This window comes from Anastrepha obliqua, chromosome 3 (genome assembly GCF_027943255.1).
Source record: "Anastrepha obliqua isolate idAnaObli1 chromosome 3, idAnaObli1_1.0, whole genome shotgun sequence".
Classification (NCBI taxonomy): Eukaryota; Metazoa; Arthropoda; class Insecta; order Diptera; family Tephritidae; genus Anastrepha; species Anastrepha obliqua.
In genome coordinates this window covers 111,421,885-111,480,769 of record NC_072894.1, presented here as the reverse complement: position 1 = coordinate 111,480,769, position 58,885 = coordinate 111,421,885, and the positions used below count along the sequence as shown (strand labels likewise).

The 58,885-nt window shown below is 39.5% G+C and overlaps 1 protein-coding gene across 1 annotated transcript; it reads right to left on the bottom strand.

Moving 5' to 3' along the window:
* Window positions 1-1,878: 1,878 nt before the first annotated feature.
* On the bottom strand, window positions 1,879-10,465 carry LOC129242820 (uncharacterized). Its single transcript, XM_054879678.1, has 4 exons — window positions 10,299-10,465; window positions 3,940-5,772; window positions 3,538-3,658; window positions 1,879-3,465 (listed from the first exon to the last, which is right to left on the bottom strand). The coding sequence occupies exons 1-4, from the start codon at window positions 10,463-10,465 to the stop codon at window positions 1,879-1,881; spliced, it is 3,708 nt and encodes a 1,235-aa protein (XP_054735653.1).
* Between the last annotated feature and the right edge of the window lie 48,420 nt (window positions 10,466-58,885).

Here is a 58,885-nt window from a genome sequence, read left to right as displayed (position 1 = left end):
CGAAAAGAATGCCACAGTCAACAAGGAGGTCACGTGAGTGAGGCTATTCGACTGAAAATACCTGATCGATATGGTCAAACACACTCCTTCACGACAACGCCAGGCTCCATGTTGCACAAAGCTCGAATGGGAGGTACTTCAGCATCCGCCGTATTCTCCGGACCTTGCACCGACCGATTACCTTCTTTTCCGAGTCAAATCATATAAAGGGCTTTACCTTCGATAGCAAAGAGATACTTAAAAACTGGCCCAACAACTTTAACACCAGACCAGGCGATTTTTTGCGGACCGGCATCAACAAATTGGTCGAGGGGTGGGAAGAGATTGTAATCAGCAACAGCGAATATATAATTGATTCACTTATTGATAAAATTATTGTTTTTTGTTTAAATAAAAGTCATGGGTAAAAACACTACGAACTTATTCCCCAACCTAGCACAAGCTGGTACAGTGCTCAGACAACAGCATCTAACCGCGTGCGTTGGAGAAGCTCCTATGCTCCTCAATGAGTAAACAGGAGAACAAAAAAAGTCAAGCTCTTAAGTATACCAATTTTTAGATGAATTAACGATAATGTCAAAAATACTTGGATCACTTGGCATTAAATCCCTCAGTGTACCAATAATTGTATGAAAAAAAAACATACATATGCACATATATATAACAGGTGGCGCTAAAGTAAACCTCCTATCAGAAAATACTATAAATTTTGCGATTGGTCCCTAATGTCAGTTCTGTTTTGACATTTGTGTAGTAAACACATGCGAAATACACGTTAATAAACAATGTTACGCTACACTGCTCCAGAACGCGGAATATTGCTGACTATTTATTTGACCAATAATCGGTCGGTGACTTTGGCACAACGTGAATTTCGTCGCAGATTTCCTCGCCGTACAACGCCTACTGGTGAAACACTGCGACGTTTAGCCGCTCGCCTTGAAGAGACTGGCACAACACGAGATGCTGCCAGGCGTGGCAGACCCCGGAGTAGCCGTTCTGCAGAGAATATTGCTGCTGTAGCCGAGAATGTCATGGAAGCGCCGTCGACATCCACCAGACGACGTGCCACGCAAATGGGTATCAGTCGACGGTCTTTACAGCGAATTTTGGTACAAGATTTGAAGATATTTCCATACAAAGTCCAGACGGTGCATCAGCTGTTAGCTGCTGACCGCCAATCGCGTCTAACATACGCTCAAGCCATCCTTAATCACCACCAAGAGGAAGATGATTTTTCATCAAAAATAATCATGAGTGATGAGGCCCATTTCCATCTTAGCGGGTACGTAAATAAGCAAAATTTACGCTTCTGGGGACTGAAAACCCGCGTGTAAGCCACGAAGAGCCATTACACCTGCTCAAAGTCACTGTATGGTGTGCTGTTTTCGCTGGAGAAGTCATCGGACCTTTTTTCTTCGAAAACGTCGCTGGCCAAACGGTTACTGTGAATGGTGAGCGCTACAGAGCAATGATCAACGAGTTCGGCGGCCATTTACATGATATCATATTCTCGACTTGATGTAAAAAAAATTAAAGGACCAAAAAAAAAATAATCCACAAGAAGAATCAAAGTTTTTCATTTTTTTTTAAATTACAGCCAAAAATCATCGCAAGGTGACTTTTGCGCCACCTTGTATATCAATTTTTGTATTTTACTTTATTAAATAAATAATGTCGTTAAACTAATTTCATTAATGAATTAATTATTTGTGCATTCAAATTTTTTAGTTAATCAAATTATTTACACACTTCCCTTTCGAAGTCTAAAAACTTGTTCTTCAATTTGCTTAAGAAATAAAAAAAATGCCTCTTATGGGTTAAACTCCAATGCTGACTATGCAAATATGGAGAAATTGAATTCTCCTTCATTGACCCTTATAAATACACCTTGCGCCCATCTGGCGTAATATAGTGCGTTGTCACCCCCTGTGCATTGGTCACATAAATATTGTGATCATTCTCACTGCCACGAGGCGAGCGCGTTGTCGTCTGATAACGACTGCCATAACGGTTATTACTAACATAACTCTTATTTGGGTAATCGTAGCGATTACCCGATGAGGTAGCAGCGTAACTGGGACGCTTCTTATAATTTTCAGATGAGCTGCTGGAGGAGTAACGATTTTTGTTGTAATTAGCTGAAGAAGACGGGCTCGATTGGGTATAACGATTGTCATTATCACTCGGGTATGTGTCAGCGCCACGATTGTAATGCAATCGGTTATCGCCGTATACCTGCAGGCGTGTACTATGATGCGTAGTGTGTTGTTGTTGGTGCGTTGAGGACTCACTATAGTAGATGGGACCCAACTGCTTGTCACCATCAAAATTATCGCTATCATCTGCGGTGGCATCAATGTCATTGTACACCGGCCGATGGCTGTCGGATACCACAAAATGATCTGCATCCGCATTTTGCATATAATCGGCATAGTTCGAGGCATATAGAATGGGTCTATTTAGAATTTTACCCTTGCGTATGTGCTTATCGTAGTGATCTGGGAAGATCACGCGTTCACCGTTTTGTTCGTTATATTCCGCATTGACTTCTTCGCGTGGTTGGCGTGTGGGGTCATAGCCACTACTTTCACTGGGTTCTTTGAAGAGCACAGTCTTAGTGCGGCGCGTTGGCTTTTTATAGTGTTCGGCTTCAAAGTGTACTGTATTGCTTGGCTTCTCGGTTTCACGCAAATTTGTCACGTCACTATTGTAGCTCTCATTTTCATCACGAAAGCGCACCACTTTGTCGCCTTGGGTATCCAGTGACTCGCTGTAAGCCGCACTCTCTTCCACTTGGGCATCTGCGCCAGTCGGAAATTTCAGTTTCTTTTCCAATCTGTCTGCATTAAATTTATTGATAACTTCTTCCAGATAGATGTCTTTCAAACGCTCTGTCTCTATCTGCCCTTCGTTTTCCGGAAAGAAATGCTGATTATGTTCGCCACTTTTGAATACTACACGTCCTTGTGTGTCGCCATATTCGGCGCTTGCAAGCGATTCGCTAGTCGCCTGCTCATCTTCAAAGTCTACCACTCCGTGCGTATCCTCTTCATCCTCAGAGTCGTGAAAGTCTTCCGAATCGGTATCGAGTGGAAATTTTATGTGCGCCTTTTCATTTTTCGGTGCATCCTCGAAACTAATCGCGCGTTTAGCACGACTGCTCCTACGCTGATACTCAACGCCACTGATATATTCAGAGAGTATATTGCTAAAGAAATTGCCAATGCCCTGCGTAATGTCGAAGCTGGCGAGTGTGGGTGGTGGCGTGGGACGTGGTGTTGTGGTGGTTACAGGCGGATCGGCGCCGGTTAGCGCAGAAAGCAAACTGAAGAGTGAAGTGCCACCAGACGAGCTGGACGAGCTGTGAGTTTGCTGCGAAACGCTGGGCTTTTGTTCCTCCGACTCGCTGAAGAACTTGAAGAAGCCACCGCGATGGTTGTTCAGGTAGTAGAGTATCTCGTACTAAAGTGTGCGTGCAAGGAAAGGTCATACCAGTGAGTTGATAGGAAAATTACAGTATTTATGTAGGCTTACCTCATTCTTCGGACACTTAGCATACGTTTGCGTACAGCTGCGCTCTCCACCGCTAATGCCCAGCAACGCTGCACGTCCGTAAATGAGCGCTGGCGACTGTGCTGGAAAGCCGGCAAGGAAGCTGTAAACGGCAAGTAAGAAGGAAATTGCATTAAATACGCAAGTTTATGGATCTAGCAAGTACATCAATTCAAATTTTAAACGAAGTACAGCATACACCGCATACACCAACACATTTGCCTTCGAATGCGCCTGGCGTTCAAAAGCAATCACTGCTCGGTATTACTGCTAATACCGAGCAACATTAAAATTGAATTACTCTTACCCCAATCTAAGTTTTCTTACAAGCATTCTATGCGTACCCTCCTATGCTTCTCTTGCCACGTACTCACACATACTCACTTCGTTATCGCCGGTGACGTGATGAAGTTAGGCAACTGTCCACGTTGTGTTTGACTAGCAATCATATTGCACAGCACCTTCGGCACGCATTCCAAGTCATCATTCCGTGCGATATTCTCTAAAGCTTTTATGAGTTGCATGTTCGGTGGGCGACCTCCACTGCCCAACGGGCGCGTACCAGTTAAAGCGTGCAGCAGACCACCACCACCGCCATTGCCGCCCAAGAGTAGGTTAGTGAATTGTGGCGCATACTGTTGTGTGCCACTGAAGATGGAGGCTAAGGTAGCCAAGCCGCTCATGCCACCACTAATACCACCAGCAGTTGGCTGCTGCAGCTGGTATTGGGGCGGGGGTGGCCGATAATTTGGTGGCGGTGGGTAATGCTGCGAAGGTGGGTAATTCTGTGAGGCTGGGTAACTCTGCGGAGCTGGGTAGTTCTGCGTTTCTGGGTAAAATGGTGACGTTGGGTAATACTGTCCGGGTGGGGGTCTCTGACCGCTACCTACGGCTGATTGCTGTACTGAGGGTGGTGGTATTTCTCCCAATTGATACTCATAGTAATTATTGTTGTAGTTTGGTGGGCGTCTTATCGGTTCATTGCCTTGCGGGTAGTAAGGCGGTGCTGGTCGTACTGGAGCCGATGGCGCTGCGGGCGGACGTGGTGTAACATACAGAATATCGTTGCTGTAATGTGGTGGTGGACGCTTGTAATAGCCCCCACCAAGATCGCCCGCCTTACCGCCGCTTCCAGCGCCATTCAAATAATTACCAAACTTGTTTGCATAATTAGAAGACGTCAGCTCTGGTCTGTTGAACGTTATTGCAGCCATCGTTGTTGTTGCTGTTACTGTTGGCGCTGCTGGTGCTGGTGGCGTTGCATATGCTGATTGCTGGTAATTTGGTGTGTTGTCTTCTTGTCGTTGCGGTGATTGGAAATTCGATGTTTGCTGTTTATAGTAACTGGGCGGTGGGTAATCATGTGAATCGTAAGAAAGCTTTGTAATCGTACTTGGCGATACACCCAATTTACCCTGGAACGGACGTTCCGTTTGTGTATCACCATCACGTCGATTATAGTCGCTGGTGGGTGGTGTGGGCACGGTGCTGTCAACCATTTCATATCTGTTGCTATACACCGGTCGCTGATTGTAAGACGCACCCAGTTGTTCATCAAACACATATCCAGGCCGTTTATGCTCGCCTCCTGGTCTCTGCTGATTATACGTAGTAGGTGGTTGTTGTTGTTCGGCACCCACTACCAACATGGATTGCACTGTGTACTCTTGCGGTCTGCCAGCCTCAGAATATTGCACTTCGTATATCGGTTCGGGTGCTGGACGATAGTCGTGTTGGCGCTGACTGGTATTGATCTTATTAGTGTAAGGGTCTCGATAGATAAGTATGGGTGTTGTGTGTAATTGAGCGGGCACTAACGATTGCTGTGTAGACGACGGTGACGGTGCGTTGGTGTAGAGGTACTTTTGTATATCAGTGTTTGTAGTTACGACGGCTGAGGCAGCTGTTGCTTGCTCCTTTTTATGTGGAAAGCTGAATTGCTTTTCTTCTTTTCCATAGGAGACTGAGCCATAAGGACTACCTTTGCTATTGTGCTGTGTATGATAGTTGGGTTCAAGGTAACTGGGCGGATATTTTTTGTATGTTGACTGTGCATCTGATGGTGTAAACGAGATAATTTGTGATGGACGAAAATTGCCATTGTCACCTGTAGACTGACGGCGCTGTACGTTGTTGCTGGTCGGGGCTGAAGTTTCTTCTTTTACTTCGGAAAGCAGCTGTGAGGGACGAAAGTCTTCGTTGTAGGGCGCTGAGTAGCTGCAAGTGGAAAAAATAAAATGAAATAAAAGGAAAATTATGAGGGGTCTATTGTATTTTGAATGAGTTTTGTTTTTCTAGGGCCATGCTAGTGAGCTTTACTAACGAAACCGTTGGCTAAACAATGTAATCGAGCATTGCGAAGCACAAGTGGAAGGGAGCTTGGAAGTCGGTGTGACCATATCGGAAAGCTCCGACTTCGCTAAATGAAAAGTCTCCGATACAGCAAAGGCCATAGGCTACCAAACCCTGATAAGTAAAACTACTGAAAATCCAAAGCTAAAAACAAAATCTTTCGACCCACTCTTCGATGCAAAAGGATCATAGGCTATGTATTCAGATTCAAAGTACATTTTAACATCTACCACACCCATCGTAAAGGGATAGCACTGAAAATCTAAAACCGCTGTGTGATAATAAGTTCAAAAAGGCGGAAGCGCCCATGAGTAAGGAGGTGAACTTCATCATGTCGCAGGTTGATAGCGAAGCTAGTGTTACTTCTTATATCGCGAGTCTCTCTTCAGTATGGGACAGCTATTCAAAAGGAAAGAGAAAGAGAGGCTCTAGTCTTTTTACGCCATTTTGGCCGCGTTAAGCAAAGTCTTCAACTACGGACTGCATTAACGTCGGGGCTCTATAGAAGATCGCAGAGGATGTGAATCCTTTGGATACATTTTCAGCACTTTTGCATATGCTAGTTTTTCATTCCCCCTGGAGCAAAAGTATTTTTTAACTTACAGGGTCCGGAACTCGAGTGTAACCAACTTCAGACCTGTTAGTTGGCTAAATAACAGTTCAGAGTTTTGTTTACAAGTGCGCGGAAGCATTTCGCCGAGAGCAAGCGCGAAAAAAGAAAATCAGCAGTGGATTTCAAACGTAAGTGCCAATTAAATGGCGAAAGAACTGAAAATACCTCAAAGTCAAGCCCTATAAGATTCAAAAGGCGCATGATCTCACACCAAAGCAGCAACAAGTCAGACTTGAGACAGCGCAGGAGTTGCTTCCCTAGGCCGAAAGCGGTCAATATCCGAACATTGTGTTTTTTGAAGGGAACATTTTTCAAATTAAGCAATTCGTGAACTCCCAAAACGATCAGGTTTATTTGACCGACCGTTCATACGAGAATTTGAGCCATCGATTGGGCACCAGGAGGTAGCACCCGCCACAAGTAAGGGTTTGGGCCGCTGTAACCGCAGATTGGCGCTCTCCAATCGTTTTCATCGAGCTTGGCGTCAGGCGTCAAGATAAATGCGAAATATTATCGGGAAAGTATTCTGAAGGTTGCTTTGAAGCCGTGGGCAGACAAACATTTAGGTGGCAGACCATGGACTTTTCAATAAGACTCGGCACCATTTCATAAAGCTCGAGTGCACTAAGAATGGCTAAAAATCGACGTTCCGAACTTTATAACGTCCACACCAAAGGCTCTCAAATTCACCAGACGCGAATCCGATGGATAATTCTCTTTGAGCCATTTTGAAGGGCAAAGTCCGACCTAAAAGAGGAAAAGCGCTGAAAAAAGTCACATTCGGGCAGCTTGCGATTCGTTCCTCGACCATCTCAAGGCCATAGGCAAGGCAAAAGGTGGTCATATCGAGCAAAAGTAAATTGATTCTTAATTCTGTATTATTTTTACACATTTTTTACTTTGAATTTAACAAAAGAATTTTCGAAACTAAAGTTTTGGCGTTTTTAATTGGTTACATTTTGAGTGCCGGACCGTGTATCACAGCCCTTCACTTCATCAGCTGAGTTTGGTTTAGTGAAGTTTGGACTTTACACGTTGACATCAAACCCTAATAGAAAACCTTTGGCTTGCAATCGAGTTGTTTCAGTAATCTCGGTAATCTCTTCATAATTCGTGTACGTAAAGGTTGGTCGCTATAGTGTTTTTTTTTATCAGATGTTATTCTGACAGTGACAGCTCTTTACCGCTGGAAATTTTGATATAATCTTAGTATAATATCTTCGCTGAGCGAAATGAATTGCTTTACGCTTGAACAACGTAAAGCAAACATATTTCTGAAGTCTGTATTGTATAGCCCAAACTGTCCGTTTATTGAAAATAAGTCAACATCAAATTTTCTGATGAAGCTGATTTTCGGCGGCTATGTTAACATGTTAACAAACTGATACATAAGGCAATCTGGAAACCTACACTTGGTCGTCGAGAGACCAATGCACCCTCAGGACAGTTTCATACCGATCAGTGGCCCATTTTGTCTTTGAAAATGCTCCTGGAAACGCCATTTCCAGTTTTAATGGTGAGGCATGATAATAATTTTTCTTGTAATTTGGAAAACTGGACTTTGACGATCTTTGGGTTTAGTAGGATGGCGCGCCATGCCATGCAGTCCATGCCGCAATCGTTAATTTGAGCGCCAAGCTCGGTAATCGTGTTATCAGCCGACTCGGCGATGTCAATCGGCCGCCACGGAGCTGCGATTTCACGTCGTGAGACTTTGTTTGTGAGGTACTGTGAAGGACCGATGTAAAGCGAACCATCGATTAACAATTCAGGTCCATAAGGCAAATATCGCACAAATCATTTCTAAGATAGAACCAGAAATCATCACGAAGGTTTAGTTAACTCTTTTTTAATTTTTAAATAAACCACCCGAACACCCTGTATCTTCTTTCTCAAATTATTATAAACAGGGTGGTAGTACCAAAAGCAAAACACGTAATGAGTTCTCGGTTAGTATCAGCTGAGGAGGTTTGAGAAAGAGCTCGAAGAGCTAAGGCCACTAAATCGAATAACTTCCCATATATCTGGGTATTGTGGTTCTTTAAATGAGCAGTACGAGAAGATTTGGATTGTCTTGAGAGTCTGTGGTCTACTCCTGGAGAGATGGGTCTCATATCAACTCAACGAGCGCTGGGTTAGTGCCAAACGAGCAAAGTCGCGAGATCGCTTTGGCCACAGTTGGATCGGAGGTGCTCGAAGGAGCTTCTAAGTCTAACAAAGCCGCAGCTTACGAATTTGGGAGTTATGCTTACCGGACAGTGTCCGTTAAGTGTCCCTGCAGTGATACTTCGAATTGCTTCAAGCCCTTTTTGCAGAAGCTGCCTAAGGGATGAGGCGGAATCATCTCAGAATCTTCTACTCAGCTGCCCTGTTCTCGTCGGGTAAATATTTCGACATAGGGGCTATCACTTTTTTGCTACACCTGCGAATATTGCGGCAACCACTTTTCATCAGCCACTGTTGGTCGTGAACCTCTAATCCAAAGCACCTTCTTCCTTTTTACACCTATGTGTTTTGTTTTTCTTCTGTTTCGTTCTCCCCCTGTATGACAAGACGATGGTCGAATTTCAATTATTTGTCCAAGTGGACCCCTCGCAAGGGCAGCCATTTTTTGTATGCCTGGGGACCTGAAATTGACTTTAGAGCTATGCTCCAATTGACTCTTTTTCTTAGAAGCTTCTGTCCGTTTCGTGTCGTGCTAGAATGAATTGCGAAAGAAAGCGTTTCATCCAAATTAACCCGTCCAATTGCACAAATATTTATTTTCTCCTTGGTATTAAAGACTTAAGGCAAGGTTGTCCCCTTTCGCCCCTTCTCTTTGCCATCGTCCTTGATGATGTCATGAGCCAGCTGATCTTGCACAAAAAAGGCATCGTAAGGAGTTTTACCAAACATCATGAGGACCTGGACTTCGCCGATGACATCTGCCTCCTCTCTCACAAAGTGTCTTACATGCAAGCGAAGGCGAGCAAACTTGTCGCTCTGGCACGCACTATCGGACTGGAGGTTAACATCGCCAAAACCAAGGTCATGAGATTTAACCACAATAACGCACGGAAGATATTGGTTGAGGGATGCAGATGGTGGAGCAGATGAAGATGTCAACTACAGGATAAAGAAAGCAAGGGGCACTCGGACGAATGCATATAGTATGGGGGAGCTCGCAAATCTCCAGACGCACTTCTCTACGAATATTCGGCTCATGCGTAAAATCCGTATTGTTGTACGGAAGCGAAACATGGCTGGTTTCTAACACTATCACACAGATGCTACAATCCTTCATCAACAAATGCCTCCTCATCGTCTGCAGAATATTCTGACCAAACACCATCAGTAGATAAGCAAATCGAACGCAGAAAGTGGCGATGGATAGGCCACACATTGAGAAAACCATCAGTTAGCATCACGAGAATGTTACTGGACTGGAACCCCCAAGAGAGCAGAGGTCGCGGTCGAACAAAAACACTTGGAGAAGGTCGATGCAGCGCGAACTAGCAGATGTCGACATCTCATCGAAATGAAAAACTTAAAAGTCTTACATATAAAGCATACTTTTTTAAATAAATGCAATAAATATCAACGCTTAGTTTCTCTGCTTCTTCCTAATTTTCTGTACTTAGTTTTTTTTGAATTTGTGTATGATTTCTGCTCAATGACCTCGCGTGCCTTTGAACCTCATCCAGTGTATATAAAAAGTATCAGCAATAATTTCCTCAAAGAACTTTTCTCATTACTCATTATGCGCTCACTTACCACAACTTCTCTTACCCCAACTTACCTTTCATAATCAGCGATAGCTCCCACATTGCTGCTACCCATCACCAGCACCGCACTGCCACCACCACCTGCAGTACTAGCCGTATTACGTATGCCCGCCACGTAGACAGCAAACGTTATAATTAGAGTTGCAATTTGTTGCATACATTTCGGCGGTGAGAACAACATTTTAGCAAACCTTCTTGCTACTTATGATATGCTGCACAGACGGCAAAAATTGCTAAGACGGCGAAATAGAGAAAAAATATATATATAATAAAAGAAAAAAAAGAAAAAATTAGTCGCGTACTCATGCAACACTTGTCACCACTTGACTTTGAATTATTCCAGGCAATCAGACAGCAGCAACTTCTCTTGGCAACTCCCTGAACTCTCACGCCACACGCACACCTTGAAGTGCTGCTTTCTTTTCGCCTCAAGCGTGTCGTTGCACGCGCCAAAACAATTCGCACTTGTCCTCCGTCTGCTGGCGCTTTTGTTGCTAACACTTTTATGTAGGAGCTCGTTTTGGATTTTACTTGGTTTTGAAGCAAATGTCAACGTTGCCGAAGTCAGCAATTCATAAACATAAGCCAACAGCAATTGCGCTGAGACAAGAGATGATAGTCTTTAACTAATGTACTTATAAGCTGTCAGCGGCGGTCAGGGTATGGGTTAGAGTTTCAGGTTGCAAGTCTGCAGCGCGTTGCCACTTGGCACCTCGCTATGCTTTTTTTATGAAGAATGTGTGTATGTCTTCGCGTTCACTAACCCTCATGCCACGATTTGTTGCTATTTGAGTATATCATATCTTGGAATTCGGAATGTAGAAAAATTGCAGCTTTTCTTGTCATCCGCGGCTAGTCCTTGGAGATCACGCTTTCAAATACACAGTCTCGTATTTGCATTGGCATTTAAGTTGCAACGATTTGCACTACTTTCCACTCCTCTATCGCTCCTTTTCCTTTTACGCTGCTATGCGTGTACCACAACTTCTTGGCAATTCTCACGTGCTCATCTGGGACGATAAATACTTTAGTTGATTTTCCCTCAAGTTTAGTATTTGCGCCAAGTTTTATTGGTCTGCTCGTAGCGTATTTGCTTTGCTTTGCTTACACTCCCCGCATTTGCTACTTCTCTACCACCTGATTTTGGCGCAAATTTAATTTTTCCTGATTATGCAACGTCACAGCATTCCTTGCATTCATTGCATTCGCCGGCTGCCTTGGCGTCCTTAGTGGATTATGTTGATTTGGTGTGTACAATTTTTCTGCGCCTTGGAGTTCGGTGTTGCCTGCAAAGTTGACAGGATAATAAATGAAAAAGTCAGTTTAGTAGTTGAAATGTTGCATAATGAAAATGATGGCGAGTGAGTGAGGTATGCCCTCTACATCTAGTGGCATAGAAATTATTGCATGCAAATTATTCAAATTATGTTGATTGAGTTGCGTTATGAGTGTTGTGACTGCCTGTACGTGAGGTGTATTAATGAAAATATGAGAAGCATAAAATGTTGGTGTGAGATTTCCACTAATACTCATCAACTAAATATGCGTTATTATATTTATTAGACTTGCAATACGAGGTAACTATACTGTGGGTAGCTTGAAAAGGTATATATATTTTGTTAGTTATAAATTTAATATTTTTTCACTTCTCAATTCCCACGCGGTCAGACTAAACACTGCGTTTTTTTCAATTGACGGATTTAAAGAAAAAAATTTTAAAATTTTGAAGTGTCAGCGAATTCTCAATACATCTCTTTCAGAAGACTCAAAGAAGTTCTACTATTTCATAATCCTGACTGCTTTCTATGAACCTATCATGCGGGCAGACCACCACCAGATATTTGAGAAATACGGCTAAGAAGTTTTTGAAAGATTGCGTTTTTCAATTGAGTTATAGCTAAAGCTTTAAAAAGAAAATTAATTAAAATGTTAAGGTCTCAGCGAGTTCTTAACGCAGATTTCGGAAGACTCAAATTCTATGGACTTATCATACGGGCTGAAAAAAAAACTGTTTGAAAGAAAGGCACCTATGAAGTTTTTGAAAGGCTGCATATTTCAATTGCTTGATAGGTACAGACTTAGAAAGTAAATTAAAAAATTTCCCGAGTTCCCAACGCACCTTTTTCGGAAGACTCAAAAATATTCTCCCTTTTCATTATCCTGAATACCTTCTATGGACCTATCATGCGGGCTGGTTGCATCCAGCTATTTGAAAAACAAGGCAGTTATGAGAGCTGCAGAGAGAAGTGTAAACAGAAGCTACCAAATAACAGTGAACTCTCTAGTTAGTTATCATTAGATTCGATTAGATTTGCGGCGGGTTGGACCGGTCCGAGCACTCAGTCAGGAAGCCCCTTCTACTACACCCTATATACACACAACAGGGGAAAAGGGAACTACCCCAACTGCTGGCTTGGAAGCGCTTTTAAATTTACCACTGCTGCATTTAGCAATACAAGAGGAAGCTACTATGCAAGCACTCTCTTTGCATATGAAAGAAAAACTTAAACCAGGAGATCTTACTGAACACCTTAATATCTTGAACAGGGTTCAACATGCAGTATATAGGGATAAAAATCGATTTTTTTTTTGCATGTTATTGTAGTAAAACATTTCAAAAATACCGTGTTAAAATTTTAAGTCAATCCGAGCAAAACTTTTTAAGTTATAGAGCATAAAGCCGAGCCGCCTCAAACATCTGCCGAGACGCAGCAGTTGCGCGCGTAGTCCAAACTACGAACTTTAAACGCGGTTTTCTCGAACCTTTTTTTTTAAAGTGCGTTGTCAACCGATCCTTTTGAAATTTTGCACACATATTTTACATATAAAAAACCTCCCCCCAACGTTTTTTTTTCGCCATTTTTTTTTATATTAAGGTGGTTTTACACCTACAAAATGGCGGCATTTTTTCGTCAAAAATCACTTTTTACTTCAAACGACTACCAAATGGCTGAAAATGAAAATAAATCGTCAAAATAAACGTTGGGGGGAAGTTTAACTCATACTTTAACTAAATCATTCGATTTTTTTGATTTCAGATGATTCTACGCTGAGATATGCTGACTACTGCAAAATGTATTTTTGAAAAGACGTCTACGTAAATGTGCTCTCATTCGCTCATTTTGCAATAGTTTTACATGAAAATTTTATCAAATATTCTTGAAATGTTACTTTATATAATAATATGCAACAACTTTTAATAAACTGACTTGAACCGTTTCGCTACAATAAATTCATGAAAAAAGTGTTTTTTTTAGCGTTTATCCCTTACCCCCCCCTTAACAAAAATACCATAAAACAGGAAACTAAAAAATGAATCCAAACTAAAATCAGGGAACACTGGAACGGCACAAGCGGCCTTAATCGCTCCAAAAACTTGAACTTTAATGCAAACAGAGCAAAATGTGCTCTTCCCTTAGATAAAAAAGGGCCAAGATTACTTTGTGGAGCATTAACAGGTCACTGTGCCTGTAATAAACACTTCAACACAATGGGATTATCTAGTAGAAGATTATGCAGGTTCATCTGTGATGAAGAGGAGTCTATGAAACACTTAATCACCAACTGTGAAGCATTAGGCCACAGGAGACGTACCTACTAGAGGTGGAAGATCTACAATTGCTCCCTCCAAAGCTGCTGGTTCGATTCCTTGATATACTAAATAATTACGATTAAGTAATTAGGGGCACACAATAGATCAATCTAGTCGCAGTGCATAAAAGCCTTAGCCTAACCCGTAAAACCATTACCATTACCATTACTATACAAGGATAGATTACAGTGAAAGGAATTGATAGACAGGTTTGAGCTCACTTTTCCGCAAATCTTTTGGATTCTTTCATGAATCTTAAGGCGTCCGGAAGAGGAAGAGTATGAACTTTATCCATGCTCAGTTCATTGCACCCCAATTCATCAGATATTGACGTATTATCCAATTCTCCCTTAAATTAGCAATGCAAATAAATTTACTTTGTTGTTGTTCTCTTCCTCGAAAAAGTGCATTTTGTGTGGCTATTTGAAGTTATTGAACAAGTTAAAAACTGCTGAGAAAAACCTGAACTGACCCTTTCTAGAGCAGCTCAAAGTTTCTAAATAATTATATATATATGTATATATAATTGGCACTTACACCCTTTTTGGGTGTTTGACCGAGCTTCTCCTCCTATTTGTCATATACGGCAGATGGTTTTTATGAAGAGTTTTTTCTTGGCAGAGATAAACTCGGAGGTTTGCCATTGCCTGTCGAGGACCGACCGCTATTAGGCAGTTTTTTTTTGTCGGGACAACTAGCAAGTGCAGCACTCAGACATTAATTAACTCCATTGTACTAGACATGGATTCCCTTTTAATTTTCTTTAAATCTAACCGATCACCGAAGGAATCTGAGTAGATCTTTTGGTGCCAAGGAGCCAAGATGGTCGCTTCTTAACACATCAGTGCCAAAGACCTCTAACCTAATTCGAGCGAAGTGGTCTCATCCTCCTCTCCACAAGCTGGGCAGAGTACACTGTCTGAGATGTCTACCTTTGCCATGTGCTTCTGCTTAATGACACGAGGATTTGCAACAGTCGATCGGGCGTGACAGGTAACATCAGTTTAGTCCATCTGCAGCCTCTCTCAGCCCTCCAAGCACGCCTGTGGGTTGTAGTAACCCATGGCTGCAGAAGGGAGTGCCAAAACCGGTGCCGGGACAAAGAAGTTAACATCAGGCTATTATGTCTACTGACATAGTTCTGCCTGGATTTACAGGACTCGACTACCCCTGATGTGGTTGGTGCCTGTCTGAGGTCATAAGCGCAGCTTGGCTGTCGCTGCAGGCACAAATAGGTCTCCCTCTCTATCGGTTTCCCACAACAAAGTTCATCGCTTCTTGAACTGCATACACCTCCGCTTGAAACACAGATGCATGCATTCCAAGAGCAAAGTGCAGTTTTGTCCTGCTGGATTTCACGTAGATCCCAGAGCTGGAGCCTTGTTCGGTCCTGGAGCCATCCGTGAAAATTAGTCTTAGTCAGTTAGTTCCGTGTTCGTTTTCATTAGGTGCTGATTTTTAAGGCGTTTGCTCACGCATCCATCTAACAGAATAGCCGAAATAATGAAACGGGTGACTTTAATGGTTCAATAATTAAGGTAAATTTATTGAATATTTAAAGGATAAAAGTATTAAATTCAATAACAGTGCACTTCAAATTCTAAAGTAGCAACTCAACCATACGCCACCAATGCCAATCAACAACTGCCTGCACTTTCTCTCTGTCATCCCCTGTCGAAATTCCCAACAGTTGACACATCTAATTTCATATTTTCGGAAACACTGTCATGCGCCGCGGCTGAGTATAAACTAACGCTGTGCTGTTGAAGGTTTTTTCCGCACTAAACTCTATATCCATTTTAAAATTGTTTCGTTTTCAAGTAGTTCGATTTTTTACCGATAAGAAAACATAATAATTCACAGAACAAAATTTAGTAAACTATATAAGGTATATGGGCAGGAAGCTCGAATTTTGCGAAAACAATTTCGTTTCGTGTCTCAGTAAAAAAGAGGTGGGGTCAATCATACATACGTACGCACTTACTTCCTTATGATTTTGTAATTACATTTTAGTGCGTTTAGTAATAAACTTTTTATTTACCTATAGTCTTTAAGAAACCTTGCATAGACTAAACTTATATGAAAAATAACAAATGTACATAAATATTGATTATATTTGAATGCCCATAAGTCACAACCCTCATCGCGATGATCAACCAAATATTGGCTAATTAATTCAATAAAGATATTTCACGTAAGCTGATGAGTTACAAAACACTGACCTTCGCATTACGCTTTCTCTTAAAATTCCCCAAGATGTACATTACCACAAGCGTTTATGTAACTGAGCACCTACACGCCTATTATTTACTTCAAAAGCGCATCTAAGAGTGCTATGGTTGAGTAACAACATGACGAAGATGTAAAACGGTGGCATAAGCGAATTTGTTTTCGTTATGGCAAATGCCAGTTTCATATAAAAAATTGTTTGCTCGAAATAGCAGGGCAAAATATGAAGATGATATCTCTGGAAAGGTATGCTGTTTACTGCTGATTTAAATTTAAAATCTTTTGAGTGCGATGCTACACAACTCGCATTTAACCCTCCTTTGGTTGCCCAGAGCTGGCCGGACTGGCTATTTCAACTTTGCACATGAATTTAACATAATTCTATTATAGCTAACGATTTGAGCTTCCAGGTCGCTTCTTAAAATTTCATTTTCTATCGATTTATGGATATAACCTTTTAGAAAGCATCCTCGAACAAGAAGAGAAAAGGGCAGACCCGGTTGCCCAACAGAAGGTTTTAAAAGAGGTGTCCAACGGAGTGTTTAAAGTGATGATCGGAATTAGAAAGACTGGACCTAAAGTATGAAAGAACAGTATGAAAAAGTGTATTTTGAAATGGAAAGGGTATCGAAGCATTTCGGAACAATTACTACATATTTTAATAATTTCACTGAGAACCCTTGCTTTTGAAAGCGTGCAAAATGGAAAGAAAAACGGATTTTTTATTCTTGTTTTAAGTATTTCTTTTCTCATTCCATTGTTATAAAATAATTTTTTTTTTTTTTGAATGGTCTTCACATGGACAATGGTCCCCATTTTGATGAAATAAAATTTAAATGGCATACCTGTACTATTGATGTCGTTATCGTGTGAAATGCGATCATTCCGAAAAAAAATGTCAGTCTTTTTTTCGTAGTTTTAAAGTAAAAATGGGTCAAAAAACGGTTTTTCATATTTGAACGTCCGCAATTTTGTCAAATATTTTTTTTAAGATCGTAGTTCACACGATAACGACAGTCATACTGAACGAGAACCTTTTTGTCTACTTGACACCTGTGACGGATTTTAGACACCTAACGGTCAGCGACAAGCCAAATAATTCCTAGACCCAGATAGAGGAATTTATGATAAGCAACATTCGCTTAGCAGAGTAGACTTAAAACTTTGAACTGGTTACTTTATAGGGCACTGTTGCCAGAGATAAATAAATAAATAATTGGTGCGTTAACGATTCTGTTAGGTGTTTGGCCGCGCTCCTCTTCGTATTTGTGGCGTGTGGCTTGAGGTTGTTTCACAAATGGGAGGATCTACAGTTTAAAGTCGCAAATGGTTCTTCATGAGGAGTTTTTTCATGGCAGAAATACAATCAGTGGTTTGCCATGGCCTGCCGAGCGGCGACCGCTATTATATTAGAAAAACCCCGTCTATTATTGGTAGAGATATCACTTTAAAAAAAACTGATTTCCCTGATAACATCATGTGTCAATTCTGTGAAAAAGACACTGAAAATTCAGAACACATTCTTTGTGAATGTTCTGCAGTAGGCTAGGAAAAAGGCTACACCACCTTTGTGGTATTGTTTCGAGCACTCATATAAATTGTGGAATAGTAAACCTCAGATTGCGTTAAAAATTATAAAGAGCCTTAAAATATAGGGTACATCAGTAGGCTTTGCACTATAGATCTCGTTTGATAGCATAAAAAAAATAATAATAATAGGCCTCTGCCATCGTATTCGTCGAAATTTGGCACTAGTGATTTTTTCCAGTTTCCAAAACGGAAAATACCCCAAAGCTGGAAGGAAGAAGAGTTCATGTTCATGCCAAAAAGTGCATATCAGAAGTGCTTCGTGGATTAGAAAAAAAGATAGTTCCATTGTATTTTATTTCTGGGGATAGAAAAAATAAATTTTCAGAGAAAAAAAATTTGTGCTAGTTTAAAAAAAATTCAAGGAATTGTCATCAAAATGTCAATTTTTTAATTTGAACTTTTTTAATTTGAATTTTTAGCAAAATTTCGAGTATGCAGTTTTAAGGCGCATTACATTCTTACATAAAGTGGAAGTTCGAAGTGACTCAAAAATCGCTTTGATTTTTGACAATTTTTTTTTGTTTTTTTCTGGTGGTCCTGATGATTTTCTCCATAGAACGAAATAGCGGATCATAGGTTAATGGTAGTGATACGGCCTTCAGAAGTGAAGGGTAGCTGTGAATAAAAATTTATTTTAGAAATTTCCAGGCAATAATAAGCACCGGGTAAGTTTAACGCCCAAGAATTCCTACTGACAAGACACACCTTCAAATAAGAATTCCGCCCTGATTCCACAACGCAGCGTCTGTGTTAATATGAGGAGCGGCCTAAAAAACGCTTGTATTGGAAATAAGATAAGGACTCTAGGTTAACAACCAATTACTCCAAAATAACATTGTTTTTAAAACAAAACCTTTCTTTATGCGCTCAGTGATCGACGCTATAGTAATTTATCATCATCCCATCAATGTCACATTGCGTTGGAAGCATCATCATCATCAATCTAGCAAGCATCACAGTCCTGTGTGAACCATTGATTCCATTACACTTGTCCTCCACGTCACTGGGCCTTCAGCTTTTCTTTTGACATCAGAGGTGCCCATAGTTCTTCGGCCTTCTTCTGTGCCATATCTCCATTTCTTTCTCGGTCGAATTCTTCTTCTATCGCCTGGTGGATTTGTTTCGAAGATCTTTTTTACAGTTCGAAGTGACTCAAAAATCGCTTTGAGTTTTGACTATTTTTTTTTTGCTGGTGGTCCTGTTGATTTTCTCCTTAGAACGAAAGTTGACTTTGTTTTTTTACATGGGGAAAACACCCAACACCGTCACATGAGTGTTGCGCTCATTCGTAAAGTAGTTTGAGCGGAAGAGTTATTAGCTTCAACAGCATGTGGCAAAGTAACAAAACTTGCAACAAACGTAGAATTACAAATGAAATTTAAGTTATAGAACGTTGTAAACGAAGTTAATACACTTTAATGGAAGGCAGCCGAAACCCCGCATGTCCCACTCGCATCTTGTTATTGAACTTGTTGGGCCACTCGATTGTTGTTGTCGATCTTCATGCTTACTTGTTTTTATTGGTATTGGTTGGTTGCAGAATTGCAACGCTTGGGCGTGTACTGCAGCAGCAATAAAAGTGCACTGGGTAAGAGAAGCAATCGTGTCAGCAATTGTTGTTATTGCCTGGCCAGCTGTAATACAAGCGCTTTGCTGCTGCTATTGTTGTTGTTTCAGCAACAATTACAGCTTGCCAAACATTGAAATGCAACGTTTTTAGAGTGCAAAGGAGTGTCACAGCTATAGAATTCAACTCAAATATGCACACTTGCAACACACGCACACTTCTTTACGGCAATAATCGTTAAAAAGGATGCTGCACAACAAGGATGTGCTAAAGCCGCTGAGTTGCTACCACCGAAAGACTCCAACACAGCCTCCATCAGCTAGCAAATGCAGCCGGAAATTGACTAGTAACGAATGCATTTCGTTTGTTAATGTAAACTATGAACGTGCAACGCATCTTAAAACGGGTTGTACCACTTGTGTGGCGGTGGCCACAATTGTCACAGCTGACTGACAACTCAAGCGTCAACTGCATACACGACGCCAGCGTTTGTCAATTTACCATGAAGAAGTACCAATGCAAAGGGGCATTTAAAATTTTATTACAACCAGTAGAAGACGTGATTCCAGTTTGTACCGATGTGCAAGGCGTGTGGTGTTGCCACCTGCGGTGAAATTTGATACGCGCAAGCCACTACTGCCCGTGACTGCCAACGTAGCTCCTACTGCTCTTGCTGCGACATTGCTCCACATCGCGTTTCGAATCGTTGATTCAAATGGCAAAACATCGCTAATCGTATCACTCACTCAAGTCGCGCGCTTATTTCTTATTACGATCGTCTACATGTAAAGAATACGAGTATGTGTGTATGCGTTCGAGTAGTTGTGCGCTTGCAAGCCACTCTGAGTGGTATTCCGGGGGCACCAGCCGCTTGGGTTGCGCTACTCAAGTTCAAGTTTATTAGCCGGGTTTTGGTTTGCGTACGCGCAATTATTTGCATTATTTTAAAACAATTTTTCGGCACTTGGGCATGACTAATGTTATTTGCTTATTATTGCCTCCAGAGTAGAGAAACTTTCAGGCAGTACGAGAATGAAAATTGTTTGAATTTCTTAAATTACTGCTTTTCATTATATAGTGGGAAAAATATCTTTGAACGGCTTAACAGTAGTGATGGTACTACTTTTGCTAAAGAAAAATACAGAAGCGTTTACTCGAATCATTTTAAAATATTGGGTATTTAAAGCAGAAGCATTGTGTAATCTTTTCACTGTTGATAGCCATTCAAGAACGAGCAATGCCACATCCGATATCGCGCAACTTTCGAGTGCCATGGAAACCGAGCTGCAGGCTACTGGAAAGATCACAGCAATAGTGATTTTCTCCATAGAACGAAATAGCGGATCAAAGGTTACTGGTAGTAATACGACCTTCAGATATGAAAGCTAGCTGGGAATAAGTATTTATTAAAAATAAGTAGCTCCAGAAAAGCAAAGTACAGATATAATGGGCGTGGGTATGTTAAGTACTTCAAAAAATTCGCAATACCGAAAAATCCAACTGACTAAAGGCGAACAAATTCCTCCTCCAAATAAGAATTCCGCCCTAATTCCATAACGCAGCGTCTATCTTAAAATGAGGAGTGACTCAAACAACGACTTTCTTGGAAATAGAATTCTAGATAAGCTCCCCTCGAGGTTAGGGACCGTAGGCTAACAACCTATTACTCCGAAATCATATTGTTACTGCAACCAGACTTGACACTATAAACCCAGTGATCGACGCTATAGCAATTAAGCATCATCACCATCAATGTCCCATTGCGTTAGAAGCATAGTCATCATCAAAAATTCTGTGTGAACCCTTGCTTCCATTACTATTGTCCTCCAGCGGGTAGGGGAAAAGATCTCACCCGCGGTAACGCATGCCTGTCGCAAGAGGCGACTAAAATCCAGGAGAGGAAAGTTTCTCGGCTGAAAAGACCTTTTATACCCTGGGTACCTCCAGCGTCAGGGCTGTAAGCTCATCAGGATTGAGGCCAGTAAGAGCAGGTCTTCAAGTACGTTCGATGCTACTTTACCATTAAATTGGTGGTACAGGCTGAGTTGAGACAACTCCTGAATAGTGGTTCCGGCTCTGAACACAAACTCCCATAAGGATTCGTGTCAAACCTCGCGTGGCCTCCCTGCACTTGCATAGATAACCACGGGAATAAGTTTTAAGACAACTGTACATCGTGCGGAGATACAAAATATAAAAATGGAAAGTAAACAAAAACAAAAAAGCACTTAAAGGAAGGGTCGATGAGAGAAACGTGTTCAAAAGTAGCAGCAGAGTACTGCGATCTCCAGTCCTGAGCACGCTTCAATCAATCATCAAAACAGGTAAAGGAGATTACGGCGGCTCCCGAAGGCAGGCTTTAATCGATGCATCGAAACAGCTAACACAATACGCCACTCCTACACAAACCGGACTACTGTCGTACTATCACAATTTTCCAAAACAGGAGTTCGTACAAAAAAATTAGAGCCGCCGAAGAAGAATAATTTACGAAATGTAAAATAAATAAAATGAAGCTTGCGCTGCTAACGCAAAAGAACGTCAGCATAGACATAAACGACGGAGTAACAGAAGAAATTTTTTATATAATTGGCAGCTACCGACGGAACTGGATGACTGCAGAAAAAGAAATATTTTTTGAATTTAAACACTATGTGACCGACACCAATACCTTATCTCAATTTAACTGGAAGATCTAGTTAAGGAAGAAACTATAATAAGATTTATTAAGTCTCAACGACTTAGATGGCTGGGACATGTGGCTAGAATGCCAAGGAAGCGATCAACGAGAAAGGCACTAGATCTGCGCCCGATTGGAGAAAGAAAAGGGGACGCCCGAGGAAAAGGTGGCTAGAAGATGTGGAAGCTGATTTTAGGAAAATGCGCCTGCAATGTTGGAGAGAAGTGGCTCTAAATCGAGATCAATGGCAAGAAGCTGTAAAGGAAGCTATGGTTCACCAAGGACTGTGACGCTAAGAAGAATAAGAAGAAGGAAGAGACTAAAATACTGTTCAACGTGATGGTAATCATCGAACCCAGACGCGGACAGAGAAACGACAAGCTGCATCGCGATCCAGCCTACAGCCAGCGCTAAACTTAGGCATATAATTGGCTTTTTCTATTATGTTAGCCACTTTTTTATCTTCAACGCAACGCTCCAGTGTCCTGATACACTCATAAGTTCAAGCTTATCCCGTTTGGTGACGGATTTTTGCCTTAACCTAAATTTCCAGATAATATTCCAGGGTCTTAAGCGTAGCATAATTGTCGCTTACAGACTCTAGTCTAGTAATAACCCGCGTTTATTTATGACTCCGCTGTCAAACCATTTTCATTTGATTTTCACAAATCCGATCGTGGCGTTTTTCTAAAATAAATGTCAATAAATCGATAATACTTTGAAGGATTGAAACTTTATAATATTTTCAAGATAAAAAAAAACAATGTTTGGAGTTTAATACTAGACCACGTTATGCTCATAAGCTCCAGAAAGGTTCAAATTGTCATTAGAGCGTTTGCCTTGAGAGCAAATATGCAGTAAATTTAACCGCTTCTCCGAAGTTCGTCGGAGGTCAAACACAGTGGAAACTCAGTGAATTAAGACAGGTATCAGGCGTCAGGTTCAGCTCAAGGTATGCCCTCCACAATAATTTCATTTACAGAATTACTCACAGATATTTCGTTAACGTATAATTAACATTATAATTGTTGAAACCTCTCTTTCCTCTCCCTCCTTTCTCTAAAACTCGGCTTACCTTCAATACGAGGTGTGTCCTTTACATTGGTTTTTTATTCAGAATTACTCATAACTAGACATTTCACTAAAGTTAAATGATACACGTTTAGGCAGCCTCCTCCTCCTACCTCCTCTGTCCTGTTATTTTCTCCGAATTTTTTAAATAGCTTTTTTTCATCCAAATGGAACCTTTCTTTAGGCAACCATTTAACCTATACTAAGTGTATGGAGGTCGAGATCTTCCAAATTTACTTGCCGGTAACACAAGGAAGTCACTGACGGTGATAGGCAAAACAATATCTCTACCTTTACTGGATTTTATAAGGGACATTGTAGCCTTCGTTATCATTTGAGAAAACTAAGGTGACGTATTAGGGTTATTCTGAGTTTAGATTCGAATTGATTACGCCAAGAGCATCAGAAAATTATAGCCTACTTATTCATTCTGAAAGTCAAACACATTTTTTCATCTTGCAATACAGATTTGTTTTGTGGAAATTAACAGCAGGTTTCTTCGAAGTGCAAGAGCGAGAATTTTCCTTCTTTTAGCTCACATAGTCCGAAGAGATTTTTTTATGCCAGAGCATATTGAAGCCATGGCTAGCACTGCAGTGGCGAGGATTTTCTTTCTTTGAGCTCAGACATCTTTTTGATGCCAGTGTACATTGGCAGCATGGCTTCCATGTGATGGAAGTTTCGTATGTCCATTACGAGGCAGTCAACTACTAAATACTATAAGAGAGGGCAAAGCTCGCCGTCATGATACAAAGGCGGTCTATCTCACAATGTTTCGTAGCCGAATATATGGAGCCAAAATACCCCGTTTCTAGTCTTACTTCGGAATAAGTTAGAAGCGCATGTAGAGCTGAATCAAATTTGCCATTTACGTATGGCATGAACGCTTCAGAAGAGATCGTGAATTCATCGAGGATGACAAAGATAGTGGCAGGCCGTATGTCGACGAAACATCAATAAAATGAAAGAAAAGTTGATCAGCGTCTGAAAATTAACCATCACAGAACTGGCAGAAGGCTTAAAATTATAGTTAATTATGTTTATATCGCCAAAGGCATGATTTTCAATGCTGAATCCGTCTCAACATTCCGCAAACCCATCATTAGTTTAGACGAGACGTGGAATTTTGAGTACGACACACAATCCAGACATCAGGCTAATGAAAAAATACCGAAAATAGAGTTCCAGAAATGTGTCGAGAGCTGAAAAAAACTCTGGCATAAATGCTTTGCAGTTGCTGAGGAGTACTTTGAAGGTGATAATATCACTTTTGAAGAATAAACTTGTATTTTGAAATTTCTGAATATATTTCGGGAACTTTTTGGTCGACGGGGTATATGTCCAATAAGAGTCTTAAACGAGTCTGGAGTAAGAGTCCGAGATGAGTTGTGTCATATATGACTCCTACATTGACGGTTCTATGATGAACTGTGGTGTGGGAGCTGGCTTCCATTCGCAGCCGCTTAACCTATCTCAGTCAATTCGACTTCCTGACTATGACAGCGAGTTCCAGGCCGAACTTTTAGCGATCAAAGAAGCATGCAAATCACTATAACTCTACAAGGAAGTTGGTGCAAGAGTAGCTATCTTTTTAGACTGTTAAGCAGTTATCAAGACCTAACACTTCAAGTCCATTTCATCCAAACTAATCTTACAGTGTAGAAGGAACTAAAATTGCATAGTCATTGACTTGAAATTACTCTGATATGGGTTCCCGGTCATAGGAACATACGAGGTAACAGATAGAGGATGAGTTAGCAAGAAAAAGTTTGACAATAGAGATAGCAGAGGCGATGGCAGTCTCCACCCTACTCAACACAATAAAAGCATCCATTGCTTCACACTATCATGCTTTAGCCGAAAGGAGGTGGAAGCAATTACCTACGTGAATTACAACAAAAAACATATGGCCCTCGTACAAAATCCAAAGGACGAATCACCTGTTGGGATGTTCTCGACCAAACATTTCAAGCATCACTGCAACCCTTTCAGGTCATTGGAAGGTAGGGGATCATGCAGTCAGACTCAACCTCCCTTCAATCCCATCTGCAGAAGCTGTCAAGCGGAAGGGGTGAAGGAAAGTCTTTTCTACTACTTATGGGAATGCCCAGGGCTAGCTAAGGCACGACTTCGCTCTTTCGGTAAGTCTTTCTTAATGAAAGACTAAAATTAATGAGATCTCAGACATCGAGATAAAGAATTTGCTGCTATACTATAAAACAAAAAAAAAGGCAAGACATCATCACACGAGGACAATGGTAGTAAAACGATGCTGGTCGCTAATTAGGATTATTTCAGCAGAAATACTCAACCTCTTCAACAACAACAACATCAACATATATGACTCATTGCTGTATGTATAAACTCATGTAAGGCGATCATTGCTGGAAGGGAAAAATCTTCATTTTGGGCTAAAAGAGCTCATTGTGAGCGTAAGCGCTTTGAAATATGACGCCTTAATGCCTCTTTTATGACTCCAAAGGTTTGCTGGGTTAACACTTTTTCTTGTCGATTGCAGTATTAGCATTCACGTACTTATATCTTTGTCGCGAGTCAGCTGATTACATCACTACATTAGCCACAGCTAAACACTAAATGCCATTTGTTGTAGTTACTAAAATTTGTTATTGTCACAAATGCAGTTTAATTTGTATTTTCTGTACCGTTACAACTTTTTTTCATGCATGCACTAATTTACTGTTCGAAATCTTTTACTTTTCTTTAGTGTTTCATATCCCCTTTACAATCTCGCTGAATTTAATAATACGCCGCAGCCCACTGGAACAGCTTACTACAACACGATTTTCCACATAACAGTACTTTCTTAAAATGTTTTCACTTCCACAATTTTATTTCTTTACTACTCCTCCGCTTTTCTCTTCATTCACACAATCCACATATGCATTTATTAGTACGTGTGTATGTGTGTACGTAAGTCTGTCCAAAAAAGCCCGCGTGCCGGAAGCAAGCTGTGCCCCAGCGTTGTTCACGTAACCTCTCCACACACAATGCGATTACTTTGTTGTTAAAGTAAGTAAGTAAGTAGTTGGTATTTTTTATTTTCTTATTTTTATTTTTTAATATTTCACTTTTGCTTTCATTTCGTAGCTGCTTACTTTTCGCGTACGACTTTACGCAGTCTGTCGCTAGTGCCTGCAAAGCACAATAATAAATATTTTTCTTGTTATTATTTTCGTCTTCGCGTGCCTGTTGTCCCGCTTTTCGTTTGTATTTTCAACCGACCGTCGATGCGCATGCGCTTTTGCCAGCGTTGTTCGTCCGCGCCGTCTCACGTTTGGTTTACATTTGTTGGCCAGCTCAGCTCGTTGGCTCGAGGTTGTTGCCACTTTTGGTGCTCACAAGCAATACAACGATTCAACTCATGCGAGTTTTATTTGCTCTGTTGATTTTGTTTACCATTTTACAATGAATATCACGAGTGTGTGCCATTAAATATTTCCTTATTGCTTTCGGTTGCGCTCATCAAAATCGAAAGTGAGTTGGAAATTTCTTTCTTGATGCAACAAATGATTTGATAGACCATGATTTTTGAGTGAAATACTCGTAGAGTGAAATGAGTGGAAATTAGTAAAATGGGCGAGAGCACAAAGTGGCGGAGTTTAATGATAGTAAAGATTGTTGAAAAAGGTGATTGTCGAACTTGCGGAGTCATGGTTACGCTTAAAGCGTGTTTCAGTGGGGTTTTGAGTGCACAGCTTTCGTAAATGAATATATGTATATATGCTTAATTGTTATGTATGTAGATGTGAGTATGAAGTATAGTGATTTATTAGCGATTTTTGAGAGCAACTTGTGCGCTAAGATCTTTAAAAAGATATGGGTAAATCCCACCAAAAAGGGTTTTTACCTCAACAAACTATAAAGTTGGCAATTTTCGAGGAAAGCGAAGAAAAAAATTAGACACTCAAATTTTTAAATGTTCAAAGGTCTCAAATAAGTATTAGGCATTTATTCGATGCTTTATTCTTATTATTTTTTTATGCGTTCATACATTGTCGATGTATTTGCGACGATGAAATTTACAAATACTGCATTGCATAGCTATAGCGCAGGGACTTATTGACAATTTATTTGTTTCTTATTTCATTTTAATAATTTTTTTATGAAAATTTAAGAGGTGGTACAAAATGAATCCTCCAATTTCGTTTTTAAATAACTGTTTTACTCAATTAAAAAAAAAATTTATATTTTTAGATTTAAAATTAATTATCCAATTTGGGTTTTAAATAACTTTTTTACTAAATTAAAAAAAAAGTGTGTGTGGTGTAGTACACATAACAGGAGTGAAACTTTCAAGGCAGACAAAGAAAGAGGGATAGACCCGAGAGAGATGAGTGAGAGAGAGAGAGAGAAAGAATATATATCGAAATAAATTTACAATATTTGCCGAGAATAGAAATGGATAAAATTTACAAAAAACGGAGAAGGGTCGACCGGTGTAGGTAAACGCCAGACACAAACCGTGTCAACAACGCGCACTACTCCGAGCGTTTATCACCCGCACAAACGCAGGATTCCAAGACTGCAGCAACGGCACAAATTACCGCAAGGCAATACCAATAAATCCGACGCTGGAATGGATAGCACTTTATAGTAAGCACAAGCATTAGCCAGGAAACGGAAATAAGCGCAAAAGTAGGCACAAAAAAACGTCAAAAAGATTGGGACCAAAAAACGGCCCAACAAGTAGGCACTAAAAATATATATCCTAAAAGTTTGCACGAACAAACAAGCGCCAAAAAGTAGACAGTGTTATTTCTTACAAGGAAAAACTCAAGAAAAACAGCCTGAAGTGTGCCAGAGATATATATAAGGTATATATCTCTCTCTCTCTCCTTTTCCTTTTCATTATATCTTTTTTCTCTCTCGCGGAACGAAAATGCCCAAAACGTTGCATGGCCTTGAAATTTTACTCTCCATTCTCGCTCGTCCATCGACGCCTAAGAACTTTCACTTAAAAAAAATCAGATTTAAAATTAATCATCCAATTTTGTTTTTAAATAACTTGTTCACTAATTAAAAAACAATAATATTTTCAGATATGGAAATATTTGTTGTACCTTTTCCATAAAAGAGTCACATAAAATTTATCTATCTTGTAGCTCTTTCACCTACAAAAATCATGCAATTCAAGATTAAGTTTAAAGTTGTGAAAATTTTAAATAAATTTTAATAAAAAATAAACATTTTCAATCAGACACTTTAGACCATTGAATTTTGGCCTAATAAAATATAAATTTGGGGTGGCTCAAAGCCGCTGTTTGATATTTTTCGCAGGGACTTAAACAAAAAGTTCACGGAACGAGAGTCAAGTGACGCAAAAGAAAGGGTTTTCAAGGCAGCAGCCATCAAACGCATCCTTACTGGAGACGAGACGTAATGTTATGAGTACGACACGCAATCCAGACATCAAGCAAGTGAGTGGAGCGCTTCGATTAAACCAAGACCAAAAAAACCACGTCGTTTTCAGTTAAAAAAGAAAGCGATACCCATGGTTTTTATGGATTTCAGCGATATTGCACACAACGAATTTTTATAAGCAGGTCAGACAGTTAATAAGGACTATCATTTGGGGGTTATGATACGTTACCTTGAAGCTATTCATCAAAAAAGAAAGGATTTCTGGAACAATTGATCAGGGATTTTGCCGCGTGATAACGCACCATCATACAGTGCCGTCATTATCCATGAATTTTTGACCAATAACGAAACAAATACCATCTGCCATCGAATCTATCTGATATGTCTCTCTGCGATTTTTTACCCATTACGGGGAACACGTTTTAACAGCCGAAAGGAGTAATGGAAGACGGTTCTGATGGCTCTGTGGGCTATACTGAAAATTGAGTTCCAGAAATGTTTCGAGCACTGGATCTAACGCTGGCATTAGGGAGTTGCAGTTGATAGCGTCAAAGTACAAAGTACGATAAAATCACTTTTGGGCATATAATGAATGCGCGACATTTTGTAATGAACTAGAAGAGAGGGATACTCTTGAACACCTTCTCTGTTCTTGCCATGCATTATTTAGAACCCGAATGTGATGTTTAGGAACTCTACAGTATACCTCTCGGGGATAGAGCTTTACTTTGATTCGCAAAAAACGCAGGCTTATTACAAGAAGTCTACTAGAAGGAAACGTAAGGGTCAAGCTCCATCTGGTACCACTAACGACCATTAGGTCTATGTGATGGTTTTCAGCCAACTAGGTCAACCTAACCTAGCCTTGATTGGATCAAACGGGGCATGCGTTAGACCTCCCATCGAGCGTTCGCTGTTTCCGATGCTTCCTTAAAGGTATTTGTGGAGCCTTGCGTTGCCTTGATGAACACTAGTCTGATTGCTTCTGGCCGATTGTTTGCTGCCATCTGAGTTCTATACAAATGACTTTTGGAACGTTAATACGAGCTTAGTGATCGCGGAGGACAGCTCAATAGTTATTTCATGTCGATATTTATTGGCTGCTGTTAAAACCCATTTTTCAGCCGCAGTTACTAAAATGGGTCTACTCCATTACGTTTTCAGTGTACCAGTGTGGTCCGTCCAAAAGAATATTTTGTGTCTACCCGCACATTGCGCATCTTGTGAGACTAGCTATAGAACAATACGCGTATAGACAGCTTTCTGCTAGATATTAAGTTCCTGTGCAATCGAATAAGTTTTCACATGCCGGTCTGGCTAGAAATATCTCCGTGATTTTGTCGATATTTTTCACGATTGGTCTAACAAAGCGTGCCTTATATTCGATATCTATACTACCAGAGTGAAATCATTAAAACCATAGGTTTAAGCACAAATTTTTTTGACTCAAGTGAGGTGAGCTCTGTTTAATTACTTTTTGTAGAAATTCGCATGAGTCCAGCGCAAGTTTTCTGTTAAAAGTGAATGAACTCAGGGCTTTGATCTCAGCGTGTCTATCATCATTGTTAATAAAAAAATTTTGATTAAAAATTTAGGTCACCTTTACGATGTTGAGCTGTTGAAATACTTGTTTATTAAGCATCGATTGAAAAACAAAAAAACAATAAAACATCCGAAATATTAACACGAAATCATTCGATTGCGTATTTGCATAAATTATGAAATTACTCAGCAAACATTAACAAATACCGCAATGGTGGCACTTTGCGAAATTTCCCACTAAAACAAATAGTTCCTATTTATATTGTATTAAATAAGAGCTTATAGAAAGCGAAAGAGAGAAGAAAGAGCGCTGGACGCGATGTAGGTGCCAAAAAAGCCAAACGCAGTCATTGTGCCAAATCCATAAATAAATACAAATACAAAATGTAAATGTAAATGGACAAAAGTGATTAGTACACACATTTTGCTCATAACAGCAGTGTTGTTAGGCAAAATTAAAAGCAAACATAAAATCGCTAAAAAATGAAGATATGTGAAAAAATATGCATATTACGTTTAACAAGTAGTCGATTTTTTTCCAATGTATGCCTATGAAATCGGAATCCCCATATAGATGACGCTGACAACAAATTTATAGACTGCGCCTAATTAATGGTACTCGTGGTACCTTATAAGCAAAGCTACCGAATTTGGAGTGACGAAAACCTTTCATCGGATGCCCGTTTTTCACGACATTTTGTGCTTTAGAAGAAATAAATTTCTAATATTGCCGGGAAACCTACGTAAACGGCTAGTTTCCATTTTAGCAAACGATAGCATGTATGACCACCCTGTTTATTCTCAAGTATCGTGAAGTCACCGGCGTAGAATCTGGACGTAGGAATCTGTTGAGTCAGTACACATAAACGCAGATCCCCCATGAATAAATGCTACGCGGTTCCAGGGTGAACATCAGCCGAGGAGGAGCCACTCACATGGGAGCACGCCCCATACACCATAGTGTAACGGTACCTTTGATAATGTTTCGGATATTTTGATGTCAACCACCTTACCAAAAAAAAAAAACGAAAAAACAAATGAACAAAAAATAATGCTGAAGCCCACATTTCCATCATAAGCGTTTGATAATGTCACTTTTGATGGTATGTGCAGCTCTGCTAGTAGACACGGCGTAGACCGGGTTCAAGTGAATTGGATTCGTTCGATGCTGGCCCAAAGAATCGTCTCGGTACGAGCAGAGGAAGATCTGCTGGAGTCGTTCGGGGTTAGTGGAAGCTGCCCCCAAGGTGGTGTGCTGTCTCCATTGCTCTGGTGCATGGTGATAGATCCTCTACTCACCCCCTTAAATGATGCATATGCGGATGACGTTGCCTTATGAACATCTGCAGGAAAGTGCAGAAAACTCTGGATATAATTGACACTTGGTGCTGTGCGAATGGGCCATCGGCAAATCCCACCAAAACTGGTATTGTTCTCTTCATCAGAAGGAGGCAGCTTGATGGACTCGATCTGCCTAATCTAGAAGGAGTCCCAATCCAGCTAACCAAGGAAATTAAGTACCTCGTTTGTAAACTCGTCTGGAAATCACACGTTGAAAGAAAGACATCCAAAGCACTGACAGCCTTCTGGCAGTGCAAAAGTGTTTTTTGGGAAAACGTGGGTTCTTTCTCTTAGCAAGGTCCTATGGATCTACACGTCTATGATAAGTCGTATTGTCACCTATGCTGCAGTGGTCTGGATGAGCAGTCTATCTCTCGTGGGAGTCAGGAGGATCTTGTCGAGACTACAAGGCACTGTTACCATCGCGTTGAAGGTTTTCCGAGTACTTCAGGCCCGGCATTAGATACTCTAATTAGTCTACCACCACTTGATGTTTTCATCCAAGGAGAGGCCTTGAAGGCCATCTGCAGGCTAAAGCACACAGCCCCTGTATGGCATTGGACAACAGAATATGCATGGACTTCGATCCACCGATCCTCGCCATGCCCCTTGACTCCATGCCATCCAGAGTCATGCTTGGCAAGACATACAGTGTGGTGCTTGCAGAGGCTCAGCTGTGGTCAAACTCTGAAAATGGCTCCAGAACCGAGCACGGTTTCGGCTCTGGGGTCTACGTGGAATCCAGCAGGACAAAACTGCACTTTGCTCTTGGAATGCACGCATCTGTGTTTCAAGCTGAGGTGTAAGTTATTCAAGAAGCGATGAACTTTGTTGTGGAAAACCGATGGAGAAACAGATCTGTATGTGTCTGCAGCGGCAGCCAAGCTGCGTTCATGGCCTTAGACAGCCCCTCAACCATATCAGGAGTAGTCGAGCTCTTTAAATCCAGGCTGAACTATATCGGTAGGCATAATAGCCTGATGCTAACATGGGTCCTGGGACGCGTGGGTATCGTTAGTATCGTGACTCCTTAGGTTAGCTCCGGACGAAAGAAGTTGGCCACAGATCCCGTTCTGCCACTCCCTTCTGCAGCCATCAAAGCCACGGTTAGCAAATGGGTTACTACATCCCGCAAGCAAGCTTGGAAGGCTGAGAGCAGCTGCAGATGGACTAGACTGATGTTACCTTTCATGTCGGATCGACTATCGTAAATCATACTGTCATTAAGCAGACTGGTGGCGGACCACTTTCTGTGAGCGAAGCACATGGACAAGGTAATTAGTAATTTCAGACAATGTACGCTGCCCAGCTTGTGAAGGGAAGGATGAGACGGCGGACCACCCACTTCCTGTGTGTCTCTCCCGCATTTGCTCGATTCAGGTTAGAGGTCTTTGGCACTGATGTGTTAAGAAGCGACAACCAAAAGATCTACTCAGATTTCTTCGGAGATCGGGTAGATTTAAAGAACATTTAAAGGGAATCCGAGTGTAGTACAATGGACTTAAAAGTGCAGCACGTTGCTAGTTGTTTCGACAAAATAAAAGTATAAATAATACACGTACGGAGTGAAAATTCTCTCTTAACTTTCGCATGACCGTTCAATGGGAACATCAAAATGGAAAAACGTCAATAGATCTTTTTTGATTCTTTCCACTTTATAAATTCCATATACTTTTCGTACAGAGCGTATAAAATACATAAAATAATTTCCACATAAAAACCTTTTGTTTTTTGGCGGTGTGTCATGACTAACACGCAAAATATTGAATATTTATTTAATTTTTCATTTGTGTTTGTGTGTGAAAAAAATTCATTTTCATTGACCGCTTTTTTCGACGCTAAATGGAAAGAAATGTAAGCAAAAAGAGAGAAATGTGTGCCAGGTAAAGAAAAAAGTACACTGAATTCATTATTACGTTATTGCTATTGATATAAAAAAAAATAAAAAATTTCAAAATACTGTAGAAAAAAAAACTAGGGAATGAACAAAAATCGATTTTTAAGGCCATATTGAACCTGCCGGACTTCGGTCAATTTTAGCCGAAGTCGAACCGAAACTAAATCAAACATTTTAAAGGGAATGGCCTTGTCGAACGAGTTGCTGCTTGACTTCGGTCGTTGAAAGGGTTGCAACTTCGGGCATGAAGTAACTAATGATAGCAAAAAGTTTTTTTGTTTTTCCTCATAAAAAACCATTGGCCATTCGAAGGCGGAAGAAAACTGCTAGTTCAGCCATTTATGGAAAACAAGTAATAAATGTTTAATATTCATATTTTAATAACTTCATATAACAAGAAAAAAATTAGCCTTTCGGCATTTTTGCCTAACCAGCGGCATCATTTACCAGTGTAGAGCTGACTTGTAGCTCGAAAGAGTTGCGCACTAGACACACTCGATCGAGGAGCAGGTGATATTTCAAAGCAATTAATAAAAATTTAGGCTTTGGTACCAGTATTCGAAAAAATTTACAATAACTCAAAGTTTATAAAATTTTTCAACAAAAAAGAACTCCGAAATGTTCAACCAACGTTTGACTCTTTTTCTACCGAAGTTGAAATTTTTTGGCCGCACATGGCCGAAGCTTAAACTGAATTTCGATCGTTCTCTAAAAATAACTATAGTGAAAAAAAAGACTATGAAAAAATTCAAAGCAGAAAGCAATACGTACCCGAAAGTAAATAAAAAAAATCGAAAATTACAAAACGAAACATTCGGCGCGTCGAAGTACAAAAATGAATACCCAAAAAGATAAGCGATATGAAAAATAAAAGTAATATAGTCAACGCCAAAGCGAAATGCGAAAGATGAGTAAAAGCAAAAGCAAAATCAAAAGATCTCTTTCACGCAGTGGATTACTTAATTTTCGAGATTCGCATAACGTGGCCTAAAGCGTTTGCTTTACTATTTTTGCTTTCAGTTATAAGTAAATATATGTATGAATATTTGTGTTTAGTGAAGGACAAAAGCCAACAACAAATTGGCCGAAAAGCAACGAAAGACAGTAACTAACTAAATGGTGACCCTGTGTGTGAGCTTGAGCCGGCTAACTTTCTCCCAACAACCAGCTGAGTGCGGCGCATTGTTGCGATCAGCGAGCAGCTTGTATGAGCAGAGTAGTACTCTACTTAAGCACACAAATATATCACAAATATGCTTAGTAAGGGCGTTCACAAGCCTTACATAGAATTTGAAAAAAAATTTATATATATTAATAAAAAATTTAAATAATGAAAGGAAGCGACTTATTTGTAATTTTTGAGCTGCTCAAATGATTTTACAAGGTTAGTTCGCTTGAAGGCAGCGAGTAATAAAAATATTTTGGAAATATTTATTTTATTTATTTTTTATTTATTAATCAATCAGTTATTATTTTAGAGTGTCTTGAGCTTAATTCTGAAAGCTTAAAAATGACATTGAAAATAGAGAAGTTGTAGGGAAAAACATTTGACAAAGAGAAGTAGTGAGCTGTAAAAAGTGGAAGTAGGAAGTAGGAAGCGGAGAACAAGAAAACATTAGACGAAGATATATGTATGTGCACGTGTGAGCAAATTACGAGGGAGGTTCAGTAAGTACCTGAGTTAAAATTGAAGACACAATTTTTTTTTAATTTTTTTATATTTTTTTTAACCCCTTTAACCCCTCCAAAAAATAGGATTAATTGAACTCCCCAAAATACGCCTCTCTCTCGGCGATGACATCCTCGTTTGAACTAAATTTTTTTTCCCGAGCCATTTTTCCATTTTGGGGAGCAAGAAAAGGTCGCAGAGAGCCAGATCAGGTGAATATGGGGGGTGCAATTCATGCAGATTGGCGGCGGCAGCTCCGGGTGCATGAGCTGGTGTGTTATCGTGCTGAAACAGCACCTTCTTTTTCGCCAAATGCGGCCGTGTCGCCTTCAATTTTTTGTGAAAGCGGTCCAACAACTCACTGTAGTATTGCCCAGTGATCGATCTTCGTTTTTCTAAAAAATCTATGAGGATGACGCCGTTCGGATCTGAATTGTCGCCATGACCTTTCTGGCCGATGGGACTGTCTTCACGTTCTTTGAAGCAGATGCACCGGGAGTAATCCATTGTTTTGATTCTTGATTTGTTCTGGTGTGTAATGATGAGTCCAGGTTTCATCAAAGGTGACAACTCGAAGCAAAAATTCCCTCAGATCTCGCTTAAATTGCTCCAAGCACTGCTTCGAAGTCAACAGTTGCATCCGCTTGTTGTTGCTTGTGAGCAATCGCGGGAGCCATCGGGCCGACAATTTTTTCATCGCCAACTTATCATGTAAAATATTACCGTTCTGGTGGACACATCCATGGCCTCTGTTACTTCGCGCACTTTCGTTCGTCGATCAGAGAGAGTCATGTCGTGGACTTTTTGAACCATTTGCATGTGTGCCGGGCGTCCTGGTCGCTCCTCATCAAAAACGGATGTTCGTCCGAATCCGTTGAATTAATATCTTACTGTGGTCATTAGATGGCGAAGCATCCCCATAGACTGCACCGAACTTTGCTTTTATCTCCTTGCATTTTTCCCAACCCAAAACAAAAAGCGAATTACCAAACGATTCTGCTTTTTTCCATCTTAATGAAAATCACGAAACACGTCTTACTCGAATAGCTGCCAAATCCAAACTAACCTATGAATCAGTCTGAAATTTTTTTTGCCGTCGTTTGATAAATCGCAGCATACGATGCCAACACCAAATTCCTTCAGGAACGCACTCTGCCATCAAACACGGGTACTTATTGAACCGCCCGCATATGCATGTCCCCAAATACCGTATGCACCCCGTATACATACCTATATGTAACCCACTTAGAAAATTGTGAAAAATAAGCGCATGGAAATGCTTACGGTTTAGTACCATTTTTTGCCAAGATGGATTTTCAAAGCCCTGTAAATAGCATTGAAATGGCTTCCATATCAAAAAGTTCAGATTGCGGTTATGGTAAAATATGTTCAACTTTCCAGTGTCTTCAAGAAGTTCTTAAGATCAGAAATATAAATGGCCACCCTCGTATTATTCCTTTATCCATTTTTCTACGACTAGCGAGATCGAGAAAATTAATGCTTTAAACGACTATGATAAGGCAGAAGATCATATGGAGAGCTTGAAAGTTTTTAAACTTTTTAGGCAGAATTAAGTTTTTCTTCATTTCGTTGAATTTCTTTATTAAGTCTATGGTTACAGGAATCTCAAAAATTGGATTGGATAAAAAGTTTTAAAAATAGCTTCCGAATGACTAAGTACGAGTGCAAACATTTGAATTTTTATTCTACATTACAAACTCAAATCATCTCATGCCCACTCAATAATATTAATTTTTGAATTAAATATAACTGGCAATTTTTTAAACAAACGAGCTATTACATGCATTTCTAACGGCTTTCAGCTGATAGACTAAATGCTGCATTTTTACACTTCATGTTTTTTTACGGTGATTGTGAACGACTCCTACTTTACTCCAACTCAATGCGAGCATCGCCTAAGCCCATTCTTCCAACACCGGCTTTTGTCTGCAAATATTTACATGAACTAAATGAAAACAGAGTTGACAACTAAACAGAGTTGACAACTAATTGTTCATATATACAAATGTCGTTTAAGCAAATACTCTACAAGCTCAAATTTCATTCAGCAAATAATTCAAAACAAATTGCGTTCGTTGATTGTGAAAAGTATTGTGGCGGCCTCAACAGTTGCTGGCTGACATTTCGACATTGTAATGGAGACAATAAAATCGCAAATCATTTTGGCTTTACGTCAAGATAATCTACAATATTTTATTAAACCATTTTTTTGCTTTTTTGAACAACTGTTTAAATGTTAAACATATGAGCGTATGTATGCATGTGTGAGTATTTTTAAATGTTTATACCTGCAGAGCGCGCTCTTGACTCAAGTGCACTACAACTTGGCTTTGTGTATGTATGGTAATGAGATTTATGACTTTAACCAACACATAAATATGCAGGTTTTCATGTTTTGAAAGTCAAAGCGATTTCAAGACTGACAAAATTTAACTGCGGTTCTAACATAAAATTTATTAAAATTAAAATTTCATTTCGGACTAGTTCGTCAACTTGAACTTCTTGGTTTTCAAACTGGCCTTCTTGGTTGCCTTTTTTGGTTAGGTTAGATTGAAGCGGTTGTTTTGTGGGATACACTCCTATTTCTCGTACACCCAGTGTGTGCTTTTCAAAAACTTTAGGATATCGCTGATATCTGCAGAACCGAGATCTTCCAATTCGTTAAAAGATTGTCTGCTTAGAATAGTAAATCTCCTCTTCCTCATCAATAGAACTTCTACAGAAGCCATGTGCAAACCCATTAGGCAATACCCCGTTATGACTGAGATCAGTGTGCTAAGACTGTGTTTATTTTGGCTTAGCAGAGATTCTGTGCGTTTAGCATTGAGAGTCGGCCACAGTTGATGGGAGATTTTGCAGGTGGCTTTATTACGCCGTCTTTCGTTTGCTTTCCTTACGATTTCTTCAGGGATGAGTAGCTTACATGTTTGTAAGTGTATGCCTATGTCATTGTCTATGTACTCATCGGTCAATTTGGTGCCGAGTCCCGTTAGTTCATCGACTCTGTAGTTACCCTCAATGTCGCGATGGCCAGGTATCCATATTATCCTTAGCGAAATGACTCAGCCACCTTGACTCAGAGATGTTTGGCATTTCATGGCTACCTTGGAGGTTGTCGACAGTTTTGTAAGGAATTATTTCGCCGCTTGGTTGTCAATGAGAATGTAGATGCCATTTCCAGGTATCGCATCACACTGTACCAGTGTCGCGGCTTTCATTAATGCCGTCAGTTCAGCCCGAAAGACATTACAGTAGTTGGGGAGCCGAAAACTGTAGGAGAGCCCCAGATACTCAGAGTATACATCTCCGCCCACCCTGCCCTCGAGCTTTGAACCATCTGCGTATACATGGATAGATTCGCCCTGCCTTACATCGCCCCGTTCCCACTCTTCCCTTGAGGGTAAGAACGTGAACGTTGTAGTGGCAAGTGCGTAGTCCACCAATCCGGGAAGCTCCGAAGTGCCAGCCAGGAGTTTACCGTGACCGTATTTCATATTTGACCTGGGACCAAAACAAAAATTTACTACTTATAAGTATAAAAGGGTTTTCATTTATGGTGAGCCGATGGTGACGAGCTGTGGAGGCCATGTTGTTTTAGCGGCCCCTTTGTTTAATAGCCAGTCAATAGGGTCAAAATACCTTTGGAAGTCTTGATATTGAGCGGTGCATCCAAATGACAAATCTTTGTTAAAAAAATATATATAGGGTGGGCCATGTAAAAGTTGCTTTTTGAATCGGCTATAAAAAAAAATAATCAATATTTTTTCAAACTTTTTTTTTATGTTGAAGATTGCACATTGTCATTTATGACTGAAAAATAATATCGTTCAAATGACTGCCACGACTGACTTTACAGTAGGCCATTCGATCAACCCAATTTTTAAGTACATTTTCGCTCATTTTCGAAAAAAATGGCCCGATGATGCCGCCAGACTAAAAACCGCACCAAGCAGTGACTCGTTGTGGATGCATTTGCTTCTCTACTGTAACATGTGGATTTTCTGAGCCCCAAATCTGACAATTTTACTTATTGACGTAGCCACCGATGTGAAAATGAGCTTCATCGGAAAAGATGATTTTTCGGTAAAAATGAGCGAACCGAAAACGCATTGAATGGTCATTAGGTCAGTTCTTGCACCTATTGAACTTTGTAAGCCTTCATACCGAGGTCTTTATGCAAAATTCTCCTCAAAGAAGTGCGTGAAATGTTCAATTCTTGAGAACGTTGACTAGATGAGGTTGTTGGATGTTCACGCACATTTTCGGCTACAGCAGCAATGTTTTCGGGTGTACGCACTGTAGGAGCATATTCACGTGTTGTTTTATCCATTAATGATCCACTTTCACGATCACGATTAACAAATTGATCCACAAACTGTCTTGTTGGCAAATTTTTTTTTTTGGAATTTTTTTTTTAAATTTCTCACAGTTTGAGTAGTAAGCTCACCACTTTAGAAATAGGTTTTCAATATTTCCCAATTTTATTCAAGCGTATAGCGACCCATTTCGTAAATGTCAAACCTTTAAGTAAATTATGAACACATTTGACATGTCATTTGTGTTACCATTCTCAAAAAAATAGGTGGTTCAAAAAGCAAACGGTATATGGTCCACCCTGTATTTATGAGTGAAAACGCTGTTCACATCGCGCCTATTTTAATTCAAGTGTGGTCGCACTTTAAAGTCGATTTTACGTTAAAAGATAGCCTGAGAACATCGCCGGTGTATACGAAAGTGGAAACCACAACAGTCCATGGGCAGGCAAATTTCACTTCGGGATTTGGGCCTGACGCCGTACACTATTCAATTTGCCCCTGAGCTAAAAGTTGATGACCAAAGAAAAGATGGCTTGTTCGCTGAGTAGGTTGCGGAACTTTTGAAAGATAAGTCGCTTTTTTGGTATGAATGGTGTTAATAAGCAAAATTTCCATATGTGGGAAGGCTTCAACGGATATACATTTCACCAAGTCAATGTGTGAAAAATTAATTACTCTTTGGTATGGATTTCGCGCCGGCAGCGCAATTGGTCCGTACTTCTTCGCTTTGGTGATGAGGCCTTCATCGTATATGGCGAGCGTTTCATGCCTTTTGAATCCAAATTATTTTAAGCCAAATTGAATCATTTCGAGGTGGATGGCACGTATATCCAACAGGATGGCGCTATCGGCCACACAGCGGCCAGCGTGATGAGCATTCTGTATGAACGATTTGAGATAGGTTTATCTCTTACAAAGGTGTAGTGGATTGCTCACCAAGATCGTGCGATGTGATCACGTTAGACTTACTTTTGTGGATATTTGCAGAAGTTGCAGATGTATGCTAAAAGTTGCAGATCTATGCTAAATTGCAATCGACTGTTATCAAAAATGTTTAGTCTTGTTGATTTTATATTATATTAAATTTACTCTTCTTCTCTTCTTCTTATCCTCACAGTCCGTGGTGGACCATAGCTTCATCAACAATTTTTCTCCACTTTATTCTATCCATGGCTACATCTCTCCAGTTGTGTACGTTCATTTGCTTAAGATCTGATTCGACGTCATCTAACCATCGCTTTCGTGGGCGTCCTCTTTTTCTTCCTCCAATTGGTGTTAAAATAAAAGCTTTCCTAGCATTTCGCTCTTTCGGCATGCGCAGTACGTGCCCAATCCATCTAATTCGTTGGGCTTTGATAAAACGTATTATATTTTGTCCTTGAACGATTTCTTCGATTTCATTATTGTAGCGAATGCGGTAGCTGCCATCTATTGTTGCAACCGGACCATATATTTTCCTTATGATACGTCTTTCGAAGCACATCAGCTGATGAATGTCATTTGTTTTCAGCGTCCATATTTCTGCACCATATGTAAGGACGGGTCGTATCAGTACTTTGTACATTCTTATTTTCTGTGCTCTGGACAAATCTTTTGATTTAAATAGTTTTATGTTAACGTAGTAGGCGTTATTTGCAGCTTGGATTCTGTCGTTAATAGCTATCGCCGAATCTTTATCTGCTGATAGTTTAAAACCCAAGTATTTAAATTCAGTGATATTTTCGAAAGCAAAGTTGTTAATACTTAGGTCATCGCGTGTCGTGTTGTTGACTGACCGAATCATGTATTTGGTTTTCTCGGTATTTACGTGTAGTCCCAGAGCTTTTGCATCTTTATCAATACATTTAAAGACGCGTATAAGAGTGTTTCTATCTTTAGCCATAATAAGAATATCATCTGCGTAGGCACATATCTGAAAATCATTATTAAATAATGTTCCATTCGTGTTTATTTCTTTAACAGTCGTGTGTAGCATTAAATTGAATACTAAACATGACAATGCGTCTCCTTGTTTTACTCCGGATATGATTTCGAATGGGTCTGACAGGCTTCCTTGCACCAGTACTTTACTTGTTGTGTTCGACAATGTACAGAGAATCAAATTAATTAACTTCAGAGGTATTCCAATTTTCTGAAAGCAGTATTTTATCCGTTTTCTATTTATACTGTCAAATGCCTGTTTGAAGTCAACAAAGAGGCAAAATATATCAATTTTATATTCGTAAAACTTTTCGAATATCTGGTGGACAGTAAAACCTTGATCAATCGTTGAGCGGTTGTTTCTAAAACCACATTGGTAATCGTCTAGGATGTTCTCAGCATAAATATTCAGCCTTTCAAATAGAATGTTTGTAAATACTTTATAACCTGTATTAAGTAAAGATATGCCTCTGTAATTTTGGCATTCAGTTTTATGTCCTTTTTTGTGTATAGGTACTATTATGCTTGATGCCCATCCAGTGGGTATTTCATTTGAATGCCATATTTGGCTTACTAAGGTAAATATTTGTTTATGTAGTTCATGTCCGCCATATTTCAGAAGTTCTGCGGGTATTCCATCTTCACCACAGCTTTTATGGTTTTTAAGTTTTCTTATAGCCAATAGTACTTCGTCAAAGCTAGGTTCTTCAACATAGATTTCGGCCGTATGTACTACTTGTTCCTCCTTACTTGTATTATCGTAGTTTTCTTTGTTAAGTAGTTCGTTGAAATATTCTTTCCATCTATCTATTACTTGTTGTTTTTCGCTGATTATGGAACCATCCTTTGCTTTGCATATATTTGTTCGAGGTTGAAATGTTTTAGTCTGTTTTTTGATGTTCTGATACATAGCTCTGACATTTTTGTTTCTAAAATCGCTTTCAATTTGTTCAATTTGCCGCTTCATGTAGGTTTTTTTCTTTTTTCGCATTATTTTCTTAGCTTCTTTTCTTTTGTTTACATAATATAATCTATTTGTACGTGTGTTTCTTTCCATATATTTTATTCTAGCTTCCTTTTTCGCATAATTAGCTACTCTGCATTCCTCATCATACCATTCGTTCATTACTGATCTCTTCTCTCCAATAGTATTCTTTGCGGATTTTATGATTGTAGCTTTCAGTTTATTCCATTGATCTTCAATATCTAATTCAGTTGAGTCATTATTTGTGCTATTTTCATTAAATAAAATGTTTTCAATCGCATATTTGTACTTTGCTTTCATATCTTCATTATTTATAAGTTCATCTGTATTCCACTTTAATTTTTTATAGCCTTTGTTGTCATTTACTATTGAAATTCGTTGTCGTAACTTAGCTACCACGAGATAGTGATCTGTGTCGCAGCAAGCGCCTCTATATGATCTCACATCTATGACTGATGTAGCATGTCTTTTGTCAGCAAGTATATGATCGATCTGATTAGCCATATTGCGGCCCGGCATTTTCCAAGTTTGAAGATGAATTCGTTTGTGCTTGAAGGCTGTACTACTGACAACTAACCCGTGGGCACTCGCAAAGCTACACATTCGCATACCATTGTCATTTGTGTGGTTGTGTATAGAGAATTTTCCCGCAATTTTATCGATGATGCTTTCTTCCTTTCCTACTTTTGCATTATAATCGCCTACAATCAATAAAATGTCGTGTTTGCAAATATTGTTAGTTACGTCACTAAGGTCGTCATAGAATTTATCTTTTATAGCATCAGTGCTATCGTTTGTAGGTGCATATATACTTATAATAGTTATATTTTGAAATTTACCTTGTAGTCTTAAATAACATATACGATCGTTCACGGGAGAAAAATTCAATATGCTTTTTCTGGTTTTACTGTCTACATAGAATCCTGTTCCGCGTAAGCCTTGAGTTTCAGAACCACTAAAAAAAATCGAGTAAGCTTTCTTTCTCACTTCACCATCACCTTTCCACCTTATTTCTTGTAGTGCACAAATATTTGTCCGATATTAAATTTACTCAGGTCATCTAATTTCTGGCCTGAGAAATTTGTCATTTGACATTCCATTTTATGTACTGCTCGAGTGAGCTTTATCTCAAAAGTGCCAGGCTCCGGCAATCGTAAAAGAAATCATGGGCACTTTCCTTGCTATCATCATAAAAATTAACAATAGAGAAACAATTTCTTGGTCCCGGTCAAAGGTGATAAGCCATTGTAGAGTCCAGTTTGAAAAAAAAAAAAATAAAAATGGAGGAGAAACTTATCTTAAAGCGTTTACTTGGAAATGTCACTCAGATATACAAATTTTGCTGCAAAATTATGCGTTCTTCTCTTTGTGGCATTTCATTCTTAATTGTATGTGAAAATCATATCACTTTTATCGTCATTCATTGCACACTCACGCATACCTCGAAGCCGCTCGTATAGACTAGCATTTAAACGACAAAATTTTACGTGTAACTATGAAAATTTTACAATTACAAAATTAGTGTGTGTGTGACTGTGACTGTGTAAGCATAAAGAGGGAAAACACTAGAGATTTTAATAATGCATGAAAAGCAGACATTTATGCGCAGATACGTGAAGAGAAGAAGAAGATACTTATGCACCGAGAAATAACCCTACAGTAAATGCGACTAGTGTGGGACTAGCGCAGAACTAGCCCGTAGGAAAAGACAATTATAAAAGCAGGTGAGCGCTTTAGACCCTGAAATCTCACTACATACCAGATTCTTAAAGTAAAGAAAATTCTTTAGGAGACTTTAAGTAAAATAAATTACACGCACTACCCTTCTGTCGCTTCTGATAGTAGTTGGTTATTCGATGGCATATCAAAGCTCAGCAAACATGCGAAATTCGTGTGGCCATTCGGAATGACAATGAATGAACAAAACATTTGTGAGTAGCTGCGTTAAAATTTGAGTATGACCTCTCCAAGTCATTTGAAATGGAGCGAGATTTTTAACATGGCGTTTCATATTTGCTCAATCTCTTCAGGGGTTATATACTGTTAAAAGGACGAAAGAAAGCGAACTTTCCAGAATTTTTTCTGAGAAAACGTTTAATTTTATTGATCTAAAAATTTGTACACAAATTTCGTTATCTTTTAACTGTATTTAAGACTTAGTATTAGTAGAAATATTTATTTGCAAAGAAGCTAATGGTGATCTCCGGGAACTCTTCCCAAAAAAGACGTTTTGCGGTGACCACTATATCTCTGAACTGGATCCTCTGAAATTAAAAAACCAAACAGATTTCGTTAAAGTAATGTTAAATCTAGTAATTAATCGAAGGAATAAGTAAAATAATTTTTTTTTGACAAAATGCTGGTTTCTAAAACAAAAAAAAAATAGATTTTTGACCAAAATTTCGGCCTTAAATTGCTTATAAAAAAATATTTATCGGTTTTAGTATGGTTATCCATAGCAAGTGCACATAGAGGCTATGGTAAATATTATCATTATTATTATTATTAACGAATTGCGACCTTCGATGTACTGCGCTTGACCATAAGTTCCCAACTGGGATAAATTTGAATACATCCTCAGGTCTTGCATTCCATAACACCAATGGATTTGAACTCACATTGCTTAGGTGTGCAAGTCTTCGTTTTGCTAGAATGTGCTCTGGAGCTTCAACATATAGTCGGCAAAAATGCTAGATAATTTTTTTACTAATTCTAGTTTTCCACAATGATACCGAAGATGCGGATATAGTAGTATATAAGAGTTTGTAATTCCTGTTTATTTATTTTAGTAACCTATTTGCAGCCCGTCTAGAGGAAAGAATAGATTTTTTAGCTCACCACTGTCTTGTAACTTCCATTCAATGTTGAATGAACTCCGCGCCTTCCCAGTCCTTAACAACTTCATTTATGTGTGCTTTAGTGAGCCATGTAATTTTGAATTAGTACCTAATTTCGCTATGCTGTCTTGCCTAGTCACACCCTTGGATTCGTGGGCGGCTATGCATTTTCTACTAATATCCATCGTACAGCTCGTGACATCACTCCATTTACGTCGGCATCTGTAAACCGGGCAGACAGTCACAAATCAAAAGGACAATAGTTCTCTCGCATACTGTAGTGCCTCGCTGATCTTCAGCTTCATATTAAAGGATGAGTATGATGAGAATATTATAGTCTGTTTTTATGTTTTATTTCTATGTGCCGAGAGAGGTGGTTTTGCCTTTGAAATACCTACCGAATCCCAAATAGCATCTTTTCGAATGAGTTAGTATTCAATTGCTTTCAAAGCTCACATCGTTGAGGTAGTTATGCTGGTTTTTAAGCAGACAAGCCCCTTTATAAATTGAAAGTTATAAATGATAATAGCGACCTGCACCTCAATACGTGGAATTCATTTTGAGTTTGTAGGAGCTACTTTGTTTTGTCCTCGTCTTCTGCTAGGCCAACATATTTTGGGTCTTTCTCTAGACGCGCTGACCCAAAATATGCTGGCCTAAGAAGAAGAAAAATTTCAAAAGCTTTACAAATTTAGCGAAAACTTATTAGAAACATGTGTATGTATATAGAAAAATGTATTATTATAGAAAATTAAAAAAAACCATATCCTTCCAAGTGAGTTTATCTCCGGCAAAACTTACCATTTTTGTTGATAGTGAACCAGCGAACAAGGCGTGGATGCCCAAGCAATTCAAGATGTTTTGAAGAAAGCTTTAAGGGTCGCTTTCGCTTATCCAACGACACAACACCTCAACACCACACTTTGTAGGGTACCCGGCCACTCTAGAGTGGAATGAAATGAAAGAGCGGATGAGTGTGCAAGAAAAGGATCTGAGCATTCCCCTAAACGAACCGTATACTGTGATTGACTAGATCGTAATCGCGGAATCCAATAAAACGTGGTCGCTGACTACTAACAGATGGCTCTCCAAAGCGGTCTGGCCAAAACTTAATCTTAAAGGGATGAAATATCTGCTTGGGTTCAACAGATCAACTATCAACTTCTTAATGCACTATTGGCACCTTAGCCAGTAGTATGGGTGTACCACACAGTGACTTCTCCAGGGGTTGTGAAGGTGAAGAAGAAAGAAGAGTTGGTTCAACACCTTCTTTGTGTGTGTCGCACCAAATATCTTGGTGATTATTATTTGAGGACCTGGGAAATCAGCAAAATGTCTCACTGGAGGGACTAGTTACCTCCTTAAAAAGTTCTAAGTGGTTTAAGCAACTTAGTTCGAGAATGGAAATTAAATGCAGGTATTATAATGGGTAAAGCCACCGAGTGTCTTGTTTTAGACAAGCAAGCTGGCTAACCTACCCTACCTAACCTACCCTACCTAACCTAAAGTATGGAGTCAGCATATGACCACCATTGGAATCATTCAGGGCCCAATGTGCCTGTCTTGCTTGGAGGAGGCGGATAGCACTGAGCACTTCCTCTGTGAGTGTCTTGCCTTTGCTACTTCAATTTTTTCAGGATGCATTATCACCTGGTGAACCTCATGTGGATTGGTGTCGTCCCATATACGGCAATTTTGTTTGTTAACACAGCCATTCATTCAAAAATGCGCCTCGTCACTAAAGATGATTTTTCGCCCAAAACTGAAACTGAACAAACGGCGTCGTCTATGGTCATCAACTTTGAGCTCCTGGGTCAGTTGGATCTTGTACGGGTGTAGGCCCAAGTCGCAAAATTCGCCAAGGTGAAGTCTGCGAAAGGCCAAGTTCTTGTGCACGGCGAGGAATAGACTGCCTCGGGTTCTGCTGTACACTTTCACGGACCACGGCAATGTTATCGGCTGATCTTGCGTTCCTTGAACGTACGGGTGTTGGCTGATTGTCTACTGACCCGGTCGTCTCAAATTTGGCCACCAAACGTTGAAGAGTCGACTTTGAAGGGCCACCACGTCTACCGAAAAATGGGCGCAATGCGCGCAACGTTTGCGTTAATGAACACTCATTTTGATAATAAAGTTTTATCATTTGATTTGGCATAAACAACTGAATAATAAACAAAAGATTTGACAGATGTCACCAAAACAAAATGGCTGCCACAGGGCGCCAAAATCGACCCGCGCCAATTGAAAAACCCTTTACAATGCGCTTTTTAGCCTGAGTGTTTTAGGAGCCACCAAATCTCTTGCTGCTCTTTGGCTCGATATATTCAAGTTTCAATTTTTCAACCTAGAGTAATTATTCCTTCAACGCTTCAGTTGCCAAAATCTTTCGTGACTTGAGAAAACTATTTTATCCTTATTTCTGCTTGTATATATGTCTGAATATAATTAGCGCTTACACTCATTTTTTGTTTTGGGTGTTTGGCCGAGCTCCACGTCCTATTTGTGGTGCACGTGTTGATGTTGTTCCACAAATGGGGAGACTTACAGTTTCAAGTCGACTCCGAACGGCAGATATTTTTTATGAGAAGCGTTTTTATGACAGAAATACACTCGGAGGTTTGCTATGGCCTGCCGAGGGGCGACCGCTAATAGAAAAATGTTTTTCTTAATTTTGGTGTTTCACCGAGATTCAAATCTACGTACTCGGAATGGAAGTCACGCACCAACCCCTAGTACTTGCTGGGTCAAAATTCTTCATCAACCGACCCTATTTGTAGCTGTTTTGAACTAGTTAATTCAAAAGTAGTTACATAATGTATAATACGAAACTAGTTCCGAAAGAGACTACCCACTCTTTTTACTGTAGGCACAATATTTATATATTTACAAATGTGCATTTATAAATTTGCAGCTCTATGTGAGTGTAAGCGTATTACCCTTAGTCTGCAGTTGCACATTAAATTGACACCGATAACTGGACACTTCTGCACTTATCTGTATATTTCAGCATAACTACTTAGAAATGTGCGTATGTATGCGAGCCAGTATTATTGTATGTTCGGTTGTAGAGTTGCTAACCAATTTTCGTCTATGAATTACCTCTTTGATTGTGACACTCTAAGCTTCATATTAAATTTAGTAGCAGGAGTTTGATAGCCTGGCATAAATGTCCATCCTGGTGTTGTAGTGAGCCACCTGCTCACAACATAAACTTAAGTGCTTTTCTCATGCTTATAAGCATGACCATACATGCATTTATTCTACTGCTTCTACTACTACCGCCAACAGCTGCATGTTGCAGCATTTAATATGCGTTGCAAGTGTTATTAATACGACACAAGGATATGCCATTCTCGGAGCGAGATATGCAGGATATTTAAATTATTATTAAAAGCCTGTTGGCATGCAACATATCTAAGCACAATGTAATGTATGATAAGCACACACACACACGCACAGGGAGGTACTTATGTACGCTTTTAATATTAGCATGAAATATAGTATAAGAGAAAATTTCCACAAAAAAAAAACAAAAAAATAATCACAACAGGACATCTGACCAGCGCATCGAATGGACAGTTGAATCACTTTTGCTTTATGAGCATAAGCAGAACGGAAATGCAATAATACAAAAATGGTAATAGTGAGTACTTGTGCCACATAAGAGCGCACAAAAATCCTTTATAGCGCATATGAGGCTTTATGCGCACGCTGATGATGATGATGTTGTCCGGCCAAATGCTTTCCTATATCTACGATGTGATTATATGAGTGATATATGTATAAATAAATTATGGCTGCATGTAATAGTGAAAGCAAATATTAAGAGGCTGATGAATAGCCAGATATAAGTGCACAAGAGCAGTTTTCTTTGTATTTGCCCGCACACCTACACTGTTCTACACCGCCTGACATCCTTTTATGTTCTTGTGCAGGAATTTATTACTTTTCGCTTTGGCGCAATGACAGATTGCAGGCATCCTTTGGTGACACAGCGGACACAAATACACGCATCCGCTTCCATTTTTGGCTCCAAGGCTCAAAGGCACACATGCACACATACATCTGAACACTGCCCCGTAGGAAAATATTGAAGATACCAAATACATATTTTAGATAGATAGATAATATAAGATAAACATAAACAATTCGGGTGACACTTCAACGCAGGGAAATATCTTTTCTATTTAAGCAACCTACAGATCTGTTAAAGAATGCAGGAGGTCGCTCTCGCTCATCCAACAACACAACGCCACACTTCGTTGAGTTTCCGGCCATTCTGGAGTGGAGGGAAATGAAAGACCGGATGAGTGTGCAAGGATAGGCTCTGAGCTGGACCTTCAGCGAGCGGCAGAGAACATAAACATTTCTCTAAACGAGTTATACACTGCGATTGACCTGAATGTATTCGCAGAAACCTATAGAAGGTAGTCTCTGACTACTAACTGCAGGGTCTTCAAAGCGCTCTGGCCAAAACTGAATCATAAAGGATAAAATGTCTGCTCGGATTCAACAGATCAACTACCAGCGTCCTCACTGGTGTTATAATGGGTCTCTGCACTATTGGTTGCACTATGGGTGTACCTCACAATGACATCTGCAGGAGCTGTGGAGTTGAAGAAATTGAGTCGGTACAACACCTCCTTTGTGAATGTCCTGCACTTCAAAGAAGCCGTATCAATATCTTAATTCTTTGAGGACCTGAGATATTTGCAAAATGTTCCATTGGAGAGACTAGTTCCCTTCTTTAAAAGATCTATGTGGTTTTAGCAACTTTGTTAAGGGAAGGAAAACAAATGCAGTTATCACAATGGACCTCAGAGCTACGCAGTGTCTTGTGTTAAGCAACCAACCGGACTAGCCTCACCTAACCTAATCTACAGATTACTTATTATTTTATTCCTTAACCATTATTCTGATTCGAAGTATCCAACACAGCATGAAAGTGTTTTTCTTTCCAGAAAACTGAGGTCTGTCAAGGGGATTCCATAATTAGTGTATACATGAAAATCTTATAAGGTAAAGTCTTGATAGCTACTTGGATATCGGCAGGGAAGGTTTATCTTTTGGAGATGTCTCTATCAGGTTGCAGTTAACTAGAGCCAAATATTTTAAGTAAAAGTAAGTAAGTACAAGCGAGAAGTGATAATACAATAAGGCCACTGTAGCCGGACTGGTGCGAGACTACCATTCGGAATTCGGAATACGTAGTTTGAAATCTCTGTGAAACACCAAAATGACGAAAACGTTTTTTCTAATAACGGTCGCCCCACGGAAAGTAATGGCAAGCTACCTTTCTGCCATAAAAAAGCTCCTCATACACCACAAATAGTAGGAGGCGCTCGGCCAAACACATAAAAAGGATGCAAAAATAGTGTCTTGACTTTGCTTTACTTTCAAGGCCAGCTAAAAATTATTTTAAAATAGTCTTGAAAAGAGTCTCAGATCGCATCTTATGAACTCGAACCATCATATGATCTTATCATGCGATCTCATCATATGATCTTGTCATGTGATCTCATCATATGATCTCACGATATGTCAGATACATTTCATCTCAAATATAGTCATTGATTTCATATCGATCAAAAATCAGTACCCGCGTAACACTTTATGCTCAATAGAAGATATACGCATCATATGATGCTATTTAATTTCCATTTCAAGACAATTTGAAAAATGTTTCCGGTTTGATCCAATATAGTAAATATGGCATATATAGTAAGCATCGTATTTAGGGTAAAGAATGCGAACTATTCGCGGTTGATATGTACCTAAAATAACACCTGTTGGCAAGCAGTTAATTTTCCAGCACGGCAGCCTTATTTCTGTAATATTTTCATGCTCCACACATGTCCTGCCGCCAACTACTATCCCACCTTTCACTTGCTTATACTTTTGTATCCCTCAATGTCCTCTAATTTCTCTACGCTCTCATAGCTGGCTGGCTGGCTGACTGGCATTCATCAACGCGCACATCAACGAGAACATTCGGAAATAACATCCAACTGCCAATTCTTCATCACTACTAAAGTGTACTGAGTTCTCATCCTAACTCCAGCACATACATATAAACTTATACATACGCGCCCTTACCACATTTATTTCACATTGTTCGCCAAATATGGTTGATTGTGCATGTCATGTCATAGCTCATCTTAGTTACGCTTGACCATTAAGGCCAAAAGCAAATTACTCATATCATGCTATAATGTCCTTTTGAATACATCATAACACACAGCGAGTACAACAACAAGCACATTCTTACTACGGTGGGTGCTGTGAAAAATACTATCACTAGTATGAGAAGTAGTGAGAAGTTTGATCGCCTCAACATCAGAGAACACGAATTTTAATAAATGCGTCTCGGTGAGTCGTTCGCTAGCGTAACACTCAACACTCAACCCTCTTGTCTCTTACATTTTTCAATACAACCTACTCCAATCATCTATTGGCTACTCGTTTGCCCCAACCCTTACCCATTCTATCGCTTCCCTTGGTTTGCATTTGGTGTAGAAATTTTTATTGTATCTGGCTTCAGAGCCATCAATAAAGGCGGACGTAATTTTGGGTTTGGTCTATGCAGCTTCTTTTGTGCGCTCGTAGCTTTGGAATTTGCTTGTTAATGTCACTGCTATTATCCTCTGCAGTTTTTGGTATGTCTAATGCCTGGATGATGCAGGATTTGATTGCTCGGGTGCAGATTTGATTGCCGTTGCAGAATGCGCGCACTTAAAGGATAGAAGGGCGTGGGAATTAAGGATTTTATGTGAAGGTATTGAAAAACTTAAAAAGCGGGAGTATACTTGTGTAAGGAAAATTTTGCTCGATTTTGTTAAAGATTTAATAATTTTCATATTTGAATTTTAATATATTTGGATACAAATTTTTATATACCCCGAAATTATTATAAGGGCACCATATATTGATACATTTTAACTATTTACTAAATATATTGAATTTTAATTATTTTTGTATACAAATATTGTTCATTTTATAACAAAGGCCATAATTATCCAAGTTTGAAACTTTGGGCGCTCATCATAAAAATTTGAAAAATTTGTTTCAAAACTTTTAATCTAAATAAAAAAATCGAAACCCATTAAGTTTTATATCATCGTCGTCAATTTCTAAAGCTCCAAGTTGGAGCATAGAGGCAAATTTTATACAATAACTTTAAAATTTTGAAGTGGAGCGAATGCCTCGTTTATTTTTGAAACATTTTTCCTTAGTAAGTGTTTCGCATTTTCTCCATATAACGAATTGGGGAATTTTTTTTATACGCAGAAAATGCGAAGCATAAATAAATAAAAAATAAACAATTAGCGCGTACACTGATGTTAGGTGCTTGGCAGAGATGCTCCTCCTATTTGTGGTGTGCCCAGGCCCGACGTAAAGGGGGGGGGGGGGGGGGGGGGGAATTTTTACCCCGGGCCCGGAGTTCTCAGAGGGGCCCGGACTCGAGATTATACGTATTTATATGAATTAGACATAATTGGAAAGGGCCCGCATTTACAATTTTCACCCGGGACCCGGATATGCTCTCTACGGTCCTGGGTGTGCCCCTCGTTGTTGTTCCACAAATGGAGGGACCTATAGCTTTAAGCTTACTCCGAATGGCAGAAGGTGTTTTTTTGAGGAGCTTTTTCATGGCACAAATACACTTGGAAAACCCCAGACGAGTAAGAATTGAATGGAAATAACTTTAGTATTCCTTCACTGTCTCAATTCCTACAATTTTATAGGGTGGTCCATGTAAAATTTGCTTTTTGAATCGGCTATAAACAAAAAACACATCAATATTTTTTCAAACTTTTTTTTTTATTTTGAAGATTGAATATTGTCATTTATGAATGAAAAATAATATCGTTGAAATGACTGCCACGACTGGCTTTACAATAGGCCATTCGATCAACCCAATTTTTAAGCACATTTTCGATTGTTTGGACTCCAATTTCGTGAATGGCAACTTCGATTTCGTGTTTTAAAGCATCAATCGTCTCTGGATGGTTCGCATAGCATTTGTCCTTAACGGCTTTCCACAAAAAATAGTCCAACGGGCTTAAATCACAGCTCCGAGGCGGCCAATTGATATCGGGATTTTGGCTGATTGTTCGGTTTTCAAAAACGGTAGCCAAAAGTTCGAGTGTAACTTTGGCAGTGTGACAAGTTGCACCGTCCTCTTGAAACCAAATGTCGTCCTCTTCAATTTTTGGAAACAAAAACTCGTTGAGCATGTCACGGTAACGCTCGCCATTTACTGTAACCGCGTCAGAAGAAGAAGACTCACCACTTTGGAAATAGGTTTTCAATATTTCCCAATTTTGTTCAAGCGTATAGCGTCCCATTTCGTAAATGTCAAACCTTTAAGTAAATTATGAACACAAGCATCTAAATACTTTTATCTACATCTATCAAGCTTAACAATGCCCACAAAATATGTTTAAATGAGCCATTATTCTCTAAGAAAGCCAACAATCAGTTCCAAACGTATTCCTAATTCATAGTAAATTCCATAATTTGGAAGCGTTGCTCTTGCGTCAACTCTTACTGAGGAGGAATGTATGTACATGCCATTCTAAGCTGTCAAGCTGTAGCTATCGATATCGACAGTTCTCGTGCAGCTAAAAGAACCTCAGATACACAATACATTTTTTTGCTTTCTCTACTAGAAGTCGTTGTCGGCGCTTTGTTATTTCGTTTTTGGTGTTACGCAGTGTGAATAACATTTTGTCTGTTTATGAGTCTCTGCACATATCATCGAAATACTAATTAAATAGTTAAAACTGAATAAATTTTAAATAAGCCACAATTTAGTAAGCTTACTGATGCATATTCAGCGTTGCCACATTGTAAAAATAATAAATATGCTAATTAAACCTTAGCGATCAAATTAAAACCACAGCGTCGATACGAAAAAAAGCCCTCTGATAATAGAAAATAAATTTATTTAATGAAAACAATGACAAATCAACTCGCACTACGGTAGCGACCCCGACGCTAAAGAGGCTATAAAGTGATTATCGTAAACACAGCGCAGAGTTGCATTGACAGCAGCTAATTAATCCACAGCAAGTGATTAGCGTTCGGCAGAAGTAGAGTGAGGTGTGGCGTAAAAAAACAAATACATGAAAGTTAAATAATTTGCTTTTTTTAACCAGATTCTGTGGTCGACAATATTTAGTTTGATCCATATTAACTGCTCACCAGCGTCAAATCTATGCAAATAGACATTAGAGGCCAATAAATAAACACGCAATAAAGCCAATGTGTAGCAAATGGATGCTAAAACAAACACCACTAAACACCGTAATAGTGGAGATTAAAAAAATGCATGCAAATACGCAAAGCAACAAAGTGAAATGCCTGTTGATGAAATTAGTTTACGCGCAGAGGCTATGAATTAAGGCGCGCGCGGGGCCAAAAGGGTTGACTGTAAAGGGTTGCTTATAGTTGTGGCCATCCTTAATCACACCATGTACCCGTTCAATACATGCACACATACATACATATGCAGGTGTATTGGTTGGCATTGCGTTGACAGCACAAGCGGATTTTAGAGCTCAGCAGGTGGTTTGACCGACATGCTTTAGTTAGGCTGTTTTGCATAATTTACAAAATTTAAAATAATTAAATCGCCGCTTAATACCTAAAGGGGGCGTGGGGACGGAGCGCCGTGCTGTAAGTGGTGCGTGTACCGTGTGGTGAGGCTAACTGTTGTGGTTGCGCGACCATGTTTCGACATACCATATTTACAAAACGTCTGAGTGTACAGTATCCGTCCAATGATATATGAACGTTTAGAGCATTTTACAAAATTTACTTTCATCAGTACACTTTTTGGGGCCAACGCAAAAGCTGAATAGTTTTGAAACGACAGAGACGCAAAACGGCATTAATGGATTGTTAAGATTTTCACGCTTTCTGGCACTAAAAATAATAATTATTTTTTAAACATCCTCTTAAGATGCGATTTCTTCTTTCACGACGTGAGCGAAATCGCAAATTACATACGGTGAACAAAAAGAGAACGACTTATCAGCATAATGTTTTCGTACACGAATGAAAAATCCACCGCAGTGATGATGTGGAGCTCTACAACTTTTGCAAGAGTACTTCAGAGAATATCAAATCTATCTCAGAAACTGTAAAATGTGTTTCAGAACAGTCAATTGTACTTCAGAAACCATAAAATGTATTTCAAAGTAGTCAATTGTACTTCAGAAACTGTCAAATATATTTCAGATCAGTTAATTGTACTTCAGAAGTCATAAAATTTATTTTAGAATAGTCAATTGCACTTCAGAAAACATAAAATGTATTTCAGATCAGACAATAGTACTTTGAAAACCATAAAATGCATTGCAGGTCAGTTAATTGTGCTTCAGAAGCCATCAAATGTGTTTCGGAATAGTCAATGGTACTTCAGAAACCATAAAATGTGCTTGAGAAGACGAAGCTTACTACAGATTGTAAATATTTAGACAGTACTAATAATAGTGATTGTAAATATATTCACTCTCTTACTATATTTTCCAAATTGCAACTACGTAGAACTAAGTACAGAATTTTCCAAAAGTGATGTCTAGATGTTATTCTTATTCTTCTTAATTGGCGCGTTAAACGTTTACGCGATTTTATTCGAGTTTAACAAAGCGCGCCCATCGTTTCTTTCTCGTGGTAACCGGCGCCAGTTGGACACACCAAGTGAAGCCAAGACCTTTTTCAACTGATCCTTCCAACGCAGAGGAGGCCTTCCTCTTCCTCTGCTACCACCAGCTGGTACCGCATCGAATACTTTCAGAGCCGGAGCGTTTGTATCCATTCGGACGACATGACCCAGCCAACGTAGCCGCTGGATCTTTATTCGCTGGGCTATGTCTATTCCGTCGTAAAGCTGATACAGCTCACCGTTCCATCGGCTGCAATATTCCCCGTTGTCAACTTGCAAAGGTCCAAAAATCTTACACAGAAACACTCCAGGCGTCGCTTCATCGGATGTTGTCATCGAACACGCTTCTGCGCCATACGTTAGGACGGGCATGATGAGAGCCTTGTAGAGTGTTAGTTTTGTTCGTCGAGAGAGAACTTTACTGCTCAGTTGCCTACTTAGTCCAAAGTAGCACTTGTTGGCAAGAGAGGTTCTACGTTGGATTTCCAGGCTGACATTCTTATCGGTGTTAATACTGGTTCCTAATTATACGAAGTCTTTTACAACCTCGAAATCATAGCTGTCAATAGTGAGGAGGGTGCCGATTCGCGAGTGTGCCGACTGTTTGTTTGATGACATGAGGTACTTCGTTTAGTCCTAGTTCACCACCAGACCCTTTCGCTTTGCTTCTTTATCCAGTTTGGAAAAGGTCGATCATGTGTGGCTCGTATGATCCTCTCCAACATCAGGTTAAGAAGTCACACGACAGGGAGTCACCCTGTCTGAAATCTCGATTGGTATCACACGGCTTGGAGAGGCCGTTCCCAATTCTGACGGCGCTGGTGGTGTTGAGCAACGTCATCTTGCATAGCCGTATTAATTTTGCGGACAAACTCAGACATCGTGTCTAGATGTTAGTAGTGAAAAATTCTTCGGCGGTACCCTCTTTTAATCTTTTACAATATGTCATGTCAAGTAGACAGATCTACAATTTTATATGATAGAACATCCCTGTAAAATTTTTGAAACTTATTATGAAAATTGTCAATCTTTAAAAACAAAACAACACAAAATTCGTGATGTTCCGATGTGATGTGAATTCGAATTAGTTGAAAATTCAAAGTTTGATGAAAAAAATTCGAGAAGCTGGTTCTGTCGAGGATAGAGAAAAGACTGGCAGACCAAACCAAGAAACCGAAAAATTTGTAACACTCGCTATATTTTCTCCGGATTTTTGGCCTCAACTGTATATACTCAAATATTGAAAATTTATCCACGCGTTGTGGCGTAAAAACCACAGAAGCTTTGGATTTACTTGGATTTGCGTTGCTGTGACGTTGTTGGAATTTTTTGTTTTAGGGGCGTATACCAGGAAACAACAAATATTAATGTCAGCAAACAGATAAAATCAAGGAAGAGATGTGCGCTGAGGTGATTAAAAAAGAGGTGGAGATATTGTTACCCATTGAGCAAAATTGATGGAATTCTATGGATTTTATTAATATTAACAATAGTGTGATTAGAATTGAGGAAATGCTATGATATTCTTCAGTATCACTATGACGAAGTTTAAAGGTCTGAGTAGACGTTCAAAATAAATGGTATTGTTTATAGACCCAATGCAGTATGGAATGCAAACTCCAAGCTGGGGTTCCCTTGATCCTATTACGGTAAAATGCGCATCCGAGATGAACATATCGATAAAACCATGATAATATTATAAGGAATTGAAAATTAATCTGAAAATGAAAAAAAATATTTGAATTCCATAGGTTATTCATTACTATGTTAATTTCATCGCCGAAATAATGCAGGCAAATGCTCAGAAATTTTTACTTCACCTAACTGCAAAAGTGAGCTCTTTTATATCGAAGTCGGTATGACAATTAGCCCATAAAAACTTTCACTAAAATGCATCACTTTTTTCGTAGAGAATCGTCATCTAGAATTAGTGTGCTGAGGTACGTATGTAGGAGAATAATGAATTGCCATAAGCTGTTCTGCCAAAGAGATGTTCTCTCAGAACTACCAGTACTATCGCTGGCTGAGTGGCACAATCACAAAATGCGAGTCTGGCCAGGATTATTTTTTTTTTTTTGATCACGCATTTTCATCCATAGAAAGTACGGCCAACAATATTTTTGTATTGCAGAGAAATCAATAATATTTTCTATATATTAGGCACCCAGGCTCCCACTTTTTCGCGAAATCCCATTGAATGAAGGTGAATGAGAATCGCTTTATGATCACAGTTGATTTTTTCAGCCAACTCACGACGGGTTTGGCGGCCTTTCCCCTTCAAAAGTGATTTGAGACGTTTTTCATCGAATTCAGTAGGCCTGCGGCTGTTAGACGTGTCATGGACCTAAAATTCGCCATTTTTGAACTTTTCAAACAATTTCCGTGCTCTAGACTCGCCTATGACACCTTCTCTATACTCGTAACAAATGTCCCAGGCTGCTTCAACAGCCTTTTGACCTCGATTAAATCCAAAGAAGAGCAGGTGTCGAAAATGTCGATTCATACCTCTTGGGTACTCCATTTCTAAGCACCGAAACTGAAAAAAAAATTAAATACCTCAAAAATACAATTAACAAAACATAGTTTTGTAGAGCAGAAAGAGTTCTATCGAATGAATCTTACCCTTCACCAAACAGCAAACAAATCGTTTCAAAACACAAGAAACTACAAAAGCGCTATGAACTCATTCCCCGACCGATACATAGGTAGGTAGTGCAGCAATCCTAAAATAAAGCATATTGCATTACAACTACACCAAATCCAAATGCTTGTTGGGTATATTAGACAAACACTATACTGAAGGTGAGAGTTATTGATGTGGAGACTTGCGGTTTGAAGATAAGCGCCTAGCGCAATAAAACGGAAACGGAAACATGAATGGCAACATACGAAAAAATATTAGAAAAAAATCAGCAACATAATAATTAAAGTAGCGAGAATGTTGCTTTCTTGTTACACAAATACTCAAACTCAAGTCAAATGTAAAAGTATATTTATAAAGGGTGATCCAAATGGAAGTATGTTTTTAAGAGCGAAATAAAATGAATAGAACTGAATCTCTTTTAGCATAAAGATATAACAGACTTATTAGATGTAAAAAATATTTTCATTATTTCTGGTATATGATTTGACGCATGTGGTAACCACAAAAAAAATCTTTTCTTCATGCTTAGGGTAACCACCAAAAAATTCTTCTCTTGTTGCTGCCACATACATTTTTTCTCCGACCAAAAATATGAGACCCTTATTCTGTAAATTTAATAATTACGCTTTGAAAACTATCATTGAAT

What these genes read in the sequence shown, in the direction of transcription:
- LOC129242820 (XM_054879678.1), bottom strand. Translation starts at nt 10,465, where the DNA reads ATGTTGTTCTCACCGCCGAAATGTATGCAACAAATTGCAACTCTAATT. An exon ending in GCTATCGCTGATTATGAAAG is followed by an intron (nt 5,773 to 10,298) that starts GTAAGTTGGGGT and finishes TTCCACTTGCAG; the next exon opens with CTACTCAGCGCCCTACAACG. An exon ending in ACGTCACCGGCGATAACGAA is followed by an intron (nt 3,659 to 3,939) that starts GTGAGTATGTGT and finishes TGCCGTTTACAG; the next exon opens with CTTCCTTGCCGGCTTTCCAG.